The sequence below is a fragment of the Eretmochelys imbricata genome, chromosome 6, assembly GCF_965152235.1.
Source record: "Eretmochelys imbricata isolate rEreImb1 chromosome 6, rEreImb1.hap1, whole genome shotgun sequence".
NCBI lineage: Eukaryota > Metazoa > Chordata > Testudines > Cheloniidae > Eretmochelys > Eretmochelys imbricata.
Window position 1 is genome coordinate 41564296 of NC_135577.1, and position 72089 is coordinate 41636384.

General features: G+C 41.3%; 1 protein-coding gene across 1 annotated transcript; it reads right to left on the reverse strand.

Moving 5' to 3' along the window:
* Positions 1 to 6646: 6646 nt before the first annotated feature.
* RCN1 (reticulocalbin 1) lies at positions 6647 to 31560 on the reverse strand. The gene is made up of 7 exons (XM_077820118.1): positions 31490 to 31560; positions 30957 to 31193; positions 20573 to 20766; positions 16204 to 16382; positions 15412 to 15472; positions 9563 to 9762; positions 6647 to 8596 (listed from the first exon to the last, which is right to left on the reverse strand). Exons 2-7 carry the CDS (start codon positions 31181 to 31183, stop codon positions 8489 to 8491), a joined length of 969 nt encoding a protein of 322 aa, XP_077676244.1. The 5' UTR covers positions 31184 to 31193; positions 31490 to 31560; the 3' UTR covers positions 6647 to 8488.
* Positions 31561 to 72089: the final 40529 nt, after the last annotated feature.

A 72089-nucleotide genomic window follows, 5' to 3' on the forward strand; every position in this document is an offset into this window, starting at 1 on the left:
ATTTCTTAAAGGTGGCAGTTCTGTGTTGTTAACCAAGAAAAAAAACTGGAGGCAGAGAAAAAGAAAAAATATCTAAGAAACAGTGAGTGGAATAAGGAAAGATTTTGATGTGATGAAGTTTTAATTGGGAAAGTGACAGTATGGAGGAAGAAGCCTTTGAATGTTTTTGCCAGAGTGCATAGGGACTGTCCAGTCACTATCTTCTCTCATTCCCACTTTCCCATGAAATTCAGTTGTATTTCCCTTATGAGGTCCTCCTTAGGATCTTGAAATGTATTATCTCTACATTATCATCAGATGAAAGATTCAGGAAATTTGAGAGATGCAATTGTATTGTACCTTTTCACTTGATGAATTCTAGGATAGCATTTTTCTTTCTCTTGTGTCTTGGCATCAAGAGTCCATGTGAGATGGAGTGGAAGCAAAGAACATCAGATCAGCTGAATCTAAAATGTATGGTGTAAGGCGGGGAGGGAGTGTGTTTGTCAGTGCAATCAGTAATCTCTTGGCCTTTGGCATACCCATATAAATCTTGCAGTTGATGTAATACTAAAATAAAGTTGTTTATCTTCTTAGTGAAACATAAAATGTGTTGGCTTTTAGCCCAACAGAACCAGAATATGGCAGTTCTGAGAAACCTATGCTGTATGGGGTTAGAAATTAATATCTGGAATGATTTTTGTTTAATTTTCTAGGTATTGTGGGCTTGATACCAATACATTAACCTCTTTAATGGTGGGATTCATGGTGACCACTAGATGTTCATTTCATGGGCCCATCAAATTTCCTCAGAATCCACTGGGTGCTTTAGGAGTGGAGAAGATAGGCCGATCCAGTTTGCACTACTGACTAGCCTTATTTCTACCTAAACTTCACCAGAAACCAGCTGGATTACATCACAACACCCTTATTGATGGCTGTTTCTTAGACAGTCCAGTACTTCAAGTTGCAGTGGGGGAGGTTTAGATTGGATATTAGGAAAAACTTTTTCACTAAGAGGGTGGTGAAACACTGGAATGCATTACCTAGGGAGGTGGTGGAATCTCCTTCCTTAGAGGTTTTTAAGGTCAGGCTTGACAAAGCCCTGGCTGGGATGATTTAACTGGGAATTGGTCCTGCTTCGAGCAGGGGGTTGGACTAGATGACCTTCAGGGGTCCCTTCCAACCCTGATATTCTATGATTCTATGATTCTATGGAAATGTTTGAGAGAGCAGCATGTGCTACTGGGTTATCAACTCATGTCTTTGTAACACCAACCACAAAAACACCAATAAGCCTACCCGATGATTTTAAGAGATGTCTTCAGAAGCTGCAGTAATGTCTTTACCTTTCTTTCCACCTTGATCCAATGTACTTTTGTTTTAAGGACGGTCCACCTATGTTCATGTCAATAAATGATTTCCCATTTAATTGGTGAAAGATTTCTATGATAGATACCAAAGTTTCTATTGTTACAATGAAATGGCAAACATTTTTCTAATGCCACTTTTGCCTAATGGTCAGATTCAATACCATACCTCTGGCTTTATATAGCTATCTTGGCATTTAAATTACTTGTTTGTTTCATATGCAATAAAAAACTGTTGTAAACAAATCACTATACACCACTATCACGAACTGAACTTGTCAAACTTAAAAACTTGCCAGTCACCTCAGGTAACTGGCTAGTCTACAGCAGAAGTGCTACAGCCGCGCAGCTGTGTCACCGTAGTGCGTCTGCTGAAGATGCTCTCAGCCTACGGGAGAGGGCACTCCTGTCGACTTAATTACTCCACCTTCGCAAGAGGCCGTAGCTATGTTGGCGGGAGAAGCTCTCCTGACACCATAGCGTTGTCTATACCAGCACTTAGGTCAGTTTACTTACGTCGCTCGGGGTATGGATCATTTACACCCTGGAGCGATGTAAATTATACGGAAGTAAGTGGTAGTGTAGCCAAAAATCATTTTTTATCTGGGTATCTGCAGTATTCTGGATTTTCCCGGTAATAACTATAGAAAAGGTTAGGTAATATTGCAAGTACCGAGGTAAGTTGTATATATTTATCTAAGACAAAATAAGCATGATTTTAAAGGTGACCAGTGTAAATGGCAAAGGTGCAGAGTCAGGAATAGAACTTGGGAACTTCTGCTCCCAAAACAGAAGTCCCTAACATTTTGAGCTAAAGATAAATCTTTCTTAGCTGTCAATACAAGTATTAATGCATATATATAGGCTAGTCACAAAAACATATATATATAGAGAGAGAGAGTGTGTATGTTCTTGTGACTAGCCGCCATAGAGCAACAGAATTCTAAGCACTAGAAAAAAGTCTTTCTCAATCCGTCAAGTGGAGAAGCGGAAGATGCACATGTGTTTGCGCACCCATGCATGCACAATCACAAACCAGTACATTACACTTCACTGCAGGAATGCTAATACCTGCTTTAGCTTAGATTGCTCTAAAGTTTATCAGATTTGTAACAATTGCAATCAATATTGGGCTTAAAGTAAATAAACTGCAATGGTTTCTGAGAAACTTCAGTAGAGCAACTAACGTTAGCATCTCATTTGCAGTCAACAGCCTTGGCTCACCCACCCATCTCTGTGCACAAGACACTGAAACAGTTTTTGACTGTCTAAGAACACATTGATACACATTCACTTTTCCGGACCAGCTTGCGTTAATGTCAATGAAACACCCACGATGATCCACAAGCGCCTGAGAACCATAGAGAAATACCGCTTCTGATTAACGTACTCGGAGGCTAGGTGGGCTGGTGCCAGAATTGGCATATGCGTCCCATCTAGTGCCCCTCCGCAGTTAGGAAAACCCATTTGTGCAAAGTCCGCACAATGTCATGCCCGTTACCCAGAGTCATGGTTCTTCTGAGCAGGATGCGATTAATGGCCCTGCAAACTTGTATCAACACTATTCCAACGGTCGACTTTTCCACACCAAACTGGTTAGTGACCAAATGGTAGCTGTCTGGAGTTGCCAGCTTTCAGATTGCAATAGCCACCCAGTTCTCCACCAGCAAGGCAGCTCTCAATCTTGTGTCCTTGCGCCGCAGGGTGGGGGCGAGCTCCTCACACAGTCCCATGAAAGTGCCTTTTCTCACGTGGAGGTTGTGCAGCCACTGCTCATCAGCCAGACTTGCATGACAATGCGATCCCACCACTCAGTGCTTGTTTCCCGAGCCCAAAAGCGGCATTCCACTGCAGTGAGCAGCTCCGTGAATGCCACAAGCAAACTCGTGTCATCTGCGTTATGCGAGTCGACATCATCATCGGACTCCTCGCTGTCAGTTTGTAGCTTAAGGAGTAACTCGACTGCCGTTCGTGACGTGCTGATGAGACCCATCAGCATATTTCTCAGCACTTCAGGATCCATTCCCGCAGACCGAAAGGGAAGACAGAGCATGCAGTACAAAAAACATTGAAAGATGGCGCCAAATGTGGACAGAAGCACAGGGATTGCTGGGATGCGAAGCGATGCATCATGGGGTGTTGGGACAGGACTCAGAATGCCCTGGCCCCCGCCGCTCCCTTCCCACAAGCCACAGTACCAGAATGGGAAGAGGTGCTCAGTTGGATAGCTGCCCATAATGCACCGCTGCAAGTGCTGCAAATGTGGCCACACTAGTGCGCTTGCAGCTGACAGTGTGAACACACTGCAGCGCTTTCCCTACTGCGCTCTCCGAGGGCTGGTTTAACTCGCAGTACTCTACATCTGCAACTGTAGCCATGCCTTTAGAAGCACAAACTGAATTATATAGGTGGAGGGAAATTAAGATGGTGCTTGCTAGTGATGGAAACCTCTAAGCATCTGAGTGCAAGTCCTCTGTTCCCACCATATGTCAGACCAGCCATGGAGCTAAGATTGCCCCCTGCCCCTTCCACTGTAAGTATTACCAGTTTGCTCCTTATTGTCTGACTGACTGGCTAAGGAATGTTGGTTACATTTGGTAGGAGTTACTTGCTCTGTAAGAATGGCGCCAATACCATTCAGTGAATTGGCAAGCAAGAGACTATTGTAAGTAAATTCGTCATTCAAATAGGCCGACAGTTCATTATACCTTGGCTTCACTGAAATGGAGATTCCTGACCTGAATCTGCTCCAACTTACTTCAGTGTAAATCAGGACAAACTCCATAGAAGTTAATAGAATTACACTGGTGTGAGAACAGAATCCGGACCTGTGGGGGCACAAGATTGTTTCTACTCGGGCTTCTGATTGTCCCATTGTTCTACCACTCGTTTATATAACAGGTAGAAGTTAAAGTCTCAACTTGCTTTCTTTAAAGTGACTGGAAGAGAGGAGTTTTGCCATTGACTTCAGTGGGAGCAAGGTTAGCTTCTGCATTGCTAATAGTAAAGCATTAGGCAACCAGTTTAATATCATTGTGTAAATGTAATTAGATCAGTATGTGCAGTATTTTACCTTTCCTCAGGGAGTTGCACACAGTACCTTGACTGGAAGAGGTGACAGATTTAACCTGATTGAATCATTAAATGGAAATATAAGTCAATGAACATTAGCCACTTAGTTCATTTCATAAATTCTAATAATTAAAACTGCATGTACAATAATAAAGACTATTCCAGATATCTAAAAGGATAAAAATGCATCCTTGATGTGTCATGGCACCGCCATAATGAAAACATTAGTTAATGGAGGATCTGTGTAATAAAAGTGACCATACAGAACCTGCAGGTGGAAATATACAAACACATTTCCCAAAAGAATTTCACCACTTCACAATTCATTATGAAAATCTGCAATAACTGACAAGATAGGCACAAAATGGATTTTCATGTTGCTGGGATGAATTATGGCTCCCAGCAATTAATGTTTTTAGTCATATTAAGCAGATAAATAATGCTATTTGACATTACAGTATTTCACATTACACTAAAATTTTGTAACATTTGCTCATAATCGAACTTGAAATATGTTACCTAGAAAAAATATGTTATCTCTGGAACAGTCAAACCCCATTAGAAACCTTAGGCTTGAAAAAATCACAATGTTAACAGTTATATCCCCTAGCAAAGTTTTGCTTTCCTTAAATAGTGTTAAATTTAAACCCAGAAGCTCTAGTCTATTTTAGAGTTACTCTTTCTTAGTACATTGAGGTTGAAAGGAGGATTTAGTACACAAAATGTACTCTGTATTACTGAGCCTTGGTAAGTAAAACTTAAAAACTGCAGAAAGAATGAATGAAATTGTAAGCTGTCTTTCTAAATACCTTTTAAATATTTTATAAAGCAAAATGTAAATGTGCATGGTCATGTTAAGGTTATTCACTAATATTGATTAGCTAATTATTTTAATCTAGTTTTAATCAGGCGATGATTTTTTTCCACAAATGGACATATTAAAATCTATTTAACATTTTCATTTATTTTATTTAAATCTTTCTGTAAAATTTCATAGGCCTAAGCTTACAGACTATACTCATGTGAGTAATCTCACTGACTTCAATGGAGCCTACTTTTGTATTTGGATATTACATGAATAATTAGAAATTCAGAAGACGCAGGGCTGCAGAATTGTGTCCTGTTTGAGTCTGGTCTTGGTGCTCTCAAATATCCAAAAATATACGGGAGAAACTTTGTTTGCTTGTCAAAACTTGCATGCAGCGCTGTATAAACAGAATATGGTAGATTCAGCAGTATCATGTTTGGATGAAGACATTGATGCCTCCTGTTTCAGCCCCCAGCCCGCCTTTGAGTTTGTGGTTGGTTGGTTGGTTGTTTTTTAAAGAGCATTTTGTCTGAAACATTTAGCACATGCCAATTCTACTGCATCTCCTATCTGTGTGTGGGAAGCATTCCAAGATTTTTTTTAAAAAATAAATCTCAATATGAAACCACTATTCAAGATGAACACTCCCAGAGATGTTTATGACGAATGAAGTATGCAGTAATGTGGCTCCAAAGTCAAATAATAAACTTACACTGCAGAGAAATTCTGATTCTGTGCCAGGACACTGGTTTATTGTTTCACAGATAACATTGCATGGAAGCATCACTGTGACTCATGGGTACTGGAAGAGCAGAGACAAAAGTGTTAGCTTATGGCTTATCACATTTTGTCCTACTGCATTTTAGTGTAAGAAGCAGGGGTTTTAGCAGACATTTTAGGCAATGTCATAGTAAGGCAGAAACCAAGAAGCTACAACATGTTATCAGGATTATCTATACCAGCCGAAACTAGATGGAATCTAGTTTGAATTGAAACAGAGGATGACCTAAAGTGCACTTGTTCTCTGAAAAGTGACCCTGTAAAAATGACATTGTTTATGGAAGAGGTGGTTCCAGGGTTGCCTTTTCAGCAATTTCCAGAACAAATCTGCTCAGTTTACAAAAAAACCCAACCAAACAGAAAACACACACATGATCTGTCAGAGATAAAAGCTGTGTTCTTTCTGGCTCACTGTATTATTACCAGTGTATGACTATGCAAGGCAGATTACACACCCAGTGATCCCCGTGCCTGCCTTGAATACCTTGGAGTTGCATGGTTATAGCCGAAGAAAGCATTTGAGCCTACAGTTGGAACTTAGTTGACAATTCTGTTGAATGATAATTCATACATCAGAACAGACTCCAGCTCATTCTCCCAATGCTGCATTGACTCTGCATTGCCAACTGGAGTAAAAAGGAGCACAAATTTTCTGTTGTTTTAACTCTGCAGATATAATTCAGAATATGCACATGGGGAGAAATTCAACCACACGTAGAGGATCAGAACAAGGTGTATACACCATTGAGTAAAAAGGTACCATTTTTACACAGTCACTATTAGTCACTTTTCAAAGCAGAAATGTATTTTTAAGGATTCTTTCCCTCTGGCTTAGATTATCACTTTTTAATTTTTTAGTTGGCCTTGAAATTAATTTGCATCCAAAAATAATATCCCCAAATGTGGAGTCACCAGCAGAATGACCCTGCTCAGTGTTTAAAATTGGGTTCTCAAGCTTTTTTCAAAACACGGAGCACACATCCTAGAGGAAATGTCTTGTGGATGCCTCTCCTGCCATTCACGCATGTGCAGATAAATTCCCCTGCCAATTACAGCCTACTGGTAAATATAGCAATTGTTTACATGGAACATAAATCACACTAAAGGAAGCTAAAAAATACATTATCAGCTGGAAACAAGAAGGAACCATGGCATGTCCCCAGCCAGCTCTCTGAGGGCTACCAGCAAGTGCTTCATGGACTACCTGTGTTCTGGAGACCGCAGTTTTGGAGCTACAGTTTAAAAGCTTGCCATTGGTTCCTGTCTTTACTTCCCCCTCCCACATGACTCCTCTATTAACATTTTTGCACCTTCATAGTATCAAAAAGAAAGTCATGGTTTTGTTGTGCATGTTGTCAACTCAGTACAGGGGCTAAAAAACCCACAGTGTACATAAAAAAGAACAGCTCATATTATCCAGTAAAAAAATGCAGCCATATGGAAGTTTTACTGTTCTGAAGGAAAATCATCCACCTATGGTACAACTTGGTGATATAAATGTGTGTGTGTGTATATACAAACCAGCACTTTAAACCACATGCATCCCTGATGCAGCACAGAGGAGAACAGAAGGCCCAGAAGCTCAAGAAGGGTCCAGAGGGTAGATGCTCATTTCTTTTCCACATGACATGAATGAGTCAGCAAAGGCCCTACATAGTAAAAGTGGAGTGTGTCTCTTGTACAAAGCGTGGGATGAGTTGGAAACAAAGGTCCATGTGCCATAATTCTTGTCAATGATCCTATATTACCTCTGTAGTAGTAATGGTCAGCATGGACTCTATTGTCCTCATCAAAAAACAACTGTGGGGTGACAGCCAGTGTGACAGATGTGCTGCTACTGATTAGTGAAAGGGAACTGGGGGCAGTGATTAGTTGTAGGTGTTGCACTCAAGTGGTTAAGATCTATAGGGCTGGTGCACATGTCTGTATTCCAAGAGGTCTTATTCATTCAGCACCTCTGGACCCAACCAGGAAGAAAGACTACAGCATGGAGGAAAAAAGGCCATGGCTCTTATCAGGTAAGATCTCTCCTTTACATGGGAAAGGGAGAATACAGTTCTAAATTCTTAGTTACTATTTTTTAAAAAAACAACACAATACTAAACTCAGAATCTGTTTAAACATTCAATAAGTTGCTTCCTGATCAAAACTGCATTTCCCTACAGGAAAAACAAAGGTATTTAAAGAAAATGTGAAAAACTTCTAATGAGCCCTAAGAACTAAATCTTAGAAGTTCATTCCCAAAGTGATACTGCAATCGATTCAGAACAGTGAGGGGGTTCTTAAAATAAAATTGTAGTGACTAGCTCTTGCATTTAAGGGTGCAGAGTTAGAGGCTATTTCTACCCCGTTTCTGAGGTAATAAGCTGCTTTGTTAAAAACATATTGGTGTAAGTTATTCAGCCAGAAAAAACCACAGTGACTTCATTAACGTGGTGAGAAACTGAACAGTCTGTGCCACACTGAGTCGTAAAAAATATCATAGTTCATCATGATTTTTTGTGAGATCTTCCCCATAATTGGTAGCTTGGCTGCCAACAAACATGTTCCAGTTCTCTAGAATCTCCTCTTTGGTTAACTTTTGATCCTGGGAGGAAAAAAAAAAAGTCTCTATTAGAACATTTTAAATACCAGGTAAAAGAAACATCAGTACAGGTTTCCGAGATGCCAAGTAGGAGAAAATTCTCCAGAGGCTGCAGACAGTGGGTGAAATGCTGGCCCCTAGTGGAAGTCAATGGCCTAACTCCCATTGATTTCACTAAGGTCTGCATTTCACTCAAAGTATTTCATAATTAACTGATTCCTACACAGAACTTTCAGCAGTAGGAGTGTGCCACTCCTCTACTTGTGCAACCTCACCTGTGTTTTTAACTTTTTCTTTTTGATTATTAATATGAAAAATATTTTGTCTGTTTGTTTTTGGTGATGATGATCACCTACATTTAACAACTGAAGGGAAATCCTTCTAAATTCAGCTCTATATAAGGGAGTCTTGATCTTCCAAACTCCAGCAGTGGAGCATCAGCAGGGTTGAGAGAGGGGAACAATCCTGCTGAGCAATGGCTCCTAACCAGGTGCTGCTGAATTATTAGTCCCCGGTCATAGTGGACGCAGAAGGGATGGGCCAGATCTTAAGCTGCAAATTTGTCTTATTTCTTATAGTCTTCTATTTTTCATCTCTCTCCTATTTATCTCTTAGTCCAGTTTAATACATAAATGTCCATGTCCATTTCAAAAGAGAAAAATCTGTTAGAATTTTTGGGTGTAGGGACATAGGTTGGAAAGCTCTCTAGCACTTGGTCAGCCAGTGGGCCTACCTGAGTTCATAGTCATTTTATCAGCTATTCCTTTTGGTTTCTAACTTTTATCAACTCAAATTTATTTTGTTGCAGTAAGGCACGAGCAGAATCATTTTTATCATCTTTAGTTCTACTCAGACTGTACTAATAAGAAAAGTCATTAAGAATCATCTCTTGCTGGCTGAGCACTACGTAAAGGGAACCAGTTAAACTCTTAATATAACATTTATTAAATATACCAGAGCAATGAGTACCTTGTCTACATCCGATTCATAGACTAAGTGCCTAGCTTCAGCTTGTGCGTGATCATAGTCTTGTGGGAGAATCCAGTGCCGAATCTCCTCTTTATCCATCTTCCCATCCTTGTTTATATCCCGAAAATCAGAAAACTGCTCACGTTCAGTAATTACCCAGTCAGGTTCTGGTCCACCTTCCTCATGTGCAAACATATCAGCTGGAGGGGAAACAAAAGGTTTCAAAGTCCTGTTTAGCTTGCAAATTGTGCACAAAATGAAGGCAGGCTAGTAGGAGAAGTATCACAGTAATAGCTTGCACAGAGGTATTGTATGTTGTGTGGGGCAGGGCATAGGTGGAAAAGGAATGGGCACATGGATATGCACCTTGCTTCGCTCAAATGGTTCACCATTGTTAGTTTTAGCCATTTTCATATCCCCCTTTTAGAATGCCTGTGCAATGCCACTTAAGTTAATGGGCAGTCCCAGCTGTAACTGAAAAGCAAATGGGCCCCAAATGTCTTCACCTAGTGATTTTTTTTACCCAGGTTACAAGCAAGGCGTATAGCTCTTCTTCAGGATCCTCTCTTAATCTGCACTCACGCTCTTCCAAGATGAGCTCAGATGTACTGGGGAAGGGGGAGAGGACCCACAGCAGCATTGCATCTTGTCCCTGCCAGCAACTGTCTTTGTCGATAACATCAGAATACAACCAGAGAGTGGATGAGGGAATAAAAGGTGCAGGGAAACTTAAGGAAACAAAAATCTGCTAAATGGAACTGGATGGCTTTTGTCCTGCTTTTATGGAAGTCTCTGTGTAAGAGAAATACAGCTGAGTAGATACGTTCCTTTTTTAGCCCTGGACTACTGAACAAACTGCAGCAAACTGCGCTGGAAGGTAAGGGGCTGCGCTATACTAGGAAAGGATTAGAAGAGTTGTGATGCAGCATGAGTAGATGTACATCAGAGAGGTACCTACTGTGTGGAAACCACACCTTATGGACATGATACAGCTCACTCATCGGCGACCTGGGCTAGGGAAACAACTTGTGATAGACAGCGGATGATCAGTTCTGTTGCTCATTGCCCTGGTCCTCCCATCAGGACTCGCACACCAATCAACTCCCCCTCTCAGCGAGGCTCATTCTTTCCCACCCCCGCACCTCTACCATTGTCCTATTTAAAACTGAAACCTATTTTGTGGCCTCTGCTCGCAGCCCAATGTGGTTTTGGTTGTCAAGATTGTTCACATGTTCCTAGGTCAGGCTAAGCTTGAGGCCAGTTTCACCCATGGGAGGTGCAGGTGCAACCCTCTTGAGGATTTGGTCCAAAATTAGCAATAAAAACCACATGCATGTACTGTATGAGGCTGGATTCTCCACTGCCATAAGTGGGCGTAACTCCCAGGACATTAATGGAACTGCGTATGCCCATTTTAGTGGGAATTTGGCCCACTCTGTCTAGGTGTTATAAACACAAATGGGAATTTTTAGTTTCTAAACTTTCTTGGGACCTGCTCCAAAGCCTATTGAAGTCAGTGGAGAAGGGTCAGTGCCTTCAATTGACTTTAGATTGGGCCCTTGATGGGGGGGGGGGGGAACACAAGCTGTGCAATGTCTGTGGGGAATTTTTGTTTGTTTGTTTTTAATCTACACACAGCAAAAATGTGGGTATGACGGACTATAGCCATTGTTTAGAACAACAAAAAAATACTACTCTATTTAGTCTAATCAAAGCATATACAATAATTTAGGCACAGATTTTCCCAACTGTTCAAGAAAACTTCAAGAACTACACAGTGTTACTCTTTATTTTATTTTCTAATAAGTGCAAGCGCACAAGAGTTACGTTGTTTATTTGAAGCAACTGACACGTCCTGTCAATTTGATTTTATCAGCTTTGCCAACGTGAGGTGGTCGTGACAAGAACATTCTATGCTCCTATCTATAGGAGACAAGAGGAACCAGCATTCACATGGTAACGAATGTTGACAACTACCTTGTAATTATATGTAGGTAGTGTCACTGAATAAACTTAAATTACTGGGGAAATTATGCTGCTCTGTTATTTCAATCAGACAAAAGCATTCACATCTTAAGGCTAAATATAATTTCAAGGAATAGAACCCCCTACCATTAATTAAGGTGTGGATATTGTTCTTGATTGTGTGTGATGAAGTAATCTTTACAGTAGCATTAGAAACAGAAAGATTTTATCTGAGTTTGGTCCAATGCTTTTATGGTGCGACTTTCCTGATTAAAAAAATAAATTACAAAGGGGCAGAGTGAGACGCTAGCTTCAGCATGACATTTCACAAGTGTAACACGTACATCCTGTACAGTTGAACCCCAGTCTTATGCTACCACTGTGCCTTCCTGGCTCTAAGAGCAAGAAAGCAAACAAAAAACCCAAAGGTGCCTGAAGTTTGACCAAAATAACTTGCAGGAACAGACCTGCAGTTTACTTTCCCATTCTGCTCCCTTTGTGCCACTAGAGTGGTGCACAGCTAACCTTTAATTCAGGTATTTCACAACTTTTGAGTGCTTGCCTTTGCAAACTTAATGTCCTGGTAACCGTTTATTTTTAATGCAAATTCTTAAGTTTATAAAAATGTAAAAATTGAAAAACCAAAAATTCCATCCTGTGGAACCATACTAATCCCCCACCCCCCATCATCAGCAGGATTGGGATCTTTAGAGCTACACCACTGTCCTCTACTTGAGCTAACAGAATAATTGGTGGTAGTGCTATGAGGCGATTAAAAAAATTAATCATGATTAATCGCACAATTAAAATTTTTTGATTAATCGCATGATTAATCGCGCTGTTAAAAATAACAGAATACCATTTATTTAAATATTTTTGGATGTTTTCTACATTTTCAAATATATTGATTTCAGTTACAACATAGAATACAAAGTGTACAGTGCTCACTTTATATTTGTTTTTATTACAAATATTTGCACTGTAAAAAACAAAAGCAATAGTATTTTTCAATTCACCTCATACAAGTACTGTAGTGCAATCTCTTTATCATGGAAGTGTAACTTACAAATGTAGAATTATGTACAAAAAAATAACTGCATTCAAAATAAAACAATGTAAAACTTCAGAGCCTACAAGTCCACTCTGTCCTACTTCTTGTTCAGCCAATCGCTCAGACAAAAAAGTTTGTTTACATTTGCAGGAGATAATGTGCCCACTTCTTGTTTTACTGCATCACCTGAAAGTGAGAACAGGCGTTTGCCTGGCACTGTTGTAGCTGGCATCACAAGATATTTATGTGCCAGATGTGCTAAAGATTTGTATGTCCCTTCATGCTTCGACCACCATTCCAGAGGACATGTGTCCATGCTGATGATGGGTTCTGCTCGATAACTATCCGAAGCAGTGCGGACCAACACATGTTTACTTTCATCATCTGAGTCAGATGCCACCAGCAGAAGGTTGATTTTCTTTTTTGGTGGTTCGGGTTCTGTAGTTTCCACATCACAGTGTTGCTATTTTAAGACTCTGAAAGCATGTGCCACACCTCATCCCTCTCAGATTTTGGAAGGCACTTCAGATTCTTAAACCTTGGGTCGAGTGCTGCAGCTATCTTTAGAAATCTCACATTGGTACCTTCTTTGCATTTTGTCAAATTTGCAGTGAAAGTGTTCTTAAAACGAACAACATGTGCTGGGTCATCATCTGAGACTGCTATAACATGAAATATATGACAGAATGCAGGTAAAACAGAGCAGGAGACACACCATTCTCCCCAAAGGAGTTCAGTCAAGAACTTAATTAACACATTTTTTTAACAAGCGTCATCAGTATGGAAGCATGTCCTCTAGAATGGTGGCCAAAGCATGAAGGGGCATATGAATATCTGGCACATAAATACCTTGTAATCCCAGCTACAAAAGTGCCATGAGAATGCCTGTTCTCACTTTCTGGTAACAATGTAAATAAGAAGTGGGCAATATTATCTCCTGTAAATGTAAATAAACGTGTTTGTCTTAACGATTGGCTGAACAAGAATTAGGACTAGGTGGACTTGTATGTTCTAAAGTTTTACATTGTTTTGTCTGAGAGTACAGTTATGTAAAAAAAAAATCTACATTTGTAAATTGCATTTTCAGGTTTAAGAGATTGCACTACAATACTTGTATGAGGTGAACTGAAAAATACTATTTCTTTAGTTTATTTTATTACAAATATTTGCACTGTAAAGTGAGCATTATACACTTTGTCTTCTGTGTTGTAATTGAAATCAATATATTTGAAAATGCAGAAAAACATCCACAAATATTTAATACATTTCAATTTGTATTCTATTGCTTAACAGTGCGATTAAAACTGCAATTAATCTTTTGATTTATTTTTTTAATCGTGATTAATCTTTTTGAGTTAATCGTGTGAGTTAACTGCGATTAATCGACAGTCCTAATTGGTAGCAGTAGAAGGCTGTTATCTTATATGGACTGGGCACTAGAAAGAATGGAGAGGCCCATTTTCTCAGCGGGTTTCACAGCTATTTGCTAGACAGCAAAGGAATGATGAGACTCAAATAAAAGGTTCAATTCTAGTTCTGTAAGGGAGTGTTTGCTAACGGTTATAGACTCTTCTGCCCCAGTTTCTCCCTGTTCTCTTCTGCTTCTAGCCCCTGCCCAGCTTCTGCCCCTGTTTCTCTGCTGCCAGTCCCCAACCCCCGCTCCTGGCCTTCCCCAGCTCCTTCTCTTGTGTCCCTTCCCTGTCTCCTTTCCATCTCCTCCCTCTGCTTCTGCCCCTTACCCAGCTCTTGCCAAGACCCCCTACCTCCAACAATCCCCAACTTGCTTGTATCCTTCCCCCTCCAGCTCTTGCTCTCCCCCCCCCCACCGCGCACACACACAATTTTCCATCCTTGGCTCCTGTCTCACTGAGCATTTTGTTCTTATCCCACCTCTATATCATGTCCCACCTCTGCTCCTGCTCCAATCCACTTCCCTGCCACATGTCAACCCCTCCTCTGCCTACTCACTCTGCCTCCTCCCCCTCGCGTTCCCTCTGCACTCAAGGAAGGCTCCTCCATGCTGCCTGGATTCCAACAAGGAAGCGTTGACATCACAGCAGGGAGCCCAGGCTCTTGGGAGGAACAACCTGCCCCCAGCTCAACCCCTGCAGCCCAAAGGTGGAGAATGATCAGTTACTATGGGGATGGCAGCTGAGCAGAACTGCCTGAGGATGAAGCATGGTCAGCGCAGATGGAATCTTCAGAGAATTTAGTTGCCAAATGCTAGCAAGACTGAGCATATGTGAACTGTGATTTTCTTCAGAGACTTGTAATTTGGCCATATTTTCACAGGTGTTGCAAAAGGCACATCTCTAATGAGATGCTGACCCTTTCCACCCCTCCCTCGCCAAATTTCAAGTCTTCACTCCAAAACATGAAAGGACTAGAGCGTCACAAGGAAACAGTTGTGGGGGGGGGAAATTAACATGGGAGAAACAACATTTTTCTCTAACCTTTTCCTTGGAAATGGCTGAACCATTTTAGCTGACTTCCCCGGGGGTGGGAAGAGGACAACACAACTTTTAGGCAGACATCGGGCATGGAAAAAAAATCAGCCCTCACCATTTAGGTTTGCCAAAGTTATAAGAAACTAAAAACAGAGTCTTATAATGGAAAGCATTAGGCAACCTTTGCTATAGGTGTCACTATATGCCTAAAATTGAAAGAAACTATTTGGTTTTCCTTGTTCAGAATGACGGAGTATGGGCATGGAGGTGCTCTTCTTTGTGATATAAGAATTGACTTAGATTTGAGGGGATGGACTGGTGGAGTGGAGATTTCTAAAGTACTTGTGCTAAATGTTAAGGAGAGTCAACTCCATTCCAGCACTTACCAATGTACTCGTCTTGATCCACAAAACCATCCTCGTTTTTGTCTATGTCCTCCAATGTTTCCTGGAAAACATTTTTTTGTCAAAATGATCAAGAAATAACAGAAAATTCCAATAGCTGTCTTTATTATTGCGTGCCACTTCTCAAAATTATCAAAACTGAAATCCTAAGGGAAATCCTGAGTTATTGTACCATGTTTGGCTATCCTCACTGCCCTTTTGGAAGATTTCACATTTGGTATATGGCCTCCTTTAGTATTCCTGGTACACAGAAATCTTGACACTGACCAACTCCAATGTGAGTTTCGTATTCAAAGGAATGCCCAGATCTCCTGTCAGAGTGAAGAAATTCCATGCGTATGAATGGATTTGGCCACTTTGCTGTTAAACTATCTAGGTGGCACCAATCACTCTTGTATCTAGACACCAACTCCAAGTTTTAAGTAAGGGCTTGTCTATATACAAACTTGCACCAACAGATATAAATCAGATTCTATTCACAACTCTGCTATTCCGGTGAAAGTTGGTGCCATGGATACTTTTATTCCTTTTTTTTTTTAAACTCTAGTTAAATAAGAGTCCTATTTCAGTTTATTAATTTCACTGCAACTCTATGTGTAGACAAGCCCTAAAAGAAATGAATTCCATGAAGCACTTTCTTTTCTGTTCCTGGGTTGGCTATTATTTATGTGCATGCCTGTTTCTAAAATCCTTCAATGAAAGTTTAGGGAAGTGCATCAAGGCTCATCAGAGGAATAAAAACAAAGGGAATGCAATTGGTTTTACTCTACTTACTAAGACGACAATGTCTTTCATATGCTCAAACTCCTCCGGATGAAGAAAGGCAGTGAACTCCTCACGAGTGGCAGCTGAGTCTCCATCTAGGTCTGCAGTTTTGAATCGCCTTTCATCCCTGGGCAGCATTTTTTTAAAACTGTGTTGATCAGTCGCATCTTGAAATTCTTCTGGATTTTCTAGAAATTAATTTGACAATCTCAGAAGTGTGCGTCTCTGAAAATATTGCTGCATTGTCTCCATACACTGCAATGATCGTGTATAGAAAAACCTGCTGAAATACTTAGATCCTGCAAGATTCTAAAATTACAATAGTTCACTGTCAGGATGGCTGCTAAAGTGTCAGGATTTCCCTTATGAAATCTTAAATTCATGGCCAGCCATTAAAGTGTGTTTGTGATCACAGGGTTTGTGCTTATGAATGACTGGCTCAGTTTAGTAGTAATTGTGGTCTACAGGTGGACAAGTGGAATTTACCATGAACTAAGAAATTAAGAGTCTCTTAAGGTCCACGAACAATCACTGTCGTTCAGATCCAGGTTAACTACGTATCTGCTAAGTCTTGTACAGAGCTTTAGGCTGTTGCTGTATAGGGCTGATAAGGTAGTTAAGAGTCTGTATCCCAGCTTGTAGGAGGGAGGTGTTTGTTCTGTTTTTTGACACGATCTTGTTGCATAGAATATACAGGATTTAGAGAAGTAGGTTCCTCTGTTTAGCAGGGTATAGTGCTGCCACCTTTGCCCCTTCCTGCTGAAAGTGTGTCTTATAGTGTTTAGGGCCCGATTCAAACTCCATGGAAGTCGTTCTGCATCAATCTGTTGACCCAGAAGCTTTTATCACTCAGTCTTTATCTCTTACGTCTGTGTCACTTAAGAGTCCCCAGTGCAGGTTTCTGCAAGCAAATTTTGATTTGATAACATTTTTCAATGATGGGAATTGGTTTCTGTTTACTCTGAGCTTTTGACTGTGAAATCCTTTATGTCTGGGCCAAGCAGCTTCAAGACTGTGATAAGCACAAAATTAACCGTGTCCTTGTGTTCCTGCATGAAGAGATGTCTTGCCCAAGTCTGATTGTGTAAGGATTCCACTGGTCTTTTAAAGGTTATTAACGACATGTGAGCAGTTTAGAAAAGCTCACTTATCTTTTTTGGTTTGGTTTGTTATTTTTTTAAAAAAGAAAAGCATTATCTAGTATCTCTAAAAAGAAATCAAAGATTTTATATTGCAAATCTCAGCCATCCAGCATCACAGTGATGAATGCAATATAAAATGCCTAGATTAGATTAAACTAATTGGCCTGCAAAAAATCCTTACCATCTCCAATTCCTACATCATGAATAAGGCTATGATTTGGTCATGGAAGTCACGGAAACCGTGACTTAAGTCTGCAGTGGCTGGGAGCTGCAGGGGACCCCCACCTCCTGTGGTAGCTGGGAGCTGCGGGATGCCCCTGCTGCCCAGAGCAGCAGGGGCCCCACAGCTCCCTAGCTGCCGTGGGCAGGGGCGGGTCCCCTGCATCTCCCCACCTGCCACGGGCGAGGAGAGGATCGCCCGCAGCTCCCCAGTCCCCGCTGCCATTGGGAAAATCCCCAGAACTCCCCCATCCCCGCAGGTGGCAGGGGACTCCCAGAGTCCGTCCCCATGGGCGGTGGGGGATCCCCAGCAGCTCCCCAGCCACCATGGGTGAGTATGGGGGGTGTCCCCCACAGCTTCTCAGCTGCTGTGGGCAGGTCCCCATGGGTTCAGGGGAACCCCGGAGCTCCCCAGTCACTGTGGATGCGGGGGTCCCCCACAGCTTGCAGCCTGGAGGGGGGAATCTCCCAGAACTCCTCAGTCCCAGGGCAGGGGGGATCCCGCAAAGCTCCCAGCCACAGCAGGGCAGGGTGCTGGATCCTCCTCCCTCCCCATTTTATCATGTACATTTTTAGTAAAATCAGGGACAGGTCAAGGCTTCTGTGAATTTTTGGTTATTGCCAGTTACCGGTCCATGGCTTTTACTAAAAATGTCCATGACAAAAATCATAGCCTTAATCATGAATGATTCGCCTGTTCCTTCTCCTGTTCTCCTTTCAGAGCCATCCATTCTTGTTCCTCCATTCATATTTGTTAGGTTTGTCAGATGGTCTAGTTTTGGTTTTAAGGGAAGTCTCTTGTACCAATTTTTTTTAAGCAATGATTCTGTGGGCACTTGAATAGAACTTTCTTGTCTTCCCCACAGCTTCTGCCTGACCAGATGGCTGCTGTGCTGAGAATGAGTTTGAAAGCGCCTGCCTATGTCACCTTTTTTACCCACACTTTTGCTGTCTGTCATACTTTTGCAAATCTGGAACGGAGTAGAATCCTCAAATTCAGTGGAAGATTCCAGCCTGAAACTTTCCATTTCTTTCTATTACTGACAGTTTTTTTTCAGGCACAAGGCACAGAGCTCTTATAAAACATATTCAGTGAATAGCATTGGGTTCAGCCAGTCCTTTCTCCCGCAACACAGGACTAGGAGCTACCTGGTAACGGTCAAATTCTCACATTAAAGTATTTTGTGAGTTTAGTTTAATGTGATCTGTAAAAACGGTGTTTCAATATTTAGTATAGTGAAGCAATTTGCACTGTTCAATCTAATCTGCTCAATTTGTCCAGTTTTAGAAACAACAAAACTGAAGAGACTAGGGAGATCTGGTTTCAGAAACTGGCACACTCACTAATGTTTATTTAGCAGCTACCTCTCTTCGAGGTGGAACCTAAAAATTATTTTTGTTTAAAACAATGAAATTTAAACTCAGTGGTATGAAACGAATGAGAATTCTAGAAAAATAGCATCACTAAACTAATTAAAAATCTTGAAAAACAATTTCAAAATGAAGGCGTTTATAGACTCATCTGATTTTTAAATGACTACTTTGGGAAACGGTTTTGTGAATTTTAATTGTGCATTAAAACAAGATCAAGATATATTTACCGCTCTCTAAAGCTTGGCTCTCACACAGGGTGAAATCTGTGTGTAGAAAGTCAGCACAAGACTGGGCACATCCTGAATCTCACGCCTTCAAAATGGGATCAAAGTGGTGCAAAAGAATTGTGCTGACCCTCTGCACAGACATGAATTTCATCCAGAGCAGTGTGAGGTAGCCTTTGCGTTTGTAGGAGGCCTTTTCCCCCAGAATGAAAGTCAGTATGTTGACATATACTTCAATCAATACCTTCCTTCAAGTGCTTTGGATCTCTCTGATTACAACTTGCCCTAATTAAAGAACCTTCAGATGGTCTCCTTTGATCACATTTGAAATCTGTACTTTTTTTTTATAAGATGTGCAGTAGAATATTTCAATTGTATCTCATTTAACCTTTTGTCATCAGTTATGAACTTTTTTTCTTGTGTAATCATTTTAAAAACATATGTATGCCATTTTCATTTTAAAAAATTAAATGCAGAGGGAGTTAACTTTTCAGAGTGAATTCAGTGCTTATGAAGGGGCTTGGGTTTATGGCCCTGGTGAGAATTGGAGCATCAATTGTAGCAGCACAAGTTCCCTCACCCCACCCAAATATGTATCAGCCACATGATGGAGGGTCCACATCTATCTTGGAAGGAGAAGAGAACCATATTCATTCAGGACCTGGCTTCAGTCGGCTTTGGATCAGGCCCTCAATCCAAAGCCTTGCTGTTGAAACTGCAAACAGAAGTGCTGGTTTCAATGGTGGACACTTGCCCAATAAGAACTGGACCAAGACGCCCCGACCCCAACATATGCCATCCAATATCTGTACGTGAAACACACTAAAACTCAACTGTTGAACTGTTGTCATATCAAACACATCAGATTAAGTTTTCCATGGGGACAGAAGAAAAGAATCATGTCTTTCAAATAAACATTGCTTTAGGGGTTTCCATTTATAATTAATCATAATCTGTGGCATGTTCTGACAGAATAATTACATTCTATTTAGACCTTACATAAATTTTTAGCATCCAGACCATAACTTCAGAGAAACAATGCAGCAAATACTTACTAGTCTCTCAACGTATTTCCTTTTAAAATAAAGGTTTAAAAATAACAACACAGTTCCCTTAGTTTACTAATAGGAGCAGAGGCTTTTAATTTAGCTTTGAAATTTTATTCACTTGTTTGTCCCCTCCTGAAATCCCTATGCATAGAGAAGATGACCGTGGTGCAGATTGGCTATATTTTTCAAATGCACAACTGAGGAACTTTTGATCTTTGAACTATGTTAATTTACAATTTCATATGAGACTAGAATCTCCTAAGAGAGTTATGTGCTTGTGTCCAGTGATTTTGGTTGAAATTTCATGTCTATCTCCCTAAGGCTTTTTTGAAAATTCCAACCTAAAATGTTGCCTTTTGACTAATCTTACCTAGATAATAACCATACGTGGCTTGTTTGTATTCTTCCCAGGATATTTTGTTATCCTTGTTTAGGTCATAATCTCTCCAGACTTTAGCCACATTTTCATAGATGTAGCGTTTCTGCACTCGCTTAATCCAGTTTTTCAATTCCTCTGTTGTGACGTAGCCATCATTGTTATCGTCTATTCTATCAACAATTTTCCTGCAAAGAGAGACACACCTTTAACAGCTGGTAAAAAGAAATAAAATGTACATGCTGGTCCAGCTTTGCTAATCTACATGAGACCTTGACTGTGTCTGCCCTCCCTCCACAAAGAGGTACCAGCCAAAGATGTAGAGAGATGCCCTATCACTAAGGCTTCATTACATTTACAGAATATACTATAGGACATTTGCTAGTACACTGCCATCAATAATTAAAACTGAACTATCATTGTCAAAATTGATGGACCGAAGAACACAGGGTGATGTACTGTCCTTAAATTTTTTTATTGTCTGATCACATAGGGGCAAATCTTCTGTTCGGTGTCCAGAGACAGTGGCCATGCTGAGCTGTTAAGCGGAACGTATCTTCCCGCCAGGCCATAGAGAGCCTGTCATCTTGCACAGTGGAGGTTCCTATAGCCCGAAGCCTACGGCAGTGTCTGCACTCCCTTGGGTGGTCTCCTTGTAAGAGGGTATAAGGATTGGATGATCTACACAGGGCTTTGTGCAGCGCACAGGATACACAACACCTGCACAGCCCCTCCCCTCCAATCTTGCCCCCCACTTTTTTTGGGGGGGAAACAGAGAGGATCTGCACTAACTGTGTTGCCAGGAGACCCTCTGTAGCAGGGGCAGGATTGCCCTCTGTCACTAATTCATCACATTGAGTAATCTGCAATGGGTCTCCAGTCACTATTGCCCATTGATGTCAAAGCCTGCACCTGAGCAGTGCTGAGAGCCCCTAAGTCAGTAGGAGTTCAGGGCCTCAGAAATTCTCAGGAACCTCTGCACCTTGCAGGATCAGGCCCTAAGCAAAGTTCTATTGTAGTCAAAAGCTAAGCTGCCAAACTATGCAAAGAGGGCAACTCCCTCAACCTTTTAGCTTCTCCCAAAATAAATTTTCCACAAGTTATTTTCCTTACAGATTAAAAAAAGGAGATGGTATTTCATTACTCTATCAACTCAATGGCACGGTAGTGAGCCGTTGGGTTTTTCTGTGCTTTCTGACACATCTCGCTTACACACATCTATGCCTATACGTTGCTCTCACCAGAGGTTTATTTGTAGGGAAACATTTGCAGTATATTTAAATCTCTCCATTACACTCAACAGTGTAAAAACACTATGAAACCCCTTCTGTTTATACCTGCAAGGAGACCACAACTTTGCCAGTGCATGAGAATCTAAATGTGAAGGTGATGTGTTTATTTTTACATTCCAAGCTGAAAAAAATGCAAAAAGAAAACAGTACGAATAATGAATAGTACCTTTACTAAATAAGAAATAACTAAAAGCAATGTGTGTTATGAAGAACACTGGTCAGGTCTTTTCCTTTTTTCAAATATTATTTTTAGTGTTCTTAATATTTAAAGTAGGATTCAAAAGAGCCAAATTCTGCTCTCAGATTCAGGAGCACAGTTCCCATTAAAGTCAATGGAAGTTGTGTGTGTATTGCTAAGGGCAGAACTGTGCTCTTTGCATCTTGTTCACTAGCTAAGGGTATGGCTACACTACGCAGCTTTTAGCAACATGGCTGTGCCATTAGAAGCTGCGGAGTGTAGATGCTGTTTGTCTGCAGGAGAGAGCTCTCCTGCCAACAAAAAATTTCCACCCCCCTACGAGCGAGCGGCAGCGGCTTTGTCGGCAGGAGAGCGCTCCTGCCAACAAAGCGCTGTTCACACAGTGCTTTTCGTCAGTAAAACTTTTGTCGTTGGGGGGGGGGTTAACACCCCTGAATGACAAAAGTTTTGTCGAGGAAGTGCCAGTGTAGACAAAGCCTAAAGAAAATGTGCCCCAGGCTCTGATTCAGTAAGCACTTAAGCATATGCCTTGTCAATCCCTAATCAGGAAAGCAGCAAATCACATACTTAAGTCCCATTGCCTTCAAGTTAAAGGTAAGCCCCTGGTTAACAGCCTTGCTTAACTGAGGCCTCTAAGGAACCTTAAAAAAGAAAAATGCTCCATTAAACAATTTATATTAGGATATATTTATAGGAGAGAACTATCAGTTAATGGTGTATTTATGACAAGCAAGAGAAATGTGTTTTCTGAAGGGATATTATATTCTACTATACCTAAACTTTTTCCCCAGCAGTATTTCATTAAAACCACCTTGAATTAAGCCTAGTGATGCTACCTTCTGGCCCAGGAACTAAGTTTACTTTAAATCCCTTTACAATCTTTTCTTTCTCTTTCTCATAACATTCATTACCTCTGTCCTCCCAAGACCATAACTATTTGCAGGATGGCCACTAAAATCCTATGACATAAAGCATATTCCAAAGACCACAGAGGCACCAGCAAGATTTATTTGAAAACTATTATTGGTATTTGTATACTTTGGGCACTGGTCAATGGAAAAGCGGGCCTCCTGCTCTTGAAATAGGTTAATTAGTAGTCACTGAAGTCTCAGATGCGAGGTGCTGCCAGATTGGCTTTATTTAATTCAGCCACCACCAAGCAATATAGAAGATCCTACAGAATTATCGAGTCTTCATTGACCCACAGTGAGTTCAACGTAAGTGAGTTGGCTGACATTTCGGTCAATGAAGACTCGATAATTCTGTAGGATCTTTTATGGAGAAAGGGATGGGTGAGTCTGCCCCTATAACTGCTCCTTCCACTTAGGGCAGAAAATTGCTCTCCATCTAAAGCAGTGTTCTTTTCTGAGCTACTTTAGTTCAATACCAAGTATGGGTTTTATTTAATTTTCAGCAATGATGTGTTTGATCTGCTATCATCATTGGATCTGTAGCACATTACATCTTTACAGATCTCATTACAGACATGGGGTTCAGACACATGCAGAGTCTGTCTTTTGCATTCATAACCAAGACTTTTCTGAAGGGGGCAAAAAGAGGGGCTGCTAAATTTCACCTGAGAAATAGAAAAGAACATGCTACCTGATCAGCCAGCCTTTCCTTTTTGTATGTATCCCTCAGTGAATCTCCCCTGAAAGTCTGACACCACAATGGGACATATGCATCAATATCGTTGTCCCGCAATGTGTTCAACCTAAGTGAGCTGGCTGACATTTTGGTCTATTGTTAAATGCTAAAAGTAACTGAAATGTTTCTGCCAGAGGAAATATTTTACCCTCTTGTTATTTTTAACACTTCCTTGGTATCTCCAGAACTGGTCAGAGCCAAGAGCTGTGCTGCTTGTAGCCAGCATTGTTTATTTTTCCCTCAAGTGCATTCTTCTATTTTTCTAGCTCAGTTGCATCTCTGCTAATGATCTAGATGACCTATGTCTGCTTCCTACTAAAATGAAGGTGGGTAAGAAACAAAGTCTTATGTCTTTTTAAGGATGATGTGGCAAGCGAGCAATAGCCTTCTGACTGCTTTGCAATGCAGCTAAAATTCATTCTTCAAACACAGAAGTTGTAGTGGACCCATTTGAAGTGGCTAATTCTTTAACAAAGTGAAAATTCAGAGAAGGTCTCACAGCCACAATGCTACAGAACCAAAATTATATGCAATACTTGTTAAGCTGTCCCTACAAGCCCATAAAACTAAAAACCTCTTTCTCTCAAGGCTAAAGGGCTTGCTGCACCAAACCGCATATAGTCCCAGCATATAAACCTCAGTGGACCTATGTTCAATATAAGCATTTTGGGGAACAGCCTGCCCCCAGCTCTTTAGCAGTGAAATCAGTTCAGTTCTGTTGTACAAAGGGAGGGCAAATCTGGAGGGACACGCAGAAAGTGCACAGAACCTGCAAGTGCAGAACCTTGCACATATATGGTAGAGGGGACATTTGGAGATGAAACAAGGATGGGCCAGACAACTCACAGCTACAATGTGAGCTGAAAGGCGAGGGATTCTGAACCTCAGCCTTTTGTGCGTATGCCCGGTTGCTGGATTGGGTGCCTACTGCTGGCTTCTGGCCTGGGTCTGGTGCACAGCAGCAAGATTTGCCACATTGGGCCCATATATGGTGTCAGAAGCTCAGCAAGCATCTTGCTACCAATAAACAACAGACCTGAATGTCTTATCAAACTAGGATCGGACTACACAGCAGTTTTATCACTGGGTTGGCCTGGAATGCCTACATGACTCTAAGGCTTATTTATCTGTGGGGGTTTTTCCCCCCCACCAAGAAAATTTTTCTTCACTAGTAGATGAGCCTAAGTTTCGAGTATATTAGTCAACTCTCTTTTGTGTGACAGCAGCAGCAGAACCTGGCTTTTTTAGGCCATGTCTACAATACAGGCACAACAGCAGCATAGCTGCAATGCAGCAGGTCTGCTGCTGTACTGCCATAGTGTAGACACATCCTACAGGGACAAAAGGAGTTTTTCTGTTACTGCAGCTAATCCCCCTCGCAAAGGCAGTAGCTAGGTCGATGGAAGAATTCTTCTCTCAGCCTGATGCTGTCTACACCAGAGGTTAGGCTGGCTTAACTGTGGCACTCAATGTTGTGAATTTTTCACACCTCTGAGTGCCAGAGCTATGTCAACCTAATTTTTAAGTGTAGACCAGGCCTAAGTGTTTCCATTATAAATCAATGGTATACAGCAGACTTTGTTATGTTTATACCCATCTCATTTGTGTGAGAATTACTTGTTAAAGAAGCTGCACTCGGTTTCCTTAAAGAGTTGGGTCCTGAATATTTTTATGCTGAATGAAAAGTGTTTAAAAATAATGTTTTTAATTAAATCTGTCCTCCTCCTTACAGCCAACAGCTTGCTGAAAAGTGATACCATTTGTGACCAAAGCTGCAGGGGATCCTAGCATTAAAAAGCATAAGGTATTTTCTGTTCTGATTTAATAATAAGCATCTTTTTAATATTTAAAGTTCCTCTTCTGTTGCAAAAGTTATTTTAATCAAAAGTGTGAAAAGCAGCAAAAGGCCTAAAAATGCCCAATCGCGTTAGAGGCTTTATTTGCACAGTTTGTGTCCTGTGATGTGTTTTCCACCTTGAGACTGTTCAAAATGCTGGTAAGCATACTCCTGGGGGAATTCTGTGCCAAAAAATGAAAAATTCTGCGCACAATATTTTAAAATTCTGCAAAATTCTGCACATTTTATTTGTCAAAATAATGCAATATAATCATGCAAGTTTCAATTATTTTGGTAAATTATTTAACATACAATACAATGGATGAAGAATGGGAATGGGGAGCACTGGAGGAAATCTCCAAACCCCCTTTGTCTAATAGTAATGTAGCTAGGTTTGACCCTTTATTTCTAGTTGTTAGTCAACAAATATATGCAGCCATTCACTCAGTGTTAAATCATAGAAACTGAAGAGCAAGTGAGGGCTGGGGAATCAAATTCACAATTTATATTGGCTCCAGAAAGGTAAGTACCGTACTGTTCATGGAGCACATTTTGATAGGAACTTTTTTCAGTCCAAAAATTTAGACCAGTTCTAATTACTAAAGCACCATAAGCATTTATAAGGCCATCCTGTCCTGGTAACATAAAGGAGCCTTTTACACCTGTTTTATATTCATGGGGGAATTCATAAAGACAGTGGGAACAATTCACTAAGCAGGCAGGCTGCTACATTCTGCTCTGCCCCATGCCTACCTCCTCAAAAACACCCCAAAGCCCTGCCTCTCCATTGCAAGCATGCCCCAATAGCGAGCAAGAGGGACAGAGTGTCTCTCTCCCTTTCACATGCACGACTACCCAGCCCTCCCAGACACATCCCAGTGGTGATTTACGTCTTTATCAGCTGCTCCAGGCACCCGAACCAACCAGCCTGTGCTGCCGGAGAGAGGCACATGACCACTCTTGTGGGCTTCCCTTTGCTTCCCCACCAGAAGTCATTTTTCTGCAGGGAAGCAAAGAAATCTGCGGGGAACGTGAATTCTGTGCATATGCAGTGACACAGAATTCCCCCAGGAGTATAAGCAAAACCATTCTCAGAAATGCTGGATCAGGCCAAATGTTCCCTTAAGTATGTGACACACATTAAATTCTATTCTTTGTGGCTTTGATAGGCCAAGCACATTGCACACAACAAGGATTCCTTACATCGCTCCATTACCTCCCACAAGCTCCCTGTGTGCCACCATCTATTTCATGGATTCCCTGCAACCCCCATCACACCTCCTCACCAGTGGTGGATTTCCTGTGAAACAAACCCAACGACAGGGGGCCCCAAAATGCAGGACAAATCTGACAAATGACTGAATTAGAAGGCATCCTACTCCACATAACCCATCAATCAAAAAGCAAAACTATGCCTCTGTAATTATAGCTGAAGTTGGAGCCCTAGAGATTAGCTTATGCTCCATTTCTGCTTTATGCATCTTACTCTCATATAGAGTGATGCAAACGCTTATGAGAATTTCCTGTGAATTCTCCCATCATTGGGGAAAAAAAGAGTCTGAACCCCACAACAGGGGGCCAGGAGTCCATCTACCAAACCTCCAGCTACCCAAAATGCACTGGGGGCAAGCAGCAGTTAGTCTGTTGGCAGATGAGTTGGGGAGAGACTTGTTTGATAGCAAAAATGCAGTAGATGTTTTCTTTATCAGGGAGTATTGAAATTCTGCTTGGACAGGAAGTCACAAACCATCCTGCCCCAGAGCAGTCTGAAATTTGAGATACCAAGGCTGATTTTTTTTCTTTAAATATTGTACAGACTCTTGGATGCTGCCAAAGAAAGGCAGGTGCAGAATCAAATTACACTAATGGTTAACGATCAACAATGCGATGAAAATCAAAGAGCAATGGGTGCGTCTGATTCTGAAAATGAGAACAGTAGAGATTAGAAAAGGCATGGCAACATCATCCATTTTAAAGAAACCAACATGTAAATAACTAGGGAGGAGGAGGTGGACAAACGAAAAGATGGTTCAAACATCTCTGTATTAGGGTATTCCTGTATTTCCACATTTAATTCATGGATGTTTAAACTGTGGAACTTCCTCTTTCAAGGCTGCACTCAGTTCTGGATTGAGCTTTCAAAACCCAGGCAGTATGGACAGTAGGAGACAGGAGAAGCATGTTGGAAGCTGTCCTACCTTAGGTGATATTTAGTCATTGAGCAACACTCCAGTACACTTTCTTGTTCCTCAGATCTCTGTGTCCAAGGGGACAAACAAAGGGAGAGGTGTAATATCCTAACTGAAGCTCAGTTTAAAATGGACATAATATGAACCATATGTGCCAGAGACCAGAGTTCAGGTCCTCAGCTTAGTGCTGTTCTTGCTTTTTATTGGTGATAAGTTAATATGACTAAGTGTTGGTAATGGAATCCTGTATAGGATCAGAATGCCTGAAAGACTGCCTGCTGCCCTGCATCCCAGTATGGTTTGGTGATGCTGAACTTCATCGAGTATAATCTAGAAAGTATGCGAGGCAGGGCCTTCTTCATCTGGGGAACCACAACTCTGGAATTCATAGATTCCAAGGCCAGGAGGGACCTTTGTGATCATCTTGTCTGATCTCCTGCATAACACAGACCATAAACTCCCCTAGTGCAGATCTTTTAGAAAAACCTCCAAACTTGATTTTAAAATTGCCAGTGATGGAGAATCCACCACGACCATTGGTAAATTATCCCCTCAATCCCCACAATGCATTGGCAGTATTCTTGTGAGAGAGACTGAAGATTGCTGGGTATCCTGTTTAGTATGCTATTTATTGTAGGGCTGGTTTAGTGCATTTATACATGTGCCTGTCTGCATCTCCTCTACATGATACATGGGGTGAAAACGGAAATAATTGAAAATTGAATTTCACTTTGTGTTGATTTAGAATATTAAATTTACCTCATGCTATTTATATATACTTACATGGAGCTCCTGTTTCCTTCTGTGGAAAAAGTAGTAAAGGCTTGTCTGCACAAGAAAGCTGGGCCAGTTACACCTGTACTGCTATTCCTATATGGGAAGGTGAATAACTACTGGCATAAGGCACCCATATATAACTTAATACCAATAATTATACTAGAATAACCTTCAAATGTAGCCCAGGCCTAAAAGTGATTCCAGTTTAAACTAAGAAAGCCCAAGATGTTAATATATGTGAGTCAGAGAGATGGTTTGCTTTTTTAGGTTGGGAGTACTGAGTACTAATTCCAGGCCTTTGAATAATTTGGACAAGTTGCCCATTTATGATAATTATGCTTTCAATATTTTTGTTACAGCACCTATTATTACTTGTATTTCAGTATCACTCAACAGGATCACAGACCCACTGTGCTTAGTGCTATACGAGACAGTCCTTACTTCAAAGAGCTTATGCTCACATCTGAAATAAGATGCAATAAGTAAGTATAACAAACACGGCAAGGGAAGGGGGAGGAAGGCTGAGGCTAATGGTAATGCAGTCATATGGTTCTACATGATAGCGTGATGCACAACTTGAGGCTTAAAATAATATGAAAATGTTTTTCCTTTACTAAATCAATAAAACCAGCTCTCTTCAACTGCCATAAACCTACCCATCCTATAGATGTCAGAACAGAAGTAGGTCTTAAGGAGGGATCAGAAGGATGAGAGGGCAATGGACTAGATCAGGGAGCATGTCCCAAGAAGAAGGAGCAGCGTGGAAGAAAGAACAGGCACGCTGTGGGAGAGGTGGACAAAGCTACCATAGTTAGCAAGGGGAGAGGGCAACATTATAAGTAAGGCTGCGAGTCTGTCATGGATTCCATGATTTTCTGGGACCTCCATGACTTCTGCAGCAGCGGGTGCGACTGACCTCAGGGCCACCCGAACAGCCCAAGGGGCTCCCAGGCCAGCCGCCCTGGCTGCTGCTGGGGCAGTCTTGCCCCTCTGCAGCCCCAGCAGTGGTCTCGGGCCATTCGCTGCCCCCCCAGCACCAGTGGCTGTCCCAGGCTGCACGCCGCCTCCTCCCCGCACCCCCTCCCATCAGCAGCATCCTAGGGCCACCCCCAGATTCCCCCTCCAGAGCACCCAACATTTAGTCGGGGTATATAGTTCAAGTCATGGGCCCTGAATTTTTGTTTACTGCCTGTGACCTTCCACGACTTTTACTAAAAATACTGATGACTAAATCTTAGCCTTAATTGTAAGTCACCAACAGGCAAGTTGTAAAGGGTAGCAAAAGTGAGAACAGGAAGCTTAGACAGTTAACAGAGATGCAAAGTGAGGACTGACACAGTAAGCGCAATAGGCCAGCAGCCTGACTTTAACAGCTGCACTTTAAATGGACTGGACAAGGGGGAGCAGGTGCAGAGGGAGGTGCAAGCAGTGCACGCAGGGGATGGGAGAAGGCATGCTTGAATAGTACAGTCGATCTAGTACTTGGTGCAGTGCTGCATGTAGCTATCAGCAGCTGGAGGAAGAGGCACTTCAGTGCAAGGCCAGAGAAGCTGGGAGAGAGAAAGAGAAACGATCATTTAAACAGAGAGAGTGAAACTAAGCCTTGAGTTTTCAGCATTTGCTTGTAAAATCAATGTGGGCTCGGGGAGGAGAGGCTGCGGTCAAACACATGTCACCCTGTAACGTTCAATTCTGGCAGGCAATTTTTCCCCTGGGAGTGGATGGGCAGCGCTCTGAAATGACTAGAGCCACTGGAGATCGGCTCGAGAAAGCCCGGTCACTCAGCAAACCCTTCCTGGGCCGTCCCCAGAGATCTCTTGCAATGGAGAGATTTGCGAGCTCTGCATAATGCCCCGCGGCACTTGAGTTAATTCTCACTCCTGACCAGTGCCACACAACCCTTCGCGCCTGGCCTTAGCTCTGGTACAAAGTTTCCGTTACAAAAACACAAAGAGAAAGACAGATTGAAACTTTTGTCTCTGAAGCTTCTTCCAGCTCTTTTTCCGCTGAAATAATCCTTTCCCTACTATGCAGTGATACAGCGGGACCTCCCCTCTGCCACGTTATCGGCGCTTCCTGGGGCGGGGGACACGCCTCCTCTGTCCTCTCTCCCACTGTTGCAGTAAGTGAGGCTCCAAGGCTGGGAAAGCCTCTATTTCCTTACACTAGGGGCTGTTCCAACACGGGTGTAAGCCACAGAAAGCATTTCCCTCTCCAGTAAAAGCTCGTGAGGTTTCAAGAGCTCGCGCTCAGCCAGCCTACAATTACAGAAACACTTGCAGGTTCTTGCTGGTCCAACGCCCTATTATTATTTCGATACCCGCATTTCACTTCCACTTTTTTTTAAAAAGTTATGCACTAAATTAATGCGGCAGGGTCCCTGTAATTCATCTCCTTGGAGAGGCCGTTCCCTTCCTCTCCTAGGAGCCCATCTTACCCTAGTTTCTCTTTGCTTTCTTCTGGGGTGAGCTGATCGAAAGTCTTGGCTTCCTCCTTGCCCAGAAAAGCCTCGTGGTCATACTGGAAGCTTTGGTTATCTTCGTGCAGCTGATCGCTGAGCTGAGGGTCTGGATGAACGACCCTCTCCTTCCTGAGAGTGGGTTTGCTGAGTGACCCTCCTGTGCAAAGCAGCAGCACGAACCAGCAGGCAGCCTGGAAGCCCATTTCTCTGGTCCTAGCAAGGCGGGATCCGCCACAGCCCGGGGGAAAGAAAGGGAGAGAAAAGTGCTACATGAGCTTGTTACGAATAAGGAATCAGGGGAGACGAAATGTCAACGTAGGACACATGGATCAAGTCATCCAACCTGCTGCATCACCTCCAAAAGCACCGGCACGCGTGAGACCTTTAGTACCGGTCCCTACATGCAGCAACTGAGCCTGGTACCCCTCACCTCCCACTCGCACTCCCCACCTCTGGACATACAGCAAGCGTGGAGCTGTACTTCGCCACCAGCACCCCTTGCAACATACCAGCTGTTGCTGAGAGTCTATCGCCCAGGCAGCCCTAGGAATGCAACTGCAAGTTGCAAATGACCCACTGCGGACTGTGATCACAAGCCCCTCAGCCTTCCTCCCCCTCCCCCCCCCCCAACCAGTCACGCGAGAGTTTGCAAGGAAAGGTTGCTCTGCCCCCAGATGTTACAGCGCTTGCTATTGGGCAGGGGAGGCTCTGTGCCTGCTGGAGGGGGCTGAATCGCCACGTTTGCAGGGCGGCTCAGGTTTCCCCATCAAAGTTGCAAAGAGCGCTGGATTTGAGCTGCGCGGGGTGTAAGGTTTCCGCTGGGGAGTTCCCGGCTCCAGCCTAGGAACAGCTCAGTTGCTCTGTATAAACCAGAGGAAGTTTGACACACGGGGCTAGGGGGGCTTTTAAAACTTGTTTTCACTCACCAAACACTCTAAAGTTTGCAACCACACAGTGACACCAGGAAGCGAACGAGGGGTCTTGCAAACGCGCTGTATTGTTGTGTGACCCTGGCAAGCTGACAAAGATCAGAGCTAATTGCAGATCCTCACGGACTGCAACAGGAACCTTCTCTGCAGCCTCGCAGTTTGTACCGCAACAAGAGCACGTCGCCACAAATCTCGTCAATCTACAATCTTATTTGGGATCGGTTTAAGGCAGGTGAAGCCTTTTGCTGTGTATTGGAGGGACGTTTAAATTCTCAGCCCAGCTGCAGGAATAATGTTCTCTGCAGCCTCACAGCTAGTCCTGGAGATCATCCCGGGCCTGCTTCAGTGAGGCTTTGATTACCGGTGAGTTTGGAGTTGTCTCTCCTGACAAACTCAGCACCACAGTTGGCTAGGCTGGTTCATTGTTTATTTATGTATTTATTTATGACTGTGCCTTTACCATGTACGTCAAATACATAAACGTCCTGATCACTATTTTCCTCTCCTGTCACTTTAACCCTGTTGCATCCTCCCTCCCCATTCATTTGAATGTGTCCACTGGTAACCCCACTTTCAACACATCACTTCAACCTTCTTGTCTCCATTTTCAAAAGCCCTGCCCTGCTTCTTTGCCCCATTTGCCCCATGCCTCCTACTACTAGTCAGCATGTTAAGCGGTAGCCTAACCATTGCTGAGTTTTTTGTAGCCCTCATGAGAGAAGAGAGTTTTTAGGAGGTATTTTAAAAAAACACTTTATTTTTATATAAAATATAAACACATAGCAAAACAAAACACACATAAATACATGCTCAAGATGGAAACAGTATGCAAATAATGAAATTCAACGGAGGTGGCTTTGCAGAGAGTGCCTCCCTTCCATAAAGGGTGGATACAGGAAAGAGTGCAAAGATGCTCCTTTGTAAAATTTACAAATGGGCAGTCAGGACTGCTATCTTTGGTGGAATGGAGGCAAAGGTGACATCTCAGTAGTGTATGAGGGCATGTCTACACTGCAATCACGGGGTGTGACTGCAGCTCGAATAGACATACCCACACTAGCTTCAATCTAGGCCTCTCATACGAGTTTTAAGTCTGCTTTGTGCCCTTTGCCTCTGAGGTAGATAAGCAGAGTACCCTACACTTTATCATGGAGGTGTCTTTTAAATGATAAAAACACAAGTCCTGACAGCTCTACATGAACATCAAAATCCCATGGAGTGGGGATTTATCCTGGTTTCCTTGGCTAACATTTCCCTCTCCCTGAGTTGTGCGCTTCGCTGTTTGAGGGCTGATCACTGCCCCTCCCCCCCTCCACCTACCAGAGGCAACTGTAGTGAGTGGCAGGGCCGGTCCTAGACCAAATGGCACCCCAGGCAAGGAACGTCTTCGGCTTCCCCCCTCCATTTGTTAAACTTTTGAATACCTTAGTTTATATTGCATTTGTAGCCCACTTCACGACTTCAATGCACAATTTACATGCATGATTTATCCCTGTCATATAAGACAATAAATTTGCACACTAGAATCTGTAAATCTGTATTTATTCATGCCATGTATAAGCAAATAAAATTTGTTTTCTCTAAGCTTATAGAAACTTTTTAATTTTAAGAATAACTGGAAGGTACTAACATCAAGAAAGTGAATTGTGCACCAACATTGGGTGGACCAGTATTAAATAGTGTTACAGTAGGTGACAGCCATAGAATGTTAATCCTTGTCCTTTAGTTCAAAAGGTCGCTTTTCTTGCCTTTACCCTGGTGAATTAAAGCACAGCATCTCATTAAATATGTCCTTTATTAGTCACTACTTACACTCTTCAAGTCTTAAAACACAAGTATACTTTCATAATGACACAATAAAACAAGGTTCACAATATCGCAGCTAGGATTTCACTTCACTTTGTTCTTATATCTCACTGACTGACTGGCAACGCCCCGCCCCATATATACCCACGAGGGCATGGCTGACAATATTCTAGGAGATTCAAGGAAAATGTAGTTCTCAGAAAGTCTGCAAGGTTCCACGAGATTCTACAAAGGTCCAGAACATTCTAGGAGGTTAGTGAAAAATGAATCCACATAGGGAATACCTGAAACATGCTATTTTCCCTTTTGTCGCTAAAACCAAAAACGGTACCCTGAGCCTGGCACCCCCCAAGTCCCGCACCACAGTCAGTTGCCTGGGTTACCTGCCCCTAAATCCAGCCCTGGTGAGTGGTCTTGTATGTTTGCAATGTGTGCTGAGATTGTTTGGGAAGAAAGGAACTATTTACACTTATGATGACAACAATGATGGTACCAGAAGACATTCTCTCACTTTCAACCATTTTGATCTCTGCTATGAGTCTAAAGAAAGTTGAGCAGTGCTCAGCCATCTCTTCCTTGGGGCCGTATGCAACAGTTGCAGGTGTCAGATATCCAAGAAGCCACAAATACTTTGCATTTATTATATAAGTCCAGATAAAACAAACCACTGAAGCACCTACTTAACTTTAAGCATGTTATTAGCCCAGTGTTTCCCAAAGCTGGGACGCCGCTTGTGCAGGGAAAGCCCCTGGTGGGCCAAGCCAGTTTGTTTACCTGCTGCCTCTGCAGTTTCGGCCGATTGCGGCTCCCACTGGCCGCGGTTCGCCCGCCAGGGGCTTTCCCTGAACAAGCGGCATCCCAAGTTTGGGAAACAGTGTACTAGCCCATTTGAGATCAGGGATAGGTGGGCAGCTGCTGCACACTGGTTTCAGTGGGACTACTCCTATGCACATACTTCAATGCTTTGCTGGTGAAGGCCATAATGAGGAACTTACCATTGTTCCTGAAAATTAGAGTCAAATGGTACTTACTGGTATATGCCAGTTTTTGCTTTAATTCTATAAAGCCAATGAGATGCATTATTATTTATTTATTTACTTGTATTATTTAAATTTGTGTATTACCACAAAGTTGTATTTCCCTCTTAGGTCTTTCAGCAACATCTGCTATGTCATTTTTGCTTGCTTTCTCTTGTGCCAGATATCTTGGATTCCTATCTGAATGTTCAGTTAGACTTTTCAGGGACACTGGAAATCCATGTACCTTGAAAATTCCTGTAATTAGCATTCTCACAGACTTTGCTGCATCCGCCAGATTCTAAAGCTTTTAGAAAAGGACTGTCTGATTTTTAAGACTCCCTTCCCAATACAAACCAGCATGCTCAGGCAGACTGAACTAGGGGCAACATTCTCCTTTCCATTCTGCTCTGTGGATCTCAGTTGCATCTTCCGACTTTTGTTATTTAAACTCCCACTGACATCAAGGCTTGATCCTTGTTGCTCCTTCCTATAATCAGTCCAGTTCCTGCTATCTCCCATTCTATCCCATACTCCCTGATCTCAGTCTGTTATGTTCTATTCAGATTCTTATACTGTGCCCATCACTGAGGTGTTTGAGCACTTCGCAGGACATTAATCTGATCCATGAACCTCCATGTTTCCAGCCTTCTGCTGTTCCCCTCCAGATGCAACATAGTGGAAGGTGAGGGCTTCAGCACTATCTCCTTTTAGATCCTAGCGGATCCAGATCCATTTCACTTGACTGTAGAGGAAAGCATGGTTACTCTGCGGATATATTTGGTTTGTGGCTAATGGCAATGCAGTTAGTCCTCAGCAAACGGTTTGGGTTACAAATTGTTTGTATTGCCCATACACTAATAAATTATGTATGCTGTAGATTGATACATGTTCTTATTAGTAAAAGAATAAGAAGTTCAGGGGGGAGGGTAGTGCGGAAATCACACTGAATAAATATGGTAACAGATTCCTCCACAAAAAATTGGAGTTGTTTCTATGGGAAGAAATTATTAGTAATCAGAAATGGGCCCAAGCTGCAAAACATGGTTATTCATTTCAAGCACTTCAAAATGTGGGGTGGTTGGATCTGGATTTGGGGGATTGACTATTGTAAAGGAAAGGGCCATTTGCTAAGTTTTAATCCAAATCCATGTTCAAATCAAGTACAGGTGCTCAAATACTATGGCAGTATATAAGGACCTAGACAGATGGAGAATCAGGGGTGTTCACATCCCCAGGGATTTGATCCAGGACCCTCTCTAGCAGTAATAAATATCTTAATGATCTGTTACTGTTTATTGTAAAGAGGTAGCTATTAAAAAAGAAATGGATCGGAGAGCTCTAATCCTTAGATTCTCACTCAAAAAGCATACTGTGTTTGATCAGAAACCACTATTGATCCAATCTCAGTGCTGCAGGTTTCTTATTCCCACAGGTCAGAGATGCAAGTTATATTGTTTGGAGTTGTGCAGCCATGATCTCATAAAACATCTTTAGCTCTCAGAAGCCTATGAAAAGTCACCATTTTTACTGACCATTTTATTTAATTTACAAAATTGTGGGTTCCCCTGCCCCTAAATTCCTCATACAAAATACAGGTATTTTCTTCTTAAAATGTTGCATAGTTTTCACTGGCTAGTTGATTTAAAAATATTTTAATGAACATTGCTACGTATAATCTTTTCTGGCTGGGAGAAACCCACTGCTACTGAATGACAAAGATTATTCATCAGGTTTAGACTTTAAAATACTATTTTCTTAAGCTATGCTTCTCTTAATGTACATAGCAAAATATTGGATCTGCAACATGGATAACATTTCTTTAGCAAAACATTTATGCAGCCACAGGCATGCTGAGTAGTATATAAGCTCTTAATGAAACACTGGCAGATATTAGGGTTTTATGGGCTGGAAAACAGTGCAAATCAAAGAGCTTTGCTTAGTGTTTATAACATCTCCCCCCGGCCACCCGAATTTAACAATATTTATCCCACTTTTTACATCTTGCATTTGGCTCATCGCCTGTTTACTTTTTCTTTCACTGATATGTTCAAAGCAAACAAAAATAGTGTGTACTCAATATACCCATGTCTACAGTATGCCTGGCATCTTTTGAGTCTGATCTGCAGGATTTGGCTGCGGGTATGCTGGTCCTTCATATAGGGTTCCACCATAAGCCTGGATTTTATCTTAGGATATATTTAGCCATTGCAAACCTTGATTAAGTATTTCTGATCATCACTAGTTGTCCCTAAGGTCCAGATCTTCAAAGATATTTAGGGACCTATCTCCCTGGGGCCTAAATTCTCAGATGCTCAAGATTAGTAATTTAACTTTTATCAACATGAAATCCTATATATCTATCTTGTATTTGACATCTATGGTCTGATCTTCGGTTTGTTGAAATCCATGGAACTTTTGCTGTTGACCTTAAAGGGATTAAGATTGGTTCCTGTTCGTAACTTGCTATGCATGTCAGAATTCTGCCTTTTACTCACATAGCTATGTCATTTTTCACAAATGCACTATGATTTATCTGCAAGTCCCTCAGAAAGTGTAACATAGCCATTTGTGTACATGTGTTTTTTCTGAATCAGGCTTTAAAGGTGACCTAGAGGAAGACAAAAATAGGCTTGTCTGCTTTTTTTCCTTACCGTGTATAGAGGCATGAGCATTTGGGGTTTTTTAAAGGTTTTATGATGTTTTTGAGGCGTGTTTGTTGTTTGGTTTGGAGGTTTATTTTTGTTTGTTTGTTTCATTTGTTTACATTATAATTTTATGGCCTGTTTAATAAGGAAGATTTTATGATGACAAGAGAGTTGGTGATATGATTCCATCACAAGCAGTTGAGGTTGGATGAGATTTGAAGGCCTTCTTTATATTACAACTTGCACTGATTTAACTAGAGCTGTCTTTTTAAATTGATTTCATTAAACTGTTGCAACTCCCTATGTGAACATCCTGATTTAAACTTGGCTTATATCTCATACTGACTTAAACAAAATCACTATAAAACAGGTACAAATCAGTTTAAATGTATCCACACAGGATTTGCAGCAGTTGAACTAAATCAATTAAAAACTTGATTTGACTTTAAACCAGTGCAACTTGTAACATGGGCAAGGCCTTAGCCAGACTGTTTAAAATGGGTTGGTTTTAGTTAACACCTCTAAGTTACAAATAAACATTTTGGAGATAAGATATCTTTATTAAAGATTAAACACCCCTCCACTGTCCCTTGAATTAAAATATGGGAGCTATCAGTATAAATCATCTGAGACATCCAGTAAATCCTCCAGCAAAACCAAAGAAAACCAGATTTGACCTTTCTAGTGTTCCTAAAGTAAAGAAACAAACGGGGGGAATAAAGCCAAAAAGTGCACCAGTCCTGTTCTTAAATATCCTTTGCAGGTCTCCTTAAACTTTTATTGTAAACTATATTATGCCATGCTAAGAAACAAAGAAGGCTACTCTCATGTAGGGAACAGTAATCTGTGTAAGGTTCTCTCACTTGAGTCCCTCTGGATGCTTTAATAGGGAGAGAGGCCTGCTGAACTAACTTTGCCTGTTCATAGAATAACTAAAAAGTTTAGCTCTTAAAATCTGTGGATCCCAGGCGATCAATCCCTGGAGGATCTGTGTCTCCACATTCCCTCCTGACTACGACCTGTTCTTACCATTGTCTCAGCCACCTTAATTGAACTGGCTTGTTAGCACTGATCCCCCACTTGGTAAGGCAACTCCCATCTTTTCATATGCTGTGTATTTTTACCTCTCTGCTGTATTTTCCACTTCATCCATCTTATGAAGTAGATTTTAGCCCATGAAAGCTTATGCCCAAATAAATTTGTTAGTCTCTAAGGAGCCACAAGGACTCCTTGTTGTTTTTGTTGATATAGACTAACACGGCTACTACTCTGAAACAGTTCCTTCAGGAGCACATCTCCTCTCATGCGGACAACATTTGAGTGCTTCTCACTGACATATCTGAACTACTTGGAAGAGGCAAACTTTATCTTTCAAACAAAGAGCCTGAATCTCCTCTCATTTCCACCAGTGTAAATCAGAAATTACTCCAACAATGTCAATGGAGTTACGCTAGTATAAAACTGGGAAGTGGAGTCAGGTCCAAAGACTCCAAGAAATTTTAGGTAGAATGCAGATGGTGAAATTGATGCTGATGCTACATCTATATGTCGTCTGCTAAAAATCCTCAATTATAAAGCAGATTTCAATCCTCTTCCGCATCTGGGAATCTTCTTCCTTCTCCTGCTGTGGGGCCCAATAACATTATCCAAAAGTTTGTTTGCCATTGCAGATTCCCACAAGATGAAACGTTTCTTCTCCTGTTCCAGATTTATTTTGTTTTGTGGTCAAAATATGAACAGTAGATCATGGAAACTAGTATCTTTCGGATACCTAGATACATAGATAAAATGTCAATATATTTCTCCGTTTTTCTCATCAACAAATCATGTTCATTCCAATAGTCAGTTTCATTATGATTAACAGTACCCTGAGGCAACTTCACGAAATCGGGAGACGGAGAAAGTATATTCAGCTCCACAGTCCTGGCAATAATGACAGCATTTCATCATTATGAAGCATAGGCTTTCTGGGGAGAATTTAGGCACAGGTAAACTTGGTTTGCTGTGGAGAATTTAGAGAAAAATCGTGGTTTTCAGGGGTTAATACCTCCATCAACTCAGAAAATCAGTTGCCCAGGGAAGAATATTAAAGGGGTTATGGCCTGAAACGGTGGTCCCTTTCATGCCTGTCATATCTATTCTGCAGCTCAGTCAGAGAGAAGAAGTTGATAATAATTGGCCTCTTCCTCTCCTAGTATTAATGGGAGGTAAAAGTCAATGGCTATAATAAGCAGATCATTCCTAAGATCAGTAAGGGAAGACTTATCCTCCAGAGGAAAGCTGCAAATGGAGAATCCAAACAACCTGAAGATGGACCTACAGAAAAAATACAGATAGTTTTCTCTGTTCCAGTCACACAACTATGTGTAGTTTTTAAGTTTAAGCAACAAATCAACAAACTTGGAGGGTTGGGTGTGAAACATCAGAATGAATAAAGTTTTGAGATGGTCATTTTAGGGGTCAATTTATGGACATCTTTGGCAGATTGACTTTTTACAAAATTGAGCTGGCCCTGTGGCCCCAGAATCAGGATCTCAAATCTTCTGGGGCAAATGGGCACCGAAGATCATAGATATTTGCTCATGGTGTTTAAAAGCCAACTTTTACTCTGTGAGACCAGTGTAAATCAGGAGTTAAATACATCACATTTTACTGTAGATGTAATGTAATATACACGTGCCTGTATGTGAGCTGAAAGATTGTTTTGGATAGATAGGAGACAATGATGCCACATTTAGATTAAATGAATAGAAGTTGGTTTTGTGTAGTACTTTTCTTACTCCCAGTAGCCCAAAGCGCTTCACAATGACTTAGATAATTGCAGCATAGTGTATATTTCAGGGTCACATCTTTTCTTTAGGGCTCAATCAAAAGGAATAATTCAATCAAAACTCCCATTGACTTGAATGGGCTTTGGACCAGACCCTCAGTGCACAATCTGTTGCCTTTTATTGGAGGTTTAATTGCAGCAATGTTTCAGAGTGAGTTCTTTTGCATCATATTGGGGGGGGGGGGTGTCAGAGCTAGAACCTGATATCCAAACTGTAGGCTGAATCCTGTGGAGTGCTGGGTATCCCTTGCTGAGCATCCTCAATCCCCATTGAAGTCAGTTGGAGTCAACACTTCTCACGATCAAGCCCAGTACTAGTAACGGGGTGGACCAAAACTGTTCCCATAGTGAAATGTCCTATGATACAATGCTGCACAAACAGATGACATGGAGACTTGTTTTTCAGTGGCAGTCATTCAAGAGAGCATTAATGTGGAAAGAAAATAGAGCCAACATTTTCAATTTGCCAAGAGCTAGGTTTCCGAATCCATATTTTGGCCTGCTTTTCAGAAAGTTCACTCACATCTCTACAAGCCGGAGGAGCTCAGCACCTCTGAAGATCAGGCTGGTTTTATTTAGGTGCCTGAATATAGATGTAGAAGCCTAACTTCAGTCTCACAGGTTTGAAAATGTTGGCCTAAATGTGTGGTGAGTGTATAAATGTGTGATGCACTCTCATGTTATGGAAACCCAAAGGGTGAATATTAACCAGTACAATATCATCTCTTAGGTCACTAAGGAGCACCCATGAAAGGTTTTCCCTTATCAGGAGTCTCCCTTATTCATGTCTGTTCAAACATTTACATTTTCAAGTATATCAAAAGATCCTTTCCTTCTGACAGTCTCTGTGCACTGCATGTGCCATGAGACAAGCAACTTTTGTCCTGGTAATTACTTATGTATGGTGATAACCATAGCAACATCCCAGGTAGATGATGTCATGCAAATTACTGCAGCTCCGGGGTGGAAGATGTTAATACTGCATGTACTTGCACCTTGGTCTTCAACATTTTGCAGAGACTTCCCCCCTCCCCCCCCCCATGAATACATGTTTTGAAATTTGATTTCAACCTCCTAACTATGATCAAAAGGGAAAATAAGACCTCATCGTAGTTTCTCATAGATATTCACATAGAGCAGGAGTAAGAAAGTCCTTCTGTGGTTCTGTCCTGAATAATTTTGTATGCATAGTGGAACTTGCATAGTGTGCATCAGGCATTAAAGTCCAGATACTTAGGTACATTTCGGAAGCACAAGTTCTTCATACATAAAACTGAAGTGGGGGGAGAGCCCGGGGGTGGGGTGTTAACCACAGATGTTTTCACAGAGGTGTAAACCTCCCCAAATCATTTACAGAGATGATGGGAGAGAGGCTTGGTTTTTCAAAGCATCCTGCTGTGGCTGAATACTTGGCAGAGCCAATTCATTGTCACCAAAATGAAGAAAGCAGAGAGGAAGCTGCTAAAAGTTACTACTCCTTTTGAGATACAAACAATAAGAGCATTAGCACACACACATTGGGATCTGCATATACACTAGTCCTCGTGTGACTTTAGTTATAACATTGTGATACTATAATAGAAATAACTTCAGCCATAACTAGTGGCTTTTGTTAAAGATGTTGTTAAAGACCAAAGCAGAAAAACTGATTAGGTAAAGGTTTTATTTTTATGGTAAAGAATGTGATCCACTGATTAATTTCACTTTTCTAGTTAAATATTCGTAATGTGAGTATTATTCCTATGATCAGTGCCACAAGTACTGATTGCCAAAGGCTGCTCTATCCCAGACCATTAAGTCATATTTCTATTAATGAGAGCTAAGATTTTTAAGAGGACTTTCTGGTAACTTTCAGATTCAGAGTCTGCGGGGAGCTGAAAGAGATACATGTAGCTCAATTCCAATGTGCAGGGAAGATACTGTCAGAACAAATTGAACTATTTATTAGGCCAGCATTGAACTGGCTGTATCATAAAAATACAAACTCCAACTTGGTTTCTTGTGGTAGAAAATGGAGACAAAAGTAGTGAAATCATTGAACAACCTGATCTACCCCAAAGGTAGTAAAGTTGGAGAGTGTATATTAAATGGAGTTTCTAATATTTGCACCCCTAAAAACTTCTGAAACTCCATTAATTGGTCAGTTTGTTCTGGTGATAATTATCCATCTCTGTGGGTTTGGTTTTTTTTTCCAGTTCTGAGGTTGACTTCTCTGGAGAAATACTGAACTCTTCCAGAGAGGGACAATATCTTTCAAAATAAACAAAAACTAATTTTCAAGAGGTTGTGCAGTCTCAGTCTGATGGCAAGCCTTCAGCAGTTGCATAATGTCATGTTATTTCTCCCCCTCCCACCTCCCCCAAGTACCTCACCCTACCTTGGTATCTATAGCGTGTGCTTTTGTGTTGGAGAGCAATACTCTTAACACTTGAATTAAAAATGAAAGGGATGAGTGTAATATGGAAATGTCTGCCACAGGTATTAAGAACTTCTGGGGGAGATTAATAATAACAACAACCCAATACTTAGCACTTCCACAATGACTTCCGTCTAAGGATCACAAACCACTTCACAGAAATTAATTGCTTAAGCATCACAGCACCTTTGTAAGGTTGGTAAGTAATATCCCCATTTTAACAGGTTTCAGAGTAACAGCCGTGTTAGTCTGTATTCGCAAAAAGAAAAGGAGTACTTGTGGCACCTTAGAGACTAACCAATTTATTTGAGCATAAGCTTTCGTGAGCTACAGCTCACTTCATCGGATGCATACTGTGGAAACTGCAGAAGACATTATATACACAGAGACCATGAAACAATACCTCCTCCCACCCCACTCTCCTGCTGGTAATAGCTTATCTAAAGTGATCACTCTCTTTACAATGTGTATGATAATCAAGGTGGGCCATTTCCAGCACAAATCCAGGTTTTCTCACCACCCCCCCCCCTTTTCCAAAAACCACACACACAAACTCACTCTCTTGGAAAAGGGGGAGGGGGTGAGAAAACCTGGATTTGTGCTGGAAATGGCCCACCTTGCGAATTTTTGCGAATACAGACTAACACGGCTGTTACTCTGAAACCTGTCATTGTAAGGAGAGTGATCACTTTAGATAAGCTATTACCAGCAGGAGAGGGGGTGGGAGGAGGTATTGTTTCATGGTCTCTGTGTATATAATGTCTTCTGCAGTTTCCACAGTATGCATCCGATGAAGTGAGCTGTAGCTCACGAAAGCTTATGCTCAAATAAATTGGTTAGTCTCTAAGGTGCCACAAGTACTCCTTTTCTTTTATCCCCATTTTACAAATCAGAAAACTGTTGCACAAAGAAGGGATTTATGGAAGGTCACCCAGCAGGTTGGTGCCATGTGTGGAATTAAGATCCACAGTTTTATGACTACAAGGAGTCCGGTGGCCCCTCAAAGACTGACAGATTTATTTGAGCATAAGCTTTTGTGGGTAAAAACCCCACTTCTTCAGATGCACTTCTCCAGAGTTTTATGACTCTCAGTCCCCTGCACTAACAACTAAACAATGTTGTTTCCCTAACTATACTTCACAGCTTAAACCTTTGTATTTGTTTTTTGTTAAAAGTTATCAAGGGAAGAGTCTGCCAGTATGTGAAAGTGCTATGTTAATCAGATATACAAGTTAGCAAAGCACCTATGTCTTAACAGAAGGATAAAACATAAAAATTGGAACTAATAAGTCAAAATGATGCATGTTGAATAGAGAATAATTTATGTGATAATTTTTATTTACTTTTCCTCCTTTTCACAGTTTCCTGCCTCACTGGCTGCTCACTTTTGCTAGTTTATGGCATGATGTTGTAGGAAATTTTGCATTATCACACGCATGATGAGATAAATTGTTTTGTCATTAGTAATAATTGTAAAACCAATTCTATGACAAACCTGTTCTTGACCACAACCACTCTCTCTTGAAACTAGAAGTGAAAAACCCACACACACCCCCGCTCCCATCTATTGAATGCTTTAATCAAGGGTGACTTCACCATGCATAAGGGCCAAATATAATTGGGGTTTGTGCAGGAAACTACATAGGCACTGCAAGGAGGTGGCCTTTGGACCCACAAAGACCATAGCTACAGGGAAAATTCAGCTTTCATTTGTACCTCTCTCTGTTCTTTCACAAGATATCATTAGAATTGAAAACTGCTTTCTCAGGTTGAAAGTTTGTTACTGATTTATTTACTGATTTCTCTTTCTCCCCTGCCTCAGTCCCTTTGCCCCCAGCACACCTAGAGTCATCCACAACTAGGAGTCTGTGTCCATGAAACCTATGCAGGCATGTCTCAAGTTTTGGAAGGATCCCAAACCATTACACAGACATAGGAGGCCAAGCTGCAACTGACTCTGTTAGGACCACCCCAAGCTCCCTTGCAGCTGGCTGATTACAGCTGAGGTGGCTCCCCAGCTGAACAACCCTATCTGTCTTCTGGCTGCAAAAAAAGGGGATTTCAATTATATAAACTCTAGTATGATCCTAGGGGACTAAACCCAGGACTGAGAGCAAGGGGCCTCTGTTTTAATTTCAGCTCTGTCATTCACTCCCCTGGGGTCTTTGTCAAGACACTTAATTTTTCCTTCTTAGTTTGTGTCTCAGAACTCAAGGCTTGGCGGAGTTCATGCATTGGTCTTTCGCTTGTAGAAACATGGACTCATGCATACAGTTTACTTTTGTATCTATTATGTTAATGTTGAATTAAGATTAGATAATGTAGCTGCTTGTTGCCTTAATGGTTTAGTTTGGCAACCTTAAATCAGCATTAATGATGGGTTATTGTGTGTAGAAGTGAGGCCATAACCCCACTCTCCCTCTGCTCTGACCTGCAGAATTGGACCATGCGCATGTGGCTCCAACCGAGGACAGGGCCCTGTTGTGCTATACACTGTACAGAGGCCTAGTCCTAGACCTCCCCTTTCCCAGACGGCTGATGTTCCAAACTGAAGAGACAGACAGATGGGGAAGGGGAAACAGAAGCACAGAAGAGGGGGAAGTGACTTGTCCAAGGTCACACAGAAAGTCAGCCACAGAGCTGGAAACAAAACCCAGATCTTCTGAATCCTACATTTATGCCCTGTCTGCTGGATCATGCGCATAACAAATAGTAAGGGGCTAAGCTAGAGATCTGAAGGTAAAGGCATTCAGACCCTGCTGCCCATCTATGTGGGGGGATGGTATGACTGCATGTGGTTCACACAGTGAACAGACCATTTTCAAACCGATTTTTTACTGAAAAAGTATGATCTGTAAATTCTGATGTGACTCCCCAAGATACATAGTTCACATTTCATTCGTCACATATTTTGCTTGTGTAACACACTGGTCAGTGTGTGTGTTGTGTCCCCTTCTGTGCCCAGTCCTCAGAGGAGGCAAGTGTGTGACTATTCTCATTGAGAGAGGCTGGGTCTTTAGAACAAGCTATAAAGGCTCTTGGTTTTTAGCTCTGGAAGTTATTGGTTCAGTCCCTGGTGTTTGCCAAAATGGTGGCCCTTATACTCGCAGGTATCCCAAATGGCCATGTTTGAAGGTTGAGAGGTGTGCTTCATACTGGTAGGAAAGGGTTAGAGCTATAGGCAGATCTGATGGTGTAAGACAGGCGCATGCAACCTGCTAAACATGGAAGGTTCCTCGTGGTGTGCTTACTTTCAGAAACCTTTAAACAGGGATCAAATGTTATAGACACAAAGAGTTTACTGAGTGTACATCACAACCTCTCACCCTCTTCAGGAGAGTCAAAGTAAACAGGGACAATTTCAGCAGCCGAGTTTCCCCCTATGATTCCCAGGCAGATGCAGCTCCTCTTTCCCCTGACTCTGAGCTGCTACCCACTGAGGTACACCAAAGCTGTGTAAAAATCTAGGAATTTAGCATTTAATGACAGTCAAGTGGCAGGAAATATCCCCATCCATTGTACACCATAAAGGTATGTGTGGTGGGGTGTATTAGACCCAGAGGCCTCACAGTCTTACCACATCCTGTCCCTGCAAAGAGCAGTGGAAGTGGGTCTTCCACGCTGCCTAGGGTGGCTGTGTCTCATGCAGCAAATCAGAAAGACGCTGCAGGGAAGCAGCCAGCCAGGGCACAGCAGACTCCTGTAAAAGGAGCTGCAGGGACAGAGTGAGTTCAGTCTGCTGTCAGGATCTGGGGAGCAAGGACGGTGCTCCTGGCTGGCTGCTGGGACTGGAGAGGGCTGTGGGGAAGTGGCCCAGGGAAATGTAGTTACTTAAAGGGACATGGCACGTGGCTGCTATTTAAAGGGCCCCTGGGTGGGCCCAGGTACTCCCCCATCACCAGCCACTGGAGAAGTGGCTTAAGTATTGAACTGTGTTACCCCACCACCACCAGAAGGGGGCTGAACTGAGGCTGACTCAGCTGGAGAACTGGGATCTCTGAGGACTAACATGAAAACAAAGAGCCTCCAAGGAGGAAGTCTGGAGGTGCTGCTCCAATCCAGAGCAAGAACCTTTGCCAGGCACCCAGACTCCAGCTGAGGGTATCGTGATGGGCCCTGTTGGACTGCTAAAGGAATGAGCCTGGGGAGGGCGGCAGGACATTACTGAGGACATTGAACCGTATACTCCGGAAGGGGGTTGTTTTGATATTGCACACAGACTGTGTGTGACTCGGCCGGAGGACTGAGTCACTGAAGATCCTCCTGATGAGCGCAGGTTTCAGAGTAACAGCCATGTTAGTCTGTATTCGCAAAAAGAACAGGAGTACTTGTGGCACCTTAGAGACTAACACATTTATTTGAGCATAAGCTTTCGTGAACTACAGCTCACTCCGATGAAGTGCTTATGAAAGCTTATGCTCAAATAAATGTGTTAGTCTCTAAGGTGCCACATGTCCTCCTTTTCTGATGAGCGCAGTGTCGGGCACTGTGGGGGGAGAAATCAAGGAAAAATTGCAGGCACACACACAGTCGGGTGGGGGTGCTTGCACGAGGTGGGTGCCACCCCATTACAGTATGTAAATAAGTTGCTGTTACACATTCTGTGCATTTGGGAAGTTATTCTGCCTTAAAGATGATCATTTCACTGTTAAGGTTTTGCATTAGAGTGCAAGTTTGATTAAGTTGGGGGTACATATTGCTTGTTGACATCTGTTGGAGATAGCAGTGAGAGCCTTATGAAGTCTTGGAATATGTTATTAACAGTGATGTAGGCAATATGAAGTTGCAGAGGTATGGCCAAGTCTTTCCCCTTAACGTCTTATGTCTGTTTTTAAGATTTTGGGTGGATGGGATGTTTCCTGCCACAACCTTAACTGTCAGTAAATGTAGTTTTTGTTGGCTAATAAAATCAAATAACTAAAAACCACTGATGTAATGCCACTTCAGAAGTGAAACATATTGGTGATTATAAGGACCTCATCCAAAGCCCACTGTAATCAATGGAAAGGGTTCTATTGACTTTAGTAGGTTTGGTTCAGCTCCTATCTGTGCAAAGTAATACTGCACAACAGTTTACGACAGGAAGTGAAGAATACCATAAACTATAAAAATCTACATTTGTATTCTTTTTGGATCACTAATTTTTCTTTGAAATGACCTTACAAACAAATAATAAACTACACACAAACTTAAATACGCAAGTAATGTACATTACTATACTAATGGAGAAGACTGCTCTTTTAACCAAACAAATGAAATTGAAATAGGCATCTCAACTGAATTGTACTTAATATCACATTCAAATTCTTTGTCCTTTAGATCTTTAAAATTCTAACTTGACTGTTAAGGATACAAAAGTTTAATTAGACAAAAGCTTGCTCACAGGAGGAAACAAATCATCTAAATTTCTTCAGACAATAACATATGAACATCTAGAGTCTTGTTTGAAAGATTTCATGCAATGCCTTGCACATTTAACTCATGTTTGCACACAGTAAAAGTTTTATGAGGTTCGTAGTATCTTGGCTGTTCATAATTTACAAGCCAAACAGAATACACAACAGTTGCAAAGTTCTAAGTGTGTGTTTGTTGGCACCTTTAAAAATGTTAATTAAGGGAAATCCACATTCCCAATGATCTTTTTTTGTTTTTCAGCCATCAAAGCTGCAACACACCAGTTCTTAATTAATCACATGTACAGTGGAGTAAGTATACGAAGCTGTAGCTTCTATAGAAACACATATTAGCAAGTGCCAGAGCTGTGAAGTGAGTAGAAGATTATTTAGTTTATCTAAATAATCTGATAGCTATAGTACACAATTGTAAATGTCAATGAGCCAGACAGGCTAATTCCTTGCTTGTGAAGTAGTGTTAGTATGCACATTATATGCAGTTTATGTTAAAATATAAATACAGGATTAGCTCTAAGGTCGTGAAATAGAATTGTATATGAAATAAACATTACATCGGGGGTCCTCCAAGACTGAAAACCGTTTATGTCAAATACAGTTAGTTTAGTAGGGTTGATGGGCTTTATTCAAGGTTCCTAGAATTTATCTGCCAACCATAAATAATTATTTAACAACTAATAGGGCAAGGCCAGAAATATAATAGCTTTTATGTTGAAATTAACATCAAGTGATCTGTAGACATCTGCTCAGCAAGCCAAACGTGGTCTACGTGTTGTATGTTTTGCATCACTGCCTCAAAATAACAAGCGGTGTTTATATTTGGAGGGGCAGTTTTCCTTGTTAAAATGAAAAAAAAATACACTGATAGAAAATCATTTGCACTGTTAGGATCAAATGTGTGGTGAACATTAAATAGCCATACAAATTTAAATAATGCTTGATGTAGAGATTTCAGCTTTGCAGATGCTCTTGTTTCCTGATGTGGAGGCAGTGTTGGTCAAAAATAAAAAGAGGCGGCTCTGGTTGTCGGAAAAAATTGTTACCCCTGGGCTGAGGGAGTTTCGCTATTCGAGCTCAGCTGCGGTCTAGAGGGTGTGCAAGCCTAGACCTCAGCAAACTGGGCCTGGTGTTTTTTCCAAAATAATCAAAGAGACCTGACTTCCAGAAGGGGACTGAAAATGTGATGTGGGAATGGTCCTTCCTAAAAGAACCAACAAAGCTGTATCTTCTAGGGTCTGTGCAACACATGCTCTCTTGTATATGGTCCAAAGTGGAAATTCCACTCCGTTCACCTGATCCGCTGCTTCAATTCCCACTAGCTTCCAGAGGCATTACCGGTACTCATCACTGTTCAGAACCACGTCCTCGTTACTTTGAACTTTCGCTGGGGCCCTGACCTTCTTTCTGCTTTTAACTGAAAAGTATTAAAGAGTTTCCAAGTTGCTGAGTTGCATGTTTTGTTAGGGAAGGTCTGTCAGAGGCAGGAACTGGAAAAGCAATCTTATGTGCATTATGTGAGAATTGACAGATGATTTCCGTTGTAGGTGTCAATAGTTCATGTTCTTTATATCTGTATTTACTTTTATTAACAAAAAGAATAAACCGATACAACTTTTTTGACTAACCTGAGAAATAATGAATGAATAAAATAGTAAATGGTAGAGCCTAACCACCTAAGATAGTACCATCCCAAAACACAATTAATATTTCTTGAAATGGAGCTGACATTAGTAACCAGGCCTGTTTTGGATGGTACAATAGGCTGTGGTTTGCCATTGAAACAAAATACAATGCTCTGACTCGGAACATGTCACTCTATGGCATGGGGTTATGTCTACACAGCAATGTAAACTGTCCCAGGACCCTGCAGGGCTGTAGGGTCCGAGCTCAAGTCAAGCCAGGACCCAGGGTTTGACCCCTATTGCTTTGCGGTGTAGCTACAGCCCGGTTTGACTCAGCTCCTGGGAGCGAGCCAGAAGTATCAACAACTCCATGAGACAACTTCCTTAGTCCTCTCCATCTCAACAACCTGCATCCATTCTATTGAAAATGGAAACTGCCGCGCCCCGTCCCCCACTCACACAGACACAGGCAATCTGTGGCAGCAGCTCAGGCTAGCGTTAACCCAGTGTCTTCTGATGGTGGATCTGCAAGAACACTATCAGAGAGCCTCCTGGGTTTGCAAAGGAGAGCGAACCGAGCAAGCTGTTTGCAAAAGAAGCTGCTTCCTTGTAGCATGCAGGGCAGGCAGTAAAGTTTTCACACAGTGCACCACATTCCTAGGGCTAGGAAGGCCACATTTTGGGGTGTGGGGGGAGTTCTAGGGATTCTGGGATATGGTTACTTTGATTCAAATCTGCACACTGCAGTTTGGATACCAGAGCCCTAGGTTCAAGCACAGGTCAGAAAAATTCCTAACCTAGGGTTAAAATACAATGTGGATTCTTAAGCCCAGGGTCCCCTAACACGGGTCAGCTGACATGACTCCCACTATCCCTGGGCTTACAGTGCAGCGTAGACACCCGTGAAGCCCACTTCCATTGAACTCAGTAGGAGTTTTGCTATTGACTTCAGTGTAAATAGGCTTTTATGAAGGAAAGGAGGGTCAGATTTTCTGCTTCCCTCACTTTCTCTGCCTCAACTCATTATAGAGTACATTAGAGCAATTTAGGGCTGCTGTACCTTACACTAGCTGTCAAGGTCTCTAAAGGTCTGACAGGAAGGGTATAGAGGAATGTACAGTGGTCAGCCTCTGGCCAAACCACACATGCTCCCTGTGACTGGGACTGCAGGAAGGAAGCACAGTATTTGTCTAGGCCATCTCTACACCCACTGCTGACTCCTCCCACCAAGCGAGTGACAGGTGGTCTCTTTTCTCTTGGCAATGACTGGGTGGTGCAAAGGTAGTGGAATGGGCCAGAAAAGCTAGCCTGGGATGGAAAGAGGCTGGCTTGGTTAATCTAAGACATTTCCCCGAGGAGTCAGATTGTTATTTTGATGTTCCCTGGTAAACTTCCAAACTACACATGAATAGTAAGAAGAAATTCCCTTAGTGTGAAGGACCCATGCTAGACTTTCTGTAGCAACTTAGCCCACCAGTCGGGCTTCAGAGGGGTAGGGAGCTTCTGGGAGGAGGAATTGTTTTCTCACTCATTCCACATAATCCTCCAGAGAGGGTGTCAAGGTTCCTTCCCCACTCTGAACTCTAGGGTACAGATGGGGGGCCTGCATGAAAGACCCCCTAAGCGTAGGTTAAAAACTTCCCCAAGGTACAAACTTTGCCTTGTCCTTGAACAGTATGCTGCCACCACCAAGCATTTTCAACAAAGAACAGGGAAAGAGACCTCTTGGAGATGTCTTCCCCCAAAATATCCCCCCCAAGCCTTACACCCACTTTCCTGGGGAAGGCTTGATAATAATCCTCACCAATTGGTACAGGTGAACACAGACCCAAACCCTTGGATCTTAAGAACAATGAAAAATCAATCAGGTTCTTAAAAGAAGAATTTTAATTAAAGAAAAGGTAAAAGAATCACCTCTGTAAAATCAGGATGGTAAATACGTTACAGGGTAATTAGATTCAAAACATAGAGAATCCCTCTAGGCAAATCCTTAAGTTACAAAAAAACACAAAAATGGAAATATACATTCCCTCCAGCACAGCTTATTTTACCAGCCATTAAACAAAAGAAAATCTAACGCATTTTCTAGCTAGATTACTTACTAACTTAACAGGAGTTGGAAGGCTTGCATTTCTGATCTATTCCTGGCAAAAGCATCACCCAGACAGACAGAACCCTTTGTTCCCCCCCTCCCCAGATTTGAAAGTATCTTGTCCCCTCATTGGTCATTTTGGGTCAGGTGCCAGCGAGGTAACCTTAGCTTCTTAACCCTTTACAGGAGAAAGGGTTTTGCCTCCGGCCAGGAGGGATTTTACAGCACTGTGTACAGAAGGGTGGTTACCCCGCCCTTTATACTTATGACAGAGGGCAATATTGAGGATTGGCTGGGGGAGGAGCTATTAGGTCCATCATTCTTTACATATAGCAGCCCTAACACTGGCAAAAGTGGTGAGGCGAGGCTGTGGACATTATTCCAGTTCACAAGCTGGAGTAATGCTCTTGGTTTGGCTGCATTGCAGCCCTGCACCTAATTTGGTGGAGTGGGTTGGGTTTTGCCTCCTCACACCATATGATTCTGATGACTCAGGTTTTATGTGGATGAAGTGAACAGTGATTTAAATGAAGTGGTGCATAACTTGCTATTAGAACTCAAGCTTTAGAGCTACATTGAGGATTCATAATAGCCCATTTTGCGGCACTAAAATGATTAAATTACCCTATATAGTACAGAATACATGGCAAAGCTGTAATTTTTATATGAATCAGAATGCTACATTATTGTATTTCAACACTGGCAACAGTGTAATTTCCACACAGTCACTGCTTTGTCTTCCATGAAAAACAAACTCTCTACCAGCAGATGCAAAAAGTCTGCTGAAGATTTAGTATTATTGATGTTTACAGTATTTATTGTGGTGCTGCCTATTAATTACTGCATTTAGAGCACCCCCATCTTCTGTGAGGGGTGGGCGTCTATTTGGAAAGATGCTTCTCAAGAAAGTGTTTACACTGATTCAGCATCGCTACATTTCTAAAGACTTTTGGGGCTGATTCTGCTCTGATGTGCCAGTACAAATCAGGGCTAACTCCTCTGAAGAAAATAGGGTAAAGTTGGGATGAGAGAAGAATCAGACCCTTTGGTTTCAACAATTCCTTCCAGTTCTGCCCTAGTTCAGGCTGGTGGAGAATGAGACACTATTGATCCCCAGTGTTCATATCTGAGGGTGAGCGAAAAGCAGGATGGGTGTTATTCTTATATTCTACCTAATGAATGGTCAGGCCACATACTGTTCAGTAGTCTGATAGCTAGCCTCTGCCAGAATACAAAGAATTGCTGCTTCTCCCCTCTCTCTGGTGAGCCTAATGCTGGTTTTATGTATTTGGACAGTAAGTGTGAAAATCACCTGATGGAAGGGCACCAGTTTCTTCAGTCAGTTTCCTCTCAGCACCAGGCACCAGCTGCAGCACCAGGCACCAGCTGATCAGACTCTTCCCGTCACACTCCCCCCACTCTCACCCCTTAAAAAAGAAAAATTGGTGTTAATGCCATGCTCCCAGTCCCAACACTTTGGCCAGCTGTGGGCACCCTTGTGAAGTTTCAATGTGTGCTCATCCCTACGAAAGGGGTGTCGGAGGATCCACTCCCAGCTCTTGGCACCAGCCCTCAACTGACCCCTCCTGGACTCTGCTCTCCTGTGAAAGAATTGTGCAGAATTATTTCAGTGGTGAGAGATACTTTTACTTGATTACAACTGTAACATCATCTGGATCATCCCAGATGTTTGGTTCTTTCAGTGGGACTTCACTGGCACAACAAGCTATACAAGTGATGCCAAAGCACAGAAAAGGGTCAGAACTTACACAAAATGATCTGGGGAGGGGATGAGGAGGAAGAGCAGGAGGAACTCCTTCAGAAACTTTAGTCCATTAGTTAGGGTACTTACTGGGGATGTGAGAGACCCCAGCTCAAGTCTCCCTGGAAGCCTGGACTTTGGCATTTATCTCCAAGAGAGGGGCAGGGCTTAGCACATATCCTTCTGGTTGGCATCTCCCATTGGCTAGTTTAGGCAAGGAGCCACCTAGTATGATGGCTTTTGTGAATCCCATTCTTGGGTGCCAGTCTCTCCCCACCCAGTCATTGTATAAAGCACCTAGGTACAGAACTCAAACTTTGTGAATCCCAGTGATTTTCCAGGTGCCTAAAAGTTAGGTGTGGCAGTGCTCTGCTCAGCATCACCAGGCCGAAATTCCTTTGTGAATCTAGCCCTTAGAGTGACTGCTCTGATATCAGCCTGTAACAGTGCTTGCTCCACGGCTGGCCAGCCAGCCAACAACTCTCATTAGTCACGGCTGGCCGTAGAACACTCATTTTAATATGCCTGCAACAGGCAACCTTGCCGTTTATTGCCACCCAGGAGTAACCCAGGGCATTCTCACAGCAACCCAAAGAGCAACATTTTTTAAATGACACGAAATGTCAAGTCCATTTTCCTCTTTGTCTCTTCTCGTGATAACAGTAAGAGGTAGCCTTGGCTATTTGTTTATCACTGACAGTGTATATAAATCACAGAGATAACACAGCACCTGCCCCAAAGAGATCACAGTAAGAGATAGGTGCATGAAACACCAGCCACACTGGGAAATTCTTAGGCCATTATCTACCACAGTTTTCCTAGAGGGCAGATCATCTGTTTGATGTCACACTTCAAAAACAGCACACTGAGTTGAAAGACACTAAAATTAGCACCAGATAAACTCACTCCCCTCCAATCCTCCATAAAACCCCTGTGAAATAAAACTGTATTACAATACAGTGTTCAGACAGCCTCAATGTATGCCAGAAGGAGCCAAGAGCACAATACAGTACATCTAGAGCCTTTTCTTGCACCCCTTATGTGAATAACTTTATTGACACATTTCATGTGCAAGACTGATTAAAATGTAACCTCAATGTTTGGGTAACAAAGTTTGATTCAATGGTACCCTCCTGGATACCAATTTTAACGCACAACGCTGTTGACTCTATTAGGGTTAACCAGGTGAAGGTTTAGTCAGGTTACACAAGTGTAACTGCACACAGAATTGGGTTTTCTTGTATTTAGAAATATTGACATTGCGCTGCAATATCTGGTATGATTTGCCACACTTTATATGTAGGATGGAGCAATATATTTAAAACCCACAGATGGTCAAATCCTCAGCTGGTTGCTTTAAAGCCAACGGTGCTTGGCCAATTGACACCAAGCTGAAGATCTGACCCAGATGCGGTATGAAACTACGGCCAATATTTTCAAACCTGGGTGTCTAAAATCAGTCACCTAAATACATACTTAAGCACTTACGTAAAAGTGGACTGATTTTCAGAATTCCCACAAATCTCATTGAGGCCAATGGGAGCTATAGGTGAACAGAGCTTTTCAAAATCAAGCTATTGTTTTTATTTAAGTGCCTACGTATGGATTTAGGAGCCTAACTTTACACACCCAGGTTTGCAAATATTGCCCTGTATCCTTTTCACTTCAGTTTGAAGACTGAAATGACACTATTGATTCCAACGATCCCTTCTAGTCAAGGCTGGCACGGCAGTAGCTCCACCTGCTGGAGGATAAAAAAAAAGAGAATATGTTTTAGTTCAATTCATTCTGTTTTAAAGGATATAATAGAGTACTTCAAATTATTTTATATTTAGCAGATTATATTATACCACTTCTTCAAACAATCCCCCTTCTCTTCTTTTCCCCACACCCTCCCTCCTGAACTACTATCATGTGTGTTGTCTTGTATTTGTCTTATCTTATTTAGATTCTAAGCTCTTTGGAGCAGGGAATATGTATTATCTATGCTTGTAAAGTACTGGGTAAATTTATTCACTATATAAATGTTTGATAATAATAACAATGATCTTTTGTTTTTACTAGCTATGCATTCACAGTGTTCTGTGTGAAGCTAAATGAGGAAAAATAAAATAACATTGTTGTCACCGAATAATTAGGGTATTTTAAGGTGATTTGTAACTAATCTAAGGAGCGGTGCTTTATATATTTTTTTCTAAAAAAGGTGAGATCACTGTAAATATCTGCCTGAAAAATGTGAAAGAGAGTCTGCTAAGGAGAGACTCCACTGCTGACCTACAATTATAAAAAAATCAATGGTTAAACTCTATTTGTGGACTCTGTTATATTCAATTATTTATTTTTAAAGTATTTGATAATTATAATAATCAGTAATAGCACTTATTAAGCATACTGTATTCACAAAAGAATAAGACAACTTTGGAGCAGGAAATGACTGTTGTGATTCTTTTCTTTCTCACCTTTGCTATTTTTAGACATCAGTTGAGTAAGGAACTTAAGCATGTGCCTATCTTTAAGAATATGAGCATCCCATTGAAGTTAATAGGAGTATACCTATATTTAAGGTTTCAGAGTAGCTGCCGTGTTAGTCTGTATTCTCAAAAGAAAAGGAGTACTTGTCTCTAAGGTGCCACAAGTACTCCTTTTCTTTTACCTATATTTAAGTATCTTGTTGAATCAGGGCCTAAACCCCTCTATTTTTCTCCTTCAAGAACAAATCTACATTAACTTTGTCAGCATCTCCATATCAACCTTATTTTTAGAATTGTTTCCTAGTCTGAAACATGACAGTTTATATCTCATCTTGGGATTCAAGATGGTTCAAGCTGCAAAATTTGGGTCTCCAACCAGATTCCAAATATACTATATTTCATAGGTGTTTATAATCATCTCTACCTAGGAATGAGAGATGTGTGGGCTTATATTCCCAAACAAATAACTAAGTTAAGATGGAGCTAAAGTTAAGCGTTTCTGTAATTTAAGAGTAAAAATAAAATGTTTTGGAGTGTTAAATGAAATTAAATTATTAGCGATGTGAATACAGTTGAATTCTGACACTATTTTGAGATGAAAAGGAAAGAGCTTCTTCTGAGTCATCCAATCAATCTGTTGTGGCAAGACTGGCTTCATACATATAGCTCTAAAAAGAATCATACTATTTTAAGTGTTTGTATATTATGCAGTGTGGGAGGGGGACTGTCTCTCACAAAGGTTTCAGCTACATGTATGGAATGAGTGCAAATAGATGGGGAAGGAATTCAAAAGTTAACAAAACCAAAAATATTTAGGGCCAGAATGTTAGCTGGTGTAAGTAGGCATTCATCGTAATCATAGACATAAATCATAGTATGATTTGCCTCGACAGACAATCTAGACCTTTAGCTTTTAGGAGAAAGGCTTGGATTTCCTAGACTGGTAAGCTTTTCTGCTTCTGCCTCTGACTGATCCATTGTGTGTCTATGTGATTCAACAGTGAGAGCAGAGCACTGTTGGTTTTGTCTGTGTGTGAAAGTCAGCCATATTTTAAAGACTTAAATGAATCTCTGGTGGTACATAGGCCTAGTGCTTGCTCTCTGAATGATGTGAATTAGGGAGGGACTTTTAATTTAGTAAATGTGTCATGGATTGTAGTGATTCCAGAAATTCAATGCATGCACATGCATAACAAATAAAAGAGAGGAAAATATGGCTATTCTACTTTTTGCTTTTGGACCTGAGTGTGTTGGACCTAAATACTTCTCACTGTGACCTCACAAACTGCAATCACCATTCACAGTCCTGTATCGCACATGATGTAAGAAAATGTCAGTTTAAATTATCCTTCTAAGTACATTAGACACTGATTTCATGTTATTACCACATAGCATATAAACAGTGTAAGTGCTTGTTTTACTTATAGACAACTTTGTCCTTCACTTCATGGGAATATTAATATTCACTTAACCAGGGGTCTAGCAGGACAGCTGTGTGTCGGCTAAGTGTTGTGACATGTGTCCTAGTGCCCCAAAAATTCATATGCTACCATTAGGGATGTAAATAGGGTTTAAGAATAGTAACCGTTTAACCTATTCAAATTCTATCGGTTAAATGGTTAAGTGTTAAGGAGTTCTCTTAGGCAGAGAACTAGGGGTGCAGAGGGTGCTGCAGCACCCCCACATTTTATGGGGGGCTCTGCTGCTGCCCTGGGCCCGATATCCCGGCTGCGGGCACAGGGCCAGCAGCCGGGAGGCTGGGCGCTGGGCTGCAGCGGAGTTTAATCGTTAACTGAAACCGATAAGACTGATGCTTATTGGTTAACTGGTTAAACTTTTAGTCCCTAGCTACCACAAAGTATACTTCTGTTTCTGGAAAATGAAGATAGAGGGAATGAGGTAATTGAAGTGTGTTTTTGGTTCAGGGACTTCTGTAGGCAAGTGGGTCACACTTTATTATTATAAGGTTTATATAGTTTATTGAAGTTTGATAAATGATTAATAGATGTACTAAGTGTGTTGCAGACATGGGTATATGCATTATAGAAGGTTAAAAACACATCAGTAGAAGGCATTTTAGATAATTAAAAGCCATGGTCTTATGCAAACTTACCAGTCAGCCTATTGGCCTATATAACAATTGATCAACCATTTATTAAAACATCTATTAATAATTTATTAGCCTTTTATAAACTATTTATAAGTGGAACCCTATGAGGACCAGCAGCTTAACAGATGTATATTTACTGTCTTCATGTGGGCTTCTGTCATGTCTGCAGTCTGCATACAGTTTAAGAGGGCTCTGTAGGGGATGAGGAGTGATGTAGAGATGGGCTCAAGCCAAACAAGTTGAATGATGCACTGATCTGGGATTTTGGGTGGGGTTGCTATACAGACTGGGTCCTCCAAAAATACTGATCTGAATATTCCTGAAGCTCAGCAGAGTTTAGATGTGACGTTTTGGGTTGAGACAGAAAGGAGAACCAGTGGCAGTGTTTGCCAAGTTGAAAGCTTCAATGAATATTGAAAAGTTATGTCAGTTTAGCTCTGCCAGTGTGTTCGCAGCAGTTCTGGCTGTTTAAATATTCTGACTTTCAGAGAGGTTAGCTTTGCTGGTACACTTAGATTTCTTCAAGTTAAAAAGCAGGCCCTCTGAACAGGAGAGACCATTAAATAATGTTTAATCGGTAGAAGTATTGGGTTGGGGTGGGATTTCCAAAAGCAATAGTCAGTGGGAGTTGGGCACCTAACTCTTTTAGATGCTTTTGAAAATACCACCCTTAATTGTTTAATACAATTGAAATGGAAACTAGAGTGACAGCTTCAGGCCAACCAAATTAAGGACTAAATTTTGGTCTGTGATACTGTCTTCAGTGGGAGTTACATGCATTTATCTGAGAGTGTTAGGTCTTAAAACCCAACCTTGCATAGTGCTGAGCAGCTCCTGGAGGAGCTGATTTCAATGAAAGTTGTTGCTTGCAGGATTGAGCCATTAGAGCATAAATTCTGCAGCTTTGTTGGAAACAGCTGTACTGCAGTTTCATTGGGAACAACATTACAAAGTCAAGTGGAAGTAACATCACAATTCTACTGACAAACAATACGCTCTTTATAAATATCTTGAGATTAACCACTGTTTAAGTAATAATAAAATTGAAACCTTCCTGATATAATGCTAAATCTTTAATAAATTAATCTCAATAGAGCCTATATAAATTTACATTTTCTCATATAAAACTACAATGTTATTACTGGTCATTCAAGCCTTTTTGAAATCTAGCTACATTGTACCATATTTCACAGGATAATTATATGCCATTAACTTCTTGCCTTACCTTCCATTAATTTCATCACGTGACCTCTTGTTCCAGATATTGCGAAAAAGTGGGACTATCAGTTTATCCTATTGCCTTTTTAAGCTCAAAAGTTTTGGAGGTTTGAGTTGAGTAAACTTCCAAAAGTTTAGATGCTTCTCTAAACTTCTTAAATTTGATGCAGGAAATGCAGGATATTTTATGGCCCTGTCTTTCAGGAGATCAGACTAGATCATTATAAAAGTCCCTTCTGGCCTTAAAATCCATGAATCTAGGAGTCCAAATGTGGGCCCCAAACCTGCAAAGACTTCCATACGTGCTTAATTTTAAGTATGCAAACACCGTGTTGGACTCAATGGAAATCTCATGAGAAAATATGCTGCCTCATGAAATTTTGTCTTCTGGGCAGGTCAGAAACGTCACAAAACCAGCTTTTCTTCTGATATATTTCTATTTCTAACTCCTTTGAGAGTGAGCACGATTTGGATGTGACATGGAGTGCAGGAAAAAATCAAATATGAACAAGAAGAAACCCTTATTATCCACTGCTTACATGATCAGTACCCGGAACCTGCATATCTATTTGAATAAGCAGAGGAAAATTTGAGATGTGCCACTCTTATGTCATATGGCTTGTGATCACAAACCTATCTTTAGTATATGCTGTATGCCTAACAAAACGTTCAGTTCATCCAAACCTGTTTTGAGTCATAGCACTTTTTAAAAATCAAATTATTTTTGCCTTTATGATAGTTTGGTTGCTTCTGTGAGGTGTTTTCTTTTCTTTCTTTCTTTTTCTATTTTTTTTGTCTTTTATTTTGGAATTTCACGTAGCTTGTTATGAGAACAATTTATTACATTCCTATTTATACTGGAGTATTTTGACAAAGAATGTGAATGAACTTGACGGTGCATCAAACCAAAGAAATCTAAAAGATGTTTTTGACTTTAAAGAAAAAGATTAGAAGCACTGTATAGGATCAAAGTATATTATATGCTCGAGGTCCTGATTCAGCAAAGCACTTAAGTTCTTTGCTGAATAGGGTTGGGATTATGCACAGGTTCATTGCTGAATTGGGAACTGAGTAGGTCACAAAACTCTTTACTTGTTTCTCTAGAAAATGTTTATTTTTCTTTCTTCTGAAATAGGAGCCTGATTTGCTCCTCATTGGTTTTGTGTGATTCATTAGACTCGTTTACCCACAGCTCCACCAGGGAAATTCTTACTGAAGAATGGTGCATTTTGTGCTTAAATACCGCCTAAAAAGAATTTCAACTACAATAAGCTCTTGTGGCACCTTAGAGACTAAAATTTGTTAGTCTCTAAGGTGCCACAAGGACTCCTCATTGTTTTAGCTGTTACAGACTAACACGGCTACCACTCTGCAACCTGTTACAATAAGCTCTGATAGCAGCCCCTGGAAATAGGTCTGTTCTCTGGCTTTCCTACTCTGATTCTTGCTCCTTTTTTTTTTTAAAGGCATCAAAAACATTGTAATCTTTCTTCTTTAACAACTTCACAATCAAGTCTCAGTATTTCTTACACAATTTGCATTATTCATGAAGCTCTGCATTAATCAGAAGGACTCAAAGTTTTAAAAGTTTTTGTATTTGAACATCTGTCTCTCTTGGTGCACGCACTCGGTTAACAATGGAACATTGCTTGCATGCTCTTCCACATCCTAACTCATCCTTTATTCACATGTGCTTTATGCATTAGACATACTCGCTATTCTTCCTCCCTCTTTATCACTTAGAATATGTATGCTGATGCCAAACAAATTCAGGCAGCAAAAGTTTTTTTTAAAGGAGATAATGGAAAAATGATAAAGCATGGAAGCACTCTGATTTGTTTTAAATACCACAGCCTCATTTGTTTTTCAAACTAGAACAATATTATAAGAGGGCCTTGAGTAAGCCTAACTAGCTGTGTTGTGATAATGTACTTCCATAGCACCTTTTGCCAAGGATTGCAAGGGTTTTACAAACATCAATTAACTAGGCCTCGTAACATCCTGTGAAGTAGGTAACTATTACCCCCATTTTACAGATGGAGAATATCACAGTGAGCTGCCTTTTTAAAAGCAGACCTGAGTCCAGTCCATCTCCAAAGTCCTGGCCCTTTAAGAACAGCTGTTCTTGGATTTGTTGTTTCCCAGAAGGATCCTGTGACATCAGCCTAAAACAAGGCCTGCTGGAGGAAGGGGTCTATGCTATAAAAGAGCTGCCTGCGACTTGGAACAATGAGAGACTTAGGGAGTCTCGGTATTGTGGTGTAGGGAAGATGCCATGAAAAGGAGATGGGGTGTGGTCAGAAGATGGGAAAGGCCCAGACAGAGGTCTGAGCAATCTGAGGAAGGAACTTAAAATGGGCTATTGGAAAGAAGACTGAGAAAGTACTGGAGTGAAAGTCCAGAGGCTGGTAAGTAAGCAAGTGTAGGAAGTGGCCTGAGGAAAAGTGAAGAAGGGGTGTGGAGTGGAGTGGACAGGCACTGAATGGTTAATGTCCCTGGGCCAGAGTCCAAAGTAGACAGGAGCCTGGTCTCCCTATAATACTCCTAGAGGAGGTGTTCAAAACCCAGAAAGGGGAAGGGGTTTAAAGAAGAAGCTGTGACGTGATAAAGGAATTGGATGGAAGATTTGGATTTTTGTTTTATTTGGACTATTTTTTGGAAACTTTCCTTTTCTCTGAAAGGGGACATCTTCTGATTTGGCTGGAGAAATAAATCATGAATGCACCAATAAAACCTGTCAGCCAGCAGATAAACAGAAGCTGTAACCTGACATTGGGGTTTAGCTGATCGCCATATTTGGGGTCGGGAAGGAATTTTCCTCCAGGGCAGATTGGAAGAGGCCCTGGAGGTTTTTCACCTTCCTCTGTAGCATGGGGCACGGGTCACTTGCTGGAGGATTCTCTGCTCCTTGAAGTCTTTAAACCACAATTTGAGGACTTCAATAGCTCAGACATAGGTGAGAGGTTTTTCGCAGGAGTAGGTGGGTGAGATCTGTGGCCTGAGTTGTGCAGGAGGTTGGACTAGATGATCATAATGGTCCCTTCTGACCTTAATATCTATGAATCTGTGAGGTCAAATGATCCTATAACAAAGTCATTGAGGGGGTAAGTGAGGGGGTTGAGCACCACTGATGTACAAGTATCAGGGGGAAGTGGGGTTTTTACCCACAAAAGCTTATGCTCAAACAAATCTGTTAGTCTTTAAGGTGCCACTGGACTGATATACAGTATTTCTCAGCTGCAATGGAGAATACTTTTAGTTTGCTTCATAAGCTTATATTATGTTATACTATAATAGCTGATTTACAGAAATAAACTTTGTAGTAGTGAGGAAAATCTAATTCATGAAGGAGATTGTTTAGCAAAAAATGTAAAATGGAATTCAAAACAATGGTCTGTTTATGGGAACTCTAGTGTTTCCTGTTCTTGAACTCAGAATATGAATTCTCTGCTTTGTTACCTTTTTCTGATATTTTTCTTGTTCCCATCTAGCATCTGGATATAAGGCAACCATCCTAAATTACTGATCATGCTGAAAGGAAAGAAGGAGAATAAGAAATTGATATATCTAGTTAGGAGGAAGTGGCTTAAATTCAACCCTTGCTCATGTCAGTGGTACAACTGAAGTTAGCTTTCAGATACTCTCATGTTCTGTTGAAGCTAATGGAGTTACTCTGGATTTACATCAGGGTCAATAAAAGCAAAATTTAGCCCACAGACTTCAATGAGACCACTCATCTGAGCTAGAGCTGTGGGAGGAGTTTCCTTGATAGCTCTGGCATACTTAGCATATTTGACTTATAGGATCATAGAATTGAAGGACTGGAAGGGACCTTGAGAGATTATCTAGTCCTGTGTCCTGCACTCATGGCAGGACTAAGTATTATCTAGACCATCCCTGACAGGTGTTTGTCTAACCTGCTCTTAAAAATCTCCAATGATGGAGATTCCACAACCTCCCTGGGCAATTTATTCCAGTGCTTAACCACCCTGACAGGAAGTTTTTCCAAATGTCCAACCTAAACTGCCCTTGCTGCAATTTAAGCCTATTGCTTCTTGTCCTATCCTCAGAGGTTAAGAAGAACATTTTTCTCCTTCCTTCTTGTAGCAACCTTTTAAGTAGTGGAAAACTGTTATCATGTCCCCTTCTCACTCTTCTCTTCTCCAGACTAAACAAACCCAATTTTTTCGATCTTTACCCAGAGATCGTGTTTTCTACACTTTTAATCATTTTTGTTGTTCTCCTCTGGACTTTCTCCAGTTTGTACACATCTTTCCTAAAATGTGGCACTCAGAACTGGACACAATATTCCATTTGAGGCCTAATCAGCCGGAGTAGAGTGGAAGAATTACTTCTTGCGTCTTGCTTACAACACACCTGCTAATACATACCAGAATGATGTTTGGTTTTTTGCAACAGTGTTACACTGTTGACTCATATTTAGCTTGTGGTCCACTATGACCCCCAGATCCCTTTCTGCAGTACTCCTTCCTAGGCAGTCATTTCCCATTTTGTATGTGTGCAACTGATAGTTTCTTTCTAAGTGGACTACTTTGCATTTGTCCTTATTGAATTTCATCCTATTTACTTCAGACCATTTCTCCAGTTTGTCCAGATCATTTTGAATTTTAATCCTGTCCTTCAAAGCACTTGCAACCCCTCCCAGTTTGGTATTGTCTGCAAACTTGGAGTGTATTCTCTATGCCATGATCTAAATCATTGATGTAGATATAAAGCAGAACTGGACTGAGGATTGATCCCTGCAGGACCCCACTCATTATGCCCTTCCAGCCTGGCTGTGAATCACTGATAACTACTCTCTGGGAATGGTTTTTCAACCAGTTATGCACCCACCTTATAGCAGTATGGTTATGACCAAAAAAACTATTTCATATGACTGATTGGCTAAAATGGAATACTGAAGTAAAAAGAGAATTCAAAGCAATGCTTTGTGAACATGGATAAGAGACACCATTAATACATAGGATTTGTCCCAGTGGATCAGACCATTGGTCCATTTAGTCTGGTCTGTGGCTTCCAGCAGTAACCAATATCTGGTGCTTCAGAGGAATGCCTGAGCCTCCCTGGCCACCGCCATAATATACCACCCAACTGTGTTACTCCATAAATGGACTACCTTCCTGAACCACCACTTCATCCCCCACTCCCAGCCAGTTGCCATTTAGCAGAGAACAAATGGCCCTTAACCTTCCATTCCAGATAACTCAAAAATGTCATTATATTTAAAAACAATTCATTGACTTAATCTCTGGTATTTTTCCCCAAGGTAAGCTAATGCCATGTCATTAAACCAACATTTCATGGCATGCTCCTTGGTGAGTTAAGCTAAAAATCAGTATCCTATAATAATAAACCTCATTATTCTACTCATATGAAACAAGGAAGCGATTCACCAATCTTCTGTTCTGAAATATTCATAAGTTTTTATTTTATTTTCCTACTGACACAAACAATCAAAAACCCAGCCTGGAGGAAATGTCCTTCGTTTTTGGAAAATGAGTTGGTAATTTATTCAAATAAAGCTGTGTAGTCATTTTGAATTAGCACATTGTGGAATCTACTAATAAAATGAAGTCAGTTTACATTTTAAACAACCTTTAATATTTGTAAAAGTAAATATCCCTTAATTTCTCAGCAATTTAGATGTAATGGAAATTGTCAGAAATTTTAATTTCTCACCATTTAGCTCACTCACAATGGCTGTCAAACAGTCAACTGATATGACGTAAAGTACTGCTAATCGTTTCAGCACAAGACAGTACTTCAAAGGTAAGGCAAAGGATGTGCAGACACTAATGAAATTTTATTATCAGAACATAGTATTAGGATTGTGACAAGAGACAACGGTGGCAGTGACATGCAGTTATAGTGTTAAGCTTCTGGAGTCTCCAAACTGAATCTTGCAGACAAAATTAGCTGGAGCTTTGACTTCTGAATAATCCTAAATGGAAATTGAATGGTCACAGTTTATCAAATGAGCAAACTATAGGACATTACAAAAAAGGCTTATCCTGTATTTTCAGGCTATTAACTGGGTGTCCGTTATATCCTGGAATAATGGTGTGGTCAGCAATCCGTGTGTTGGTTTTGTGATGGGCATGTATTTTTGTAATTCCTGGGGAAACATGGAAAGATCAGAAGGCAGAGCAATATGCTGATCTGTAAGCATGCACTCTTTCACACATCACTGAAAATAGCTCTTGTTTTGCATTATCAAACTAAAGCTGTCTATATAATTGTAAGGAGTCTTTCTGCATAGGTGAGCAGGTGATCTATTCCCAAACTACAAGAGGTTGATTGGGACTGTCAAATATCAAAGGGGGGGTTAATTGACTTACAGCCTTCTGTTGCTATTTTTGTGTCCACTTTTATAAAATTAAAAGAAAATCTGTTTTACACAATCATGAGAGTCTGATCTAGGACCAAATTTTACCTAGTGGGGTTGCAAAGGTATAAGTGATGACTGGATTTGGTGTTAGTGGGTAGCTTCTTAATAATTGTAGAGCAGTTTTGTCCCCCTCACTCTTCACTCTCCTAAAATTAAAAAGTTGATTATCCCTGGGAATCAGTGTTGAGTGTGTCTACTTGTGTATCCCATCCCACTGAGGGGGAAATGACGACAACTACATGTTCAATAAATTCAGCCTTTTCTTAATTTCAGTTTAACTTGGTAAAGCAGAAGCCACTGTTTGGAGCATTTTCTTTTTCTTTTATAGGACTGCTTCGCACACCAGGTTTTCTCTTACCCTGGAACTCTAACTTAATGTGTCTGTTATCAGTCAGTTGAATCATCCCTGCAGGGACATCTAAGCTAAAAGATATCTGGGAAGAGTTTGCAGAAAGAAGGCACCAGTGACCATATTATGGGTTCCACCAGCCGTGATAGGGTTAATGAGGACCTGAGGCCAATAAGATTACCTGGCATCACCTGAGAGAGGGAGGGCCATGGTTAATTGAGAGTGAAGCAGATGGGTAAGGGCTGGGACACTATTATAAAGCCAGGAAGCTGAAAGTAGAAGGGGGACTATCGGGGAAGGAGTCTGCAGTCCCTGCCTTGGAGGAAGGAGGAGGGAAGGTGTCAGGGTTAAGGAGGAAGTCCAGGGGGAGAGTAAGCCCTTGGATGCAAGAGGTGGGGGGAGGGTGAAGGGGGGGTGTAGTAGTCACAGGGAGTAGTGTAAGCTCTGGCGGTAAACCCAGAAACAGGCAAGAAGATAGAGAGGATGGGTAGGAAGGAGCCCAGGGAAGCAGCAACAGGGACTGAGACTAAGCAGACCTGGTTGTAGGGTTCCTGGGCTGGAACATGGTTTAATGGGTGGGCCTGGGTTCCGCTGCCGGCCACTGGAGTCAGGAGGCAGGGGTACAGGGCACCTGAACACCTTGGCCACGATCTCTACTGAATCCCTTTCACTTCACACAATCCAAAAGTTTGCGCTTTGCAGTCACTAGCTCTACTTCCCAGATGCCTCAGCAGAGCTTGTTCTAGATTTGGGGTATTAAATCACCAGAGGTGTTTTGCCCATAAAGATTGGACTGGGAGAAGGCTATTTCCAAGCTATACTTTGCCAATGCAGGGTTGTCCATTTCAATCTATTTTGAATCTAAGCAGCTGGAGCATACAGATGAACAGGGCCCAAAGACTTTTAGAATAATTCCACTTATTATGCCAAATGTAGACCCTTCTCCACCCCTGCAAAATGGTTTCTTAATCAACAGTACTTTGTGTTAGTGACCAGTCTTACCTTTGGAATAAATATTTCTTTCTCCACCCAACACAGAAGGCATCAGCCCTGATTATCCCCTGAATAGAGTGAAACAGGCTTAAGTGAGAGCAGAATCAGGCCCATAGTATCAACATTCTGTGGATGAGAAACCTTGTTTTAGATAATGAACTGTCATTAAAATCTCACGTTGAAGAGCATTTATATTTTCAACTTGTGCTTTTCAAGAGATTAGTTATTGGAAGCAGGAGCCCTGTGTGCAGATGGAAATTACACAGGATTTTTTTACTTTTAATTTAGCAGTTTCTCTGCAGATAATAGAAAATCTGCAGAACTCTAAGATGTCTGATCCAGTGCTGTTTGTTGGACTGGGATAAGTTAATAATTATTAATCTATATCTCTCTTAATAGAGTTGATAATGCAAGCACAATATTTGGCAAGGAAATAAACCCCCGCAAAATTGTCATAAACCTCTTCTCTTCACCTTTAATACAACCTCTTGGTTTTTAATTACTCCTGTAAAGTGAGAGCAATCACAGGATCCTCTTGTGACATTTTCAAGTTTTCTGTCTGCTCCACTTACGAGAAACAAATGGGTCCGCTCAGCTCCATCTAGATTGAGTTTTTCATGAAGTCATTACTTCTGTCACAGGGACTATTTTCAAATTGAAAAATCTGAAACAATAAATGATGGTGAAGCAGTTAATAACTGTTAAGAAATCACATTTGGAAAATTGCATTTAAGCAATAACCTTTCTCCCTGTAATTAAATGACAGAAAGGTCCTGGTTTTAATTAAGTCAGCAATTTATAGTTATGAAGCTATACTTCACTATGCAGATTAGAAGATGATAGGTCACAGAACACCCTGAGTGCATTTTTAGCGGAGCTGATCTGGTAATTACTCCACTGTTCAGTGGTGACCACATTGAACCATATCTCTAGATTAAACAATTTTCTTTTCCCCGCTCCATGATGTATAACTAGGATGAGTAAATGTACCACTAGGAGTGCATCGAGCATCTTTAAATTAAAATGGATTTTAAATGAGGGGGCATGAGCGAAGGAAGTAATGTTTGAAGAACAGCGGTAGAAATGAATGGGCCACTAGTCAAGGCTTGCAAGCAGAGAATATATCATTGTTTTACAGAGCTTTCTATCTTGTGCTTGAATGTTTGGTGCAGATTTATGAGGAAGTAAAATGCTAATGTTAGTGTATTTATAAACATATGATGGGGGTTTCATCTATAATTTATTCCCAGGCTCTGCATTATGCAGCCTGTGAAAGAAAATGAAATGCTGTGTTGGACAGCAAAAGGGTTCATTAATACAGCTTTCACATTTTATTTAACTAACCCCCAGCTCATATTACACATTGATTATTACATTGTGAGATGTTTTTGAACACTTATTGTGTTCTTTTCCCCAGGCTTTTTGCTAGATACTTCAGTAGAATTTCAGCAGTGTTCAACTGTCTTATTTCGACTAGCACTAAGTTATATTCAGTTGGCCTGCAGGCATATAAACAATGTATGTATATTTATGTTTTTTCTCTGCAAGAGCTAGGGGCGTAGAGGTATGTCTTGGTTATTAATGTTTTCATTAAAATGTGGTGTTTTAGGGTTAGCCACTAATTAAACAACCTGTAATCAAATTGGATCACTGCAACATTTGTGATAGAATATTCATATTGTACAAGGATTATTGAATTAGTTTTGTAGAATATAAGCACTTAAATAGAACTTTGTCACCCCTGATATCTCTTTTACTGAACAATAAAGTCATTTTGTAGTGACTGATATTTATTAATGGACCATGTTCCCTGGTGTATATCAGCAGTACTCAGTTAAAATCAAGGGAGCTTTGCCAGTTTACACCAGCATAACACTTGGCTCACAAAATACCATCTTACTGTATATTGCAATGCTGGGGGTGGATGGTGGGAGACAGGAAAAGCCAGTTACAAGATGATAGTAATCAGACTGGACATGAGCACCTACTGATATTAAGTGACTAGAACAGATGATGTTTTTCCATTTTGCTGGTACAAAACACTTGTTTATAATTTGCTGAGAGTAACTTTCTTTTTATTCTGTTCACTCTTCTGTTTTATCTTCAAAACATTTTTGTATACCTTCTCATGTGTTCAGTAAGTTTTAGAAGTGCCGTACAAATAACACTGTCTAACTTCATCGATTGAAAGTCAATCTCTATTAGATTAGAACAGTGGTTCCCAAACTTGATCCACCACTTGTGCAGGCAAAGCCCCTGGCGGGCCGGGTCAGTTTGTTTACCTACCGCGTCCGCAGGTTTGGCCGATTGCTGCTCCCAGTGGCCGTGGTTCGCTGCTCCAGGCCAATGGGAGCTGCTGGAAATGGCGGCCCGTACGTCCCTCGGCCCGCACACTTCCAGCAGCTCCCATTGGCCTGGAGCAGCAAACCGCGGCCACTGGGAGCTGCGATCGGCCGAACCTGTGGACGCGGCAGGTAAACAAACCGGCCCAGCCCGACAGGGGCTTTCCCTGCACAAGCGGCGGTACGAGTTTGGGAACCACTGGATTAGAGAATATGCATGGACATAAAATAGGATTGTTAACAGATGTTCTTACTGAACACTATCTAACCAGAGAATCTTGATGCTATAGATAATAAATTGGTCACAGATACACAGGACTCTTAACTGCACTTAGTGATGCAATTGTCATTGTGGTGACCTTCTGAATTTCACCCATGTGACTGAAAGTGGAACTCCAGGATCTGTTCTGCTTTCACTTACACCTTATGTGTCTCAGGTTTTTCAGAATTCCAAAGAAAGTGACATTACACAGCTCTCTCATTTCAGGCCAGATCCAGCTCCCACTGGAGTCAGTGGAAGGTTCCCATTGATTTCAATGGGAGATGGATTAAACCCCAAATTAGGCAAAATCAGTATTCTTCCATTAAAGTGTGTATGTTTTTTAGGGTTGAATCTGTCTAAACAGGGCAAGGAAAAGAGAAAAGGAAAAATGTGTCCAAATAAGAAAATAACTCTGCAAGTTCTAGTCTGTTTTGGCTATAGACACCTATGTGGACCCATGTTCTCTTACAGCTGTTGATGTTGACCTTCTGCATGGATCAAACAGTTACTACTCTAAACGATGTTCTACCCTGGGTTGTTTAAATATGTTATGAATTATATGCATATGGGAAGAATTTTGATAATTCCAAGACCAGATATTTTGAAAGGGTCCTAAGTGTCTTTTTAAAAACTCTGAGATTTCTAATAAACTTAATTTTGGTACATGGGAAGAAAATATGATAAGAATGGAACAATTTCTTATTGCACTCGCTCTGTTTCTTTGCTCTCACGTTGAACAGTTTGACATTTAAATTTAAAGCAGTGTCTGTGATTACATATCCACCACCATATTTAATCTGAGTGGACAGACACAAACAATCCCACCTACTCCTCCATGTAAATATATTATCTCTGAGGCACAGGATCTTGAGAATAGAACAGGTGTATAATTTAAATGAGAGATTCATTTGCGTCTCTCTTGTTTAAACTGTGTTGCAAATCTTGGTCACACTGCAGTTAATAGGAGGTCAGCCCAAAGTGTGTGACAGTCCAGTATAATCCATATGCTTTATCCATTTGTCAAACTCTTTTAAAAAGTTGGATAAATACAGAACTAAAGATCAGCACAGTGATCAACAGTTATCCAGCAGAGAGGCCTTAAGGGTCAATGATGCTGACATATTTTCACACCAGTGAATTGTCTTCAGAAAAAGTCCCTAATGTGTTAGGTTAAAGACATCATTCCTTTAGGCATGTGGGTCTTCATCTCTTTATCAACAAATATGAGGAGTCCTTGTGGCACCTTAGAGACTAACAAATTTATTTGGGCATAAGCTTTCGTGGGCTAAAACCCACTTCATCAGATGCATGGAGTGGAAAATACAGTAGGCAGGTATAAATACACAGCACATGAAAAGATGGGAGTTGCCTTACCGAGTTGTGGGGGGGCGATCACTGCTAATGAGGCCAATTTAATTAGGGTGAATGTGGCCCATTTTCAACAGTTGACAAGAAGGGGTGGATATCAACAGAGGGAAATTACTTTTTGTAGCACTAACGAGGCCAATTCAATCAATCTTTATCAACAGATGTTTTTATGATTGTAGTTATTGAAGAAATTCCCTTTTTCCACTCATGGTTGAGATCCTCCATGGACACTACATTATCTTGTGGGGAAGAAGCGCAATACATTTCTTGCGCTGAGGAAGTAAAGTGCTTCCGATCAAATGGTAGTGTTTGTTGCTCACTCTTGCAGTAGTTGCCTGGTTTTCAGAGTGTGGTAAAATGTAATTGTCACCTTGGCATCCAAATCTTCAGTGTACCTTTTGCCATAGCACCTGAAAGTGTAATAAAGGAAGTAGAGGCCACAATGCTTTCTAAACAGCAAAAATGGCAGATGTTAGGAGTGCTAGAAATAGTAGATTAAAGGCCCAAACTTGCACTTCTTGTGCATCCAAGTTCACATGGGGAAATGATCATTTCAGAAGGGGGTCCACTGTACATTAGAGCTGGGATCTTAGTGTTTCAGTTTACCTTTAAACTAAGATCACAAACGGAATTTCTGTAAATGTAAGAATATCCTCACATTGCATTTTAAGACAAAAACAGTTAAATCATTTCTTGATTTATTTGCCTCCTATTACATTAATTTATGATTCTACATTCTCCTATAATAGCTGGAATAACTAGGACTTAAAGCAGAAAATTCCCTTGCTTTCCTTTCACTGCATAAGCAGGTCCAGGGGAACATTCCTTGAAAACAAGCCTATCATAGTGCCTTTAACGGAGTGTTGGGGCCACTGTTTCCTCTAAGCTGTGGGCATGTGTGTGCACACACAGATCCTAAACCCCGCGCACACGGCGAAACACCATGCGCACATTTGTCCCGCGTCCCGACCGCACATCGGTTGGGACGCCCTTTGTCCTGATATCAGGGACCGCTCACCATCACTGCCAAAGTCCGGGGCTGGCGTGGCAGCACT

Excerpts from the sequence above, each read along its gene's own strand:
- RCN1 (XM_077820118.1), bottom strand. The coding sequence starts at position 31,183 with ATGGGCTTCCAGGCTGCCTGCTGGTTCGTGCTGCTGCTTTGCACAGGA. Across the intron at positions 20,767-30,956 it reads GAAAGCAAAGAGAAACTAGG|GAAAATTGTTGATAGAATAG; the intron begins GTAAGATGGGCT and ends CTCTCTTTGCAG. Across the intron at positions 16,383-20,572 it reads CACGTATGGTTATTATCTAG|AAAATCCAGAAGAATTTCAA; the intron begins GTAAGATTAGTC and ends ATTAATTTCTAG.